At 42.2% G+C, this 72,089-nt stretch overlaps 1 protein-coding gene across 1 annotated transcript; it reads right to left on the bottom strand.

The window, feature by feature from the left end:
- Window positions 1-23,627: 23,627 nt before the first annotated feature.
- Window positions 23,628-53,034, bottom strand: LOC126262822 (26S proteasome regulatory subunit 6A-B). The gene is made up of 8 exons (XM_049959670.1): window positions 52,883-53,034; window positions 52,390-52,596; window positions 51,252-51,359; window positions 38,852-39,052; window positions 38,612-38,714; window positions 28,893-29,179; window positions 26,240-26,467; window positions 23,628-23,825 (listed from the first exon to the last, which is right to left on the bottom strand). Exons 1-8 carry the CDS (start codon window positions 52,928-52,930, stop codon window positions 23,715-23,717), a joined length of 1,293 nt encoding a protein of 430 aa, XP_049815627.1. The 5' UTR covers window positions 52,931-53,034; the 3' UTR covers window positions 23,628-23,714.
- Window positions 53,035-72,089: the final 19,055 nt, after the last annotated feature.

The following is a 72,089-nucleotide window of genomic DNA, read 5'->3' on the forward strand; positions in this document are numbered from 1 at the left end:
CTGCTTCCCTTTCATGCCCCTCGACTCTTATAACTGCCATCTGGTTTCTGTACAAATTGTAAATAGCCTTTCGCTCCCTGTATTTTACCCCTGACACCTTTAGAATTTGAAAGAGGGTATTCCAGTCAACATTGTCAAAAGCTTTCTCTAAGTCTACAAATGCTAGAAACGTAGGTTTGCCTTTCCTTAATCTTTCTTCTAAGATAAGTCGTAAGGTCAGTATTGCCTCACGTGTTCCAGTGTTTCTACGGAATCCAAACTGATCTTCCCCGAGGTTGGCTTCTACTAGTTTTTGATTGATCGATAGGGTGACAGAAATCCTTAGATGTCCCATGGTAAAGTGAAGACTTAAGCCCTTTCTTTCATAGGCTCTCCATTAGAGCCAGGGCCAGGTTTGTGAGGTATGTTCTTCTTCTGAACCTTTTATCTGAATTATTTGTGAAGAACAGCATTTAGGAAATAATTCCAACAATATCCAGATCCTCTGAGTGTACGATGTACACATGTAATCAACAGTATTTGCACCACTTCTGGTTGCATTGTAGTCCAGATTTACAGCAGACTTTCATGTAGACTCGTCTATTTCATTAGTTTCATGCACTAATGACAGAGAAAGCACAGTCTTGTTTCTTTTCGTTTGGCACGAAACAAGTCAAAAGTCATCTCGAAATCCAAAAAGACAGTTTCCAGTTTCTCATGACCTGTTTGGCAAAAATTCCAGAGGAATTTCTGTTTTGTTCTTTTTTATTGCCCCTATGAAGGTTAGCCCATTTTTTAGAAGATACTGTCCTAAAGGTAACTACTATAATAGTTTTCCATAGTTATATTCCTGTGAGTGCCCTTGATTGGTCCAAAACTTTATCTTCACGATATGCATAGGCTGGTTAGATCCATGATATGGTCCAGGATACTGTCTGCCACAGTATACTTCATAGTTCCAAGTGTAAAGTGTCTTGCTATCACATAATGCGTACAACTTAACACCATACTTGGTGGGCTTATTGGGCATGTACTGCACAAAACCACAACATCCATGAAAACAAATAAGCATTTTGTCTATGGTTCTGAAGTCTCCTGGGCTGTAGTTATTTCTGTGGCTGTTCAAAAATGCAGAATGGAGATCGCAGATGACAGCAGTTTTGTCAGTTGCAAGTTGCTCTTTTCTTTTTGAAGTATCATCAAACCTCATTGACCAGAGCAAGAACAGAAAGTGCTTGCAGCTAAATGCTGTCCTGAACATAATCATTCCTGTGCCACTTGATGCCCACAGCTCTAATGCATTTGTGTGTCCTCCTAAGAGAGCCATCACTTCAGAAGCAGAAGTATTTCTGCAGTCTCTGCCCCTCACATAATTCACAGATGACCTCATTATTTGTGTGTCTATTGGTGTCTGAAACAACACAATAAACTATCTCAGGATCAAAAAATTTGAGAAAACTTTCAATTTCAGTTTTAGTCCTCTAGCAATGCATTTCGGGCCGGGTAAAACTTTGATTATGTTCTTACATTTTCTTTTACCTGGCACCTCTAACAGATTATTTATCCATGAAGTTTCCCGGTCCTCAACAATATAAAAATGGTACTCATCACTTGGTAATTCGTTCACTTCATTCCTGCCGCCGTATGATTGTTCTGGAAAAATCTGCAACCTCAGTTATTTCTGCTTCATCACCTGCTGTCACAGAAATCAGCATAATCCTCTTCATCAGATGATTCCAGAAGAAGGCACTTAATCCTTTTCTTTGTGCGAACCTTCAAGACAATAGGAAAAGTATAATACTAATGTTCATTAACTAAATAATCATTCACTTGAAGTTTTTTGTAAAATATAGCCTCTGATCTTCAAAACATTCAGCAGAGGTTACATCACATTTACTTACACTACTGGGTGCGTGCAGTACGCAGTGCCGCCTCAGTGTAGTTGTTGACTTCACAGATCAGTTACCACTATCATGATGGCTCTTCTAATGCAACAACAATGAATCTTTAGTAACCTGACAATGTCATCGAATCCTATCTAGCACTGTTGTTGTGTGCTTTTCGTGCTAACTTAATTATGGAAAGAAAACTGAATTGACAGTACTCTATGCTGCCAGGTGCCCGCTGCAGGGTTAAGAAACTGACAATCATTTTAATAAGACAAATGTCTTTAGAAACCAAATAAGAAGGTGCTGACAGAGAAAGAAAGTTACCAATACTCAAGGTCTTCAAAAATTTTGATCCTTCATTGTCAAATTTGGAACACAAAAAACAAGAAGTGGTTTGCATCAGTTTCTGACTCAGATTCACACTCGTGCACAAGGGAATCGTAAATGTTGAATCTACACAGATGCACAGGAAATGAGGCATGTTTAAAAGTGGAATCAAATGATTTTGGAGATCATACAAATGTATCAGTCCAAATATGTTCCTGTACACCATGGCCATGTAGGAATTTGGGGTTGTAATGCCACATAATATCCATCTTTGATTTCTTGCAACACATTCCACATCTTTTGCCATTGCTGTTTTCCATGGCTCTTGACTTCACATAAATAGTCTTATACAGCAATTTCAAATCAAGAACAGTTCTATAGACACAGCTTGCTTTGCTAAGGTGTCAACTTCCTCATTATGGTGGATGCCAACATGGGAATGCTTCCGCAACAGAATGGCTGTCTACTCTCTCCTTTTACAGTGAACATACTCCTAAACCACAACTAAAATATAACAATTGGTTGTTTTATTCCATCTTTGGTGTTGAATATTTTTAAGAACAGTTTGGGAGCTATACATGATTAATATCTAAGAGTAAAGTTGAAGAAACAAACTTGATTGTTTCCAAAAATGTCACTGTCTCTGCCATAAAAACTGAATCTCTTTTAGGCAATATATAAAATGTAGTCTGCCAGAGTTTTAGTTCTTCTGTTGAAGCCATTCCATAATTAGTGAATGAAATCTCTCTGTTATAGACGGGATTACCCATGTAGGCTAGGCTATGCCTTGAATGAAAAATTTATCTGAGAATATTTCATGTTTAATGCTTAACAGCATCTCCCCAGCCTCCATTAAAAGAGTATTTGTAGGTGTCAAGTGCAGGGCTCCAAGACAGGTATGAATGGCTGTGTTTCAGAGAGTATCATATTTGGGTGAGGTAAGTCTTACGCAAATGTGATTGTGTACCGTATTTACTCGAATCAAAGCCGCACTTTTTTCCGGTTTTTGTAATCCAAAAACCCGCCTGCGGCTTAGAATCGAGTGCAAAGCAAGCGGAAGTTCTGAAAAATGTTGATAGGTGCCGCCACAACTAACTTCTGCCGTCGAATATATGTAGCGCTACACAAGCATGCTTTGTGGGCACAAAGATAAATACTGGCGCCAAATCCTCTGCATCAGTAAATAAATTTAAAAAAAAGGTAGAAGACGACCTTTTTTTTCTCCGCCCCGAGTTTCGACCACTGCATTTTCTTACATTATCCAACGAAGTAAATACAAATTCCGTATTGTTCATCTTCGAATGTAGCAGAATTTCAGTGTACTACGAAAATCCGACTGGCAAGACTGTTAGGGATGTTTGTCAATATGGCCAACTCTACGTTCCGAGTTTTTTCCTACCTGTGAGAAGAGATGGTTGCTAATAGGAACCTGATGAAATGTGAATCACATGCAGTATTCTCTTCACCATAAGAATAATACGAATATAAACATTTTGCCATATATTCTTTCGTGTTTGCTGCTATCTCATTTAAATCCTGTCTGCGTAATAAACTACGAAACTAGAGTGAGACAACAGCAAACGCGGAAGAATATACGTATCGTGTCATGTTTATATTCGTATTATTCTTATGCCTAATAGTGATACAGTCAGAAATGAAGCACGGCAACTGACTAGATTTTAAATGTAAGATGACTAATTTCTGTGCAGAATTTGATGTACTAAAGAAGCGGCCGCAAAGATTTTCAAACGGAGGAAAATTTTCGCAAAACTCTCGTTCAGAACATGTTCTATCATACGCATGTTCTATCATACGCATCTGGTTCTTTTTGATCATTATCAAAGAAAGCAGCAGTGTAAGTAACAACAAATAGCAGTCTCTTGCCATTGTTTCGCTAATGAGACGATTCCTTTTTTTGTAAGCGGCGGTAGCGCGCACAAAAGCAAGTCATGCCGCGAGCGGCGACAGGCCGTAAACACGCACTATCAAAATGCGACAAACAATGCATTACACAGTACAGTAATGCATTTTCAGCTTAGAGTGACGTAAACACCTATAACAAAGAAAACGGTACTTATCAGATCAAAGCAAAATAAGCAATCAATTCAAACCAGACGAAGCACGTGAAAAAGGAAGGGTACCCGTATAAATACGGACGGAGCGCCTGACGCATAGCAATGGCTACCTGGTAAAGCTAACTGCTAAGCTTACGACTCGAACCAAACTACTGTAGCTGTATCGTCTTTCATTCGACCTAAATTGTGTCCCATATTACAATGGACCAACATTGTTTCGATTTGGAGGTGCGGCCTAAGACTTTTCTCTCCCCTTGAATTTCGAGTCTCAAATTTCAGGTGCGGCTTAGATTCGGGAAATTTTTTTTTCCTTTATTTCGAGTCTCATTTTTCAGGTGCGGCTTAGATTCGAGTAAATACGGTACTCAACCATAGTCCAGTCAAGATAAAATTATCTGTTGTTATATTGTGAGCAGAATAATTTGATCCATTCCCTACCACACACAACCGAAACAGTGGATTATATTTAATTCCCATTTTCTAGAACTGGAATTATAACTTGGGTCTCCCAAGTTTCCAATAAGGTCTGTTTCATCCAGTACTGATTAAAGATGAACTAGAGCAAATCTTTAGCTCACATGTGCAGATTCTCAAGCGTAGAATAATGAACAGGATCAATACCTCTACAGCAGTCACTTGATAATTTAATAGCATCATTTAGCAGTTATTTAGAGAAGGGATGAAGCAAGATGTGATGATAGTCACATTCCGCAGGAGGAGGATAATTTTGGAATGGGATAATGGGAGGAGTGAGTGTACTGATAAGCTCATCTAACCAGGCAGTTGCAGTAGGAAGAGTGGATGATAGACAGATGTTTCTAAAAGCCTTTGTTTTATATCAAATGTTGGTCATACTGGTTACTTTATTGAGTGGAGAACAAAACTGAATCCAATCCCCCTCCCCCTCCTCCTCCTCCTCCCAGAAATTTGTTTACTCACACACTTACTTTTCTCATTTCCTAGAAGTTATCCTAGTTAGGATTCTGGTGATTGGTTTTCAGAGTGTCAGTGTTTCACAACTTCTCTAGATCAATCAAGATTCCACCAAGAAGGGTAATATTGCTTCATAATAATAAAATCTTTTTTCTTTGGTATGCTGATATTTGCTGTAGCTTCCATAATAAGCTATGTACAGACCACCATCTGCACACCTGTAAAAGTTGTGGGACCTCTGAGTAGTTACAGACTCTACAGGAAGAATGTTTCTAACACTCTGTTGACACTGATCAGAAACAGAAGCTGCATTTTACATGGGGACCAGATACATTTGAAACAACAGAATCAGATGATACTTGGTTAGCTACTGCAATAAAGGTTTTTGGATTTCTTAATTTCAGCCTAACCTCACTTTTATGCTTATTTCTCATACTGGGAAACCTGGTGGGCTCCTGTTCTTAATCTCCATTTACTCTTCTTCAGTATGTATTCCAGATTCAGACCTAATAACCACTAACATGTAGCTGATAGCATACAACAGGGAGTCCAATGTAGTTCCTGGAGATGCTTGAAAGAGAACTGTATCTTCAGGTAACCACTGGGCAGCTGGTTGTCAATGTTGCCCAGCAGGGATGTTGAAATCCTCACCACCTTCACATACCCCCCCCCCCCCCCCAATCATATGTGGTGGGGCTGGTCTTATCTGAGAGGAAATTCAAATAACATAGACTATTATAACCGAAGCAAACATAAAACCAGAATTCATTAGCTGAAAGGAAAAGTATTATAGATTCACACTCGGAAATACTGCCAAATATCCGGAATTCAAGCAAAATATTTTGGAGCTCTCACCTAGCTGTTGCCATTGTTGTTGTCAACAAGTTTGTTTTTGAACAAAGATGCTGTGCTGTGCCAATGGACTCTGGAATTCGCTCATAAAAGAGGTAGTGGAAATACAACTGCATTATGATTTTGTAAGCCGGGACAGTAGTTTTCAACTGATCTCCGCATGAGATATGGCATGAGCAAAACTACATCAGTAATGTTATGATGTGAAAGCAGTGGGGGCAGCACTTGGAATAGACTGGCAGCACACGGAATACACAGGCATCTCACAGGGCAGCAGATGGAGTAGACAGGCAGCACATGGAATAGACAGGTAGCATCATGACTTGACATTTAGACACCTCTTCATCCTGTCAGGTGGCCACCATACAACTGCACCCATTATCTTTTCTGGAGGAATGTGGTAGGCCCATTCATTTGGCTAATAACAGAGAAGTCTGCACTCCAGTGGCTAAAAAGGAATGAACTGGGTGTGAACCAGACAATTCACCTGAAGAAGAAAAGTCGGAAACTCATTGACTGATAACCTGAGCAGATTTCATCAATGAAATTTGATAAGAAAGCCTGTATTCTCATTTAAAATAGTGTGGTAATGACTTGTGATCAGTTTTGCCTTTCATGAAATCCAGTTAACATACTCATACACTGAAAATCAAGGACAGATCGGGGAAACTACATAAAATCTGTCATTGTCATCAGCTTGAACACATAACCAGTGATTAGTAAACTGTTGTAAACTCTGAGTTTTACAGAACAATGCACACTTAACATACTCATATATTCTGAGTACCGTAAGTTGAATCTTTTCTGACAACAAAATTTTATATTTACAACTGCCAGAGGAGTTGTGATTTGAGTAATACCATGGAAAGAGAATAACTTCTCAGTAGAAGAACCCAAAGGAACTGGAACATCATGGGTAGTCAGTCCCTCCTTACTTTTCAGAATAATCCATTTCCAGACATTTTATGACAGTTACTTTGTCAAAAACAATATTTTAGGTGAAGTTAAATACCACAGACACAAAAATTGTTAACAGGTTGAAGATTTTCTCTCCAAATAGATCTTGTAAGTTGTTATAAAAATTCTGGCTCATTAGAAGACAAGTTTGTCCACATAACAAAATGTGAAGCTAACATATGTCTGACATCAGTATTATCTACAGGGTGTTTCAAAAATGACCGGTATATTTGAAATGGCAATAAAAACTAAACGAGCAGCGATAGAAATACACCGTTTGTTGCAATATGCTTGGGACAACAGTACATTTTCAGGCAGACAAACTTTCGAAATTACAGTAGTTACAATTTTCAACAACAGATGGTGCTGGGGTCTGGGAAACTCTATAGTACGATATTTTCCACATATCCACCATGCGTAGCAATAATATGGCGTAGTCTCTGAATGAAATTACCCGAAACCTTTGACAACGTGTCTGGCGGAATGGCTTCACATGCAGATGAGATGTACTGCTTCAGCTGTTCAATTGTTTCTGGATTCTGGCGGTACACCTGGTCTTTCACGTGTCCCCACAGAAAGAAGTCACAGGGGTTCATATCTGGCGAATAGGGAGGCCAATCCACGCCGCCTCCTGTATGTTTCGGATAGCCCAAAGCAATCACACAATCATCGAAATATTCATTCAGGAAATTAAAGACGTCGGCCGTGCGATGTGGCCGGGCACCATCTTGCATAAACCACGAGGTGTTCGCAGTGTCGTCTAAGGCAGTTTGTACCGCCACAAATTCACGAAGAATGTCCAGATAGCGAGATGCAGTAATCATTTCGGATCTGAAAAATGGGCCAATGATTCCTTTGGAAGAAATGGCGGCCCAGACCAGTACTTTTTGAGGATGCAGGGACGATGGGACTGCAACATGGGGCTTTTCGGTTCCCCATATGCGCCAGTTCTGTTTATTGACGAAGCCGTCCAGGTAAAAATAAGCTTTGTCAGTAAACCAAATGCTGCCCACATGCATATCGCCGTCATCAATCCTGTGCACTATATCGTTAGCGAATGTCTCTCATGCAGCAATGGTAGCGGCGCTGAGGGGTTGCCGCGTTTGAATTTTGTATGGATAGAGGTGTAAACTCTGGCGCATGAGACGATACGTGGACGTTGGCGTCATTAGGACCGCAGCTGCAACACGGCGAACGGAAACCTGAGGCCGCTGTTGGATCACCTGCTGCACTAGCTGCGCGTTGCCCTCTGTGGTTGCCGTACGCGGTCGCCCTACCTTTCCAGCACGTTCATCCGTCACGTTCCAGTCCGTTGAAATTTTTCAAACAGATCCTTTATTGTATCGCTTTTCGGTCCTTTGGTTACATTAAACCTCCGTTGAAAACTTCGTCTTGTTGCAACAACACTGTGTTCTAGGCGGTGGAATTCCAACACCAGAAAAATCCTCTGTTCTAAGGAATAAACCATGTTGTCTACAGCACACTTGCACGTTGTGAACAGCACACGCTTACAGCAGAAAGACGACATACAGAATGGCACACCCACAGACTGTATTGTCTTCTATATCATTCACATCACTTGCAGCGCCATCTGTTGTTGAAAATTGTAACTACTGTAATTTCGAAAGTTTGTCCACCTGAAAATGTACTGTTGTCCCAAGCATATTGCAACAAACGGTGTATTTCTATCGCTGCTCATTTAGTTTTTATTGCCGTTTCAAATATACCGGTCATTTTTTAAACACCCTGTATTAATGGTATTTTAGCACTGGGTAAAAAACCAAGTACAGTGTTCAGCAACTATAAAAAAAAAAAAATTAAAGTGATAGTATGGGAGAGGCTTGTAGTAATCTGCCAGTCACTAGACCTACCACCCACAGTGGATGCAAGTTGGGCCACTACAGGAAGTGCAATGTGCACAGACAATCAGAGGGCACATCCAAAATTACCCAAGGCAGCTGCCAGGGACAGCCCGATCACTGCCCCCCCCCCCCCCCCCAAAATCCCAATCTCTTACAGCAAGGAAAAAATTAGTGCAGTCAAGTGTTTCTCTTTCAAGAAAATGTTTTAAGTCAGTATTATGTAGATTTTTTACAGGCTTGAAGCTGGAACTTTTTCGTAGCTAACTACAAGTCACAATTCATCTTCCAAATAATTAAAAATAATCCTAACCCCAGTTGTAGACCCCCTCCTCCCCCCCCCCCCCCCCCCATACAAACTGTAGTGTGGGCGCCCTTGCAGATGGGTGGGACCATATGCCAATTGTCAACCAACTGCAACATCCACGAGGTACAAGTGAAACACCTACTCTTCCAGCAGTAGAATAAGAAGCAAAAAGCATAATGTGCACTTAAGTCTCACAAAGGACAACTTTTACAGACTGGTTCATACTATACAGCCACTTACCCATTTTGTATGTGAAAAATCATGATGCATTGGATTATATTTTCCATCTTCCTAACTTAAAGAAATCAAACAATGGAAGCTCCAGGTAGGAATATCAACAATGTACAAAAAGAAGGATTGCTACTTACTGTAAAGAAGACACCTCAAGTTGCAGACAGGCACAATTAAAAAGACACTCATATATAGCTTTTAGTCACAGCAGCCTTTGTCAGTAAAAGATACAAAAACACACACACACACACACATTACATGTTACATGGGATGCAAGCAGCAATCAGGAGGGGATGGGGAAAGGAAAAGGGAAGGATAGTAGTGTGCAGGTGGGGAGAGAGACGAAATCTGTCTGGTGGAGTGTGCAAGGCTAGACTGCAGATGCATTGGCAGAGGGCTACAAATAAACAGAGTGAGAGATGAGAATGGTGAGGAGATGATAGGACAGAGAGGGTGGAAACTGTTGGGTAGAAGGTGTGTCTCCCACCCCACCCCACCCTCCACCACCACCTCCACCCTGTTTATTTCCAGCCCTCTGCCAAAGAATATGCTTGTCTTTCCCCACTCCTCTCCTTTTTTTGTTCCTTTTTACCCTGCCTTCCTGCACCCAACCTCCTGTTGCTTTGTCGTTTGGCAGTTAAGTCCCCGCACACTCCATCAGACAGTGTTCGTCTGTCTCCTTGCATGTACACTTCTATCCCTTTCCCTTCCCCTTCGCCACACTCTCCATATTGCTGCTTGCATTGCCCATGATGTTGCATTCCAGCCCGAGATGTTTGGATTTGACATACGCATAGATAAAATGCCCCCCCCCTCCCCCCCATGAACCATGGACCTTGCTGTTGGTGGGGAGGCTTGCGTGCCTCAACGATACAGATAGCCGTACCGTAGGTGCAACCACAACGGAGGGGTATCTGTTGAGAGGCCAGACAAACGTGTGGTTCCTGAAGAGGGGGAGCAGCCTTTTCAGTAGTTGCAAGGGGCAGCAGTCTGGATGATTGACTGACCTGGCCTTGTAACACTAACCAAAACGGCCTTGCTGTACTGGTACTGCGAACGGCTGAAAGCAAGGGGAAACTACAGCCGTAATTTTTCCCAAGGGCATGCAGCTTTACTGTATGATTAAATGATGATGGCATCCTCTCGGGTAAAATATTTCGGAGGTAAAATAGTCCCCCATTCGGATCTCCGGGTGGGGACTACTCAAGAGTACGTCATTATCAGGAGAAAGAAAACTGGCGTTCCACGGATCGGAGCGTAGATGTCAGATCCCTTAATCGGGCAGGTAGGTTAGAAAATTTAAAAACGGAAATAGATAGGTTAAAGTTAGATATAGTGGGAATTAGTGAAGTTCGGTGGCAGGAGGAACAAGACTTTTGGTCAGGTGAATACAGGGTTATAAATACAAAATCAAATAGGGGTAATGCAGGAGTAGGTTTAATAATGAATAAAAAAATAGGAGTGCGGGTAAGCTACTACAAACAGCATAGTGAACGCATTATTGTGGCCAAGATAAGACACAAAGCCCATGCCTACTACAGTAGCACAAGTTTATATGCCAACTAGCTCTGCAGATGATGAAGAAATTGATGACATGTATGATGAGATAAAAGAAATTATTCAGGTAGTGAAGGGAGACGAAAATATAATAGTCATGTGTGACTGGAATGCGACAGTAGGAAAAGGGAGAGAAGGAAGCATAGTAGGTGAATATGGATTGGGGCTAAGAAATGCAAGAGGAAGCCGCCTGGTAGAATTTTGCACAGAGCATAACTTAATCATAGCTAACACTTGGTTCAAGAAGGTTGTATACATGGAAGAACCCTGGAGATACTAGAAGGTTTCAGATAGATTATATAATGGTAAGACAGAGATTTAGGAACCAGATTTTAAATTGGAAGACATTTCCAGGGGCAGATGTGGACTCTGACCACAATCTGTTGGTTATGAACTGTAGATTAAAACTGAAGAAACTGCAAAAAGGTGGGAATTTAAGGAGATGGGACCTGGATAAACTGACTAAACCAGAGGTTGTACAGAGTTTCAGGGAGAGCATAAGGGAACAATTAACAGGAATGGGGGAAAGAAATACAGTAGAAGAAGAATGGGTACCTTTGAGGAATGAAATAGTGAAGGCAGCAAATTATCAAGTAGGTAAAAAGACGAGTTGAGGGGCATGAAAGGGAAGCAGTGGTTGGGAAGGGAGTGAGACAGGGTTGTAGCCTCTCCCCGATGCTATTCAATCTGTATATTGAGCAAGCAGTAAAGGAAACAAAAGAAAAGTTCGGAATCGGTATTAAAATCAATGGAGAAGAAATAAAAACTTTGAGGTTCGCCGATGACATTGTAATTCTGTCAGAGACAGCAAAGGACTTGGAAAGGCGGTTGAACAGAATGGACAGTATCTTGAAAGGAGGGTATAAGATGAACATCAACAAAAGCAAAACGAGGATAATGGAATGTAGTCAAATTAAGTCGGGTGATGCTCAGACAATTAGACTAAGAAATGACACACTTGAAGTAGTAAACGAGTTTTGCTATTTGGGGAGCAAAATAACTGATGATGGTTGAAGTAGAGAGGATATAAAATGTAGACTGGCAATGGCAATGAAAGCGTATCTGAAAAAGAGAAATTTGTTAACATTGAGTATAGATTTAAGTGTCCGGAAGTCGTTTCTGAAAGTATTTGTATGGAGTGTAGCCATGTATGGAAGTGAAACATGGACGATAAATAGTTTAGACAAGAAGAGAATGGAAGCTTTCGAAATGTGGTGCTACAGAAGAATGCTGAAGATTAGATGGGTAGATCACATAACTAATGAGGAGGTATTGAATAGAATTGGGGAGAAGGGGAGTTTGTGGCACAACTTGACCAGAAGAAGGGATCAGTTGGTAGGGCATGTTCTGAGACATCAAGGTATCACCAATTTAGTACTGGAGGGCAGTGAGGAGGGTAAAAATCGTAGAGGGAGACCAAGAGATTAATACACTACGCAGATTCAGAAGGATGTAGGCTGCAGTAGGTACTGGGAGATGAAGAAGCTTGCACAGGATAGAGTAGCATGGAGAGCTGCATCAAACCAGTCTCAGGACTGAAGACCACAAAAACAAACAACAATACAGAATGGCAATCTATGACAAGTAGCTAGTCTGCAGTTCAGTCAACAGTCCTGATCTAAACGAAATTACCAAAAAGATAAGAGAGGAAACTTCGAGTTCCCACACGACTTTAAGCATGGAAGAGATAAGCCAGTAAGATTCAATGATTTTGCAAGACCACATGTGGGGAATTCTGTACAAAGTGGCAGACAGTCAAGGACTATATAGATATTTAGTTAAAAAAAATTGTTCCAAAGACCTCAATCAAGTGTTTACAATATTTTTCCCCAGAGTAACTTCAGCTATGGCTAAAAACCCAAGCTGCCTGCCTGTGAGAACCAAGACGGTTCTGTCTGGTTAAAGCTGCTGACAACAGCCCTTTGCTGAAGCTGCTGGTGAATTTATGCCATAGGTTCAAGCCTATAGAAAGCTTGGAGGTGGGTCACGTGTGAGGACATTGGAGTCGCTTCTTGCTCTTGTGATCCAGACCTTGACTAGGACAGACATGTCTCTTGGGGGACAGAGCCTCTGGCTTTGCGTTCTTCAACCCTTCAACCAGCCACCAGCAAAACTTAGCATGAACTACTTCCTCTTTCATTGCTCACTTCTTTTGTTTGTCCGATCTCCGAGACTGGCCTACAAATATTAACTTCCTACCTTAGGCTTGCCCCATGAATTCCTCATGCTGAAATATATGCTCTTTATTTGACTCAATTTCCTGTTCTCAGGTAATATCAGTCCTGGAGGCCCACTCCAAAAATCCTGAACAAGTGACAACTTGTACACTGGTGTCAGAAGCATGATCCATCCCCATGTTTCAGTCTATAGGACTTTCGAATCATGTTCAATGTTGTGTATCTGGTCAGAAGTATTTGCAGCTGTTATTTCACTGTGAGCCAAGCCTGGGTGCTCGAGCACATCGGCTGTGCTGTCAGCCAAAAGCTGTCTCTGCACATTCCACAGGCACCTGGAAACTAAGTGTTTTATGTTATTTAGTTATTGCACTTTGCTCGGAAGAATCTTTATGTAGTAATGTTCTGACACGGATTAGTGAAATTTTATTTACTAATTTTTCTAGTGTTTTCCATGATCTGTTTATTTTCACAGTTTATTTCCAGCACTAATGGCACGTGTGCTTTGATTGGTGGGCACATTTTGTCAATACACCTCAGGACCATTGTCATTAGCATATTGTCTACAGACTACACATTTGTTATGGAGAAAAGTATCCCTTTATGGCAAAAGCAACACCTGAGTGTGTTTTTCCAATATTCACTTGTTCATGTATCCACTTATTCATTTTACTTGTGAAAAGGTGTAATTTTCACAATCCAGTACACTGTCGTCAGACAGCCTTGGTTCTTGGAGTACCAGTATTTGCGTGTTGTTAGTTAGGGTCAGTTCTAGTTTAGGCATCCTCTTTGCTTTCTTTAATGTGCCTGTCAGTTGTACTATTTGATTTCATATTGAGTCCTGTTTACTTCACTGTCATTTATTTGAACTCCAAGCATTTCACACTTAGTTGTGACATGATGAGGAGACATTTCTATAGGTATATTTTTCAATGTTACGTGCTAAGGTGGCTCCATAGTAGAGTTTTCTGATAATTTCCAGTAGGCCATCCTTAGATTTCATAGGGGCCTAGCCAAACTTTTGTGAAGGCCCCCAAGTCTTCTCATCCCACAGGAGTTAATAATCATAAACACATTCTCCAGTACAATGTTTTAATGCGAGCAGTAAGTAAACCATGCATGCACAGTGCACTGTCAATAATTTATTTGTTAACTGAATGTAATGTATTTGAATGGACACACATTTTAACACACTTAATAATAATAATAATAATAATAATAATAATAGCTATGAAAAGAAACAAACCTAACATTTAGTGAGAAACCTTTTAGCATACTTTGTGTCTTGATTTAGAAAGTCTGGTTGAAACTGTCAGTGTCAGCTGAACAATTTTTGACACCTGTAGATGGAACACAGAATCTTCTATTCATGCAGCTGATGAAGTTACCCACTACATCACTGAAGCTCATTTTAGAAGCAAGTTCCTGTTCTATTGATAATAATGTGATGAGATTAGGTTTCTCAAGGCCTAAAAGTGGATCATCAGTGACCTTTTGATTAATGCTAATTTATATAAATCCCCTCTCACCTAGAGATACTGTCACTGGTACAGTAATGAAAATCCTGAGTGCAATGTATTATCACCTCAACTCATAAATTTTATTTATACGAGCAAATAGAAGTCCTTTGTTTTCTGTTATCTTTGTCAAATCTGGGAAAGTATCTTACACTCACAGACTTAAAAATTTGTATTTCATTGGTAAAATTACCAGTTAGATCATCACAATAAGTTCTAATTAATTTCTTAACTGTATAATCACCATCCAGAGTTCAATTTATTCTACGAAGGCTTCAAAAATTGAACAAATATTCCCCATTTCATCATACTGAGAAAGAGTCTGAGAAAGAATCTTGTGTCTGATTACATCAAAAAAACTGTTTTCTTAAATTATTGTTTTTCAGTTTCATCTGGGAGTGTCAGGTGCTCCACTGCTTCCTCAACCAGATTCATTCATATATAAAGAACATCCTATTCCTCTCCCTTTTTTCGAAAACCTCTCTCAATTTCAGTAGCCATTCTTTTAACTCTGCTAAAGAATTCAACCGCAAGAGGTCTTGCACCTTATCTAAGATAAATGTAGGAGCTTTAATATTTTTCATTTTAGTATCAAGAGAAGTATCTTTTGACTTCAGAATCAAACTTCTTACACTTATATGGTCTAAAATGATACTCTGAACACTCAAGAGAATCAATGTTTCAAACTCAGAGAAATAATTGATCAGCTCGTTTACTTCCCCTATCCCTTCATGATACAAACTGAATATTTATTTATTTTCAAGCTTCCATTACTTCTGGTAATCTTTCTTCTACAGGCTTCACTGCCTCAGTTCTTGCACTCCATCTTGTTTCAGGCAAGCTGTGAAGAAGTCGACTGCCAGTAATTGTAATAACCCTTCCCATCTTTATTTGGCTTTCTTGCACTGAAGGAATTGTACACATGCTTCAGGCTGCTGAAGAATGTACCTACTACCAGTACTACATTACTTCTTGTAGCATGAAATCCTATTCAGTTCAAAGTACAAGCTGCATGAGGCAAAAAAGTTGGCAGCAGATAAATGTATCTAATTTTTGCTTGCACACCTTTTATTTGCCCAGTCATATTTTATCCATTATCAAAGCACTGACCATGACAGAGCTGTAAATCAATTTCATGCTTGGTAACTATATCTATGATAGCATTACTAATTGTAGCACTGGCATTTTTCTGTAAATCAAAATATTCCAGAAGCCTCTCATGATTTTCCATTTTTTTCCTCCTTAAAAAACTAAAAACAAACCATATCTTACAATAAGAATGTTCTTTTCAGTCTTTGTGCAAACTAGATGAAACTACAATTGTCCAGCCACAATTGCACGTTCTTTGAGTAATCTGGGACATGGTTCATTTTAACTACAACTGATGAAATCCTAGTTTATTTTATTACATGAATGAATAAAAAGATTTACTTAGCTTCAGACAGTTCTTTGTCACAAGAGGGCATAGTATATTCATAACTATTGATTATGAAAGCATCACTTGATGCTAATGATCACAAACTTTTTCTCTTTAAGTACAGTGTTCAAAATCAACAAAACTACAGGTTCCACTGAGACTTTAACTAAAACTGTCTACTAAATAATGACGACTGCTGAAACCGGTCACAGCCTGGGGTAGCTCTTGGATGCTCGACGCTATACTGACCTCAGTGCAAGGGGAACTAAACTGCAGTGCTGCGAGTGTGGTGGGGGGGGTGGGGAGGGGGGGGGGAGGAGACTGCAGTGCTGGAAGAGAGGTGTGCTCTTCAGGAGTGCCTTCCTTACATCGTTCCAGACTGCAATGAGCCGTTGCTAACACCTGTGGTATCAATTCACTTTGCCAACTAAGGTGTAGCACCGTGATGTCTGGACAATACCACAGTCTTGGACACATCTGGAGTAGCATCGGACATAAAATAAATAAATAAAAAACCAGAGCTTCCTGCCTTTCTTCTATGATTCTCTGCAATATATTGTCCCCACATAAAGACAGCTCATTCAGTGCCCTCCAAGACAAATAGTGCACTACTTTTTCTGTTTCTCTTGACAGCTTTCAACATAAATAGCATATTCTATAAAAATGGTCTTATTTAGCCAGTAACTCCATTAATCCTAAGAAGTTACCATTACCTGGCTGTCCTAATTGATGGCTACTTCCCATAAATGACAAATTTCATAAGGCTAAAAAGACAGTAATGTCTCACGTTTTTTTTAACAGGTCATGTAAAATATTGCTTTCTTTCTGCAGTAGTTTCTGGAACATGGAAAGCACATTGCTACCTACAAGTCTGTTCGTAACACCTCCATGCTAAATAATTATTTTTATGTAGCAAACTATTCTCATGATCACAAAGAATAGAGCACAGTACTTTCCAAGATGTTTTCATGTAGTCAAATTCTTCATGTAGTTTAGCTAACTTAGGTGAAATTGGCTTCTTGGGATCCTTCTGAAATAATAAGCATGACCGACAGAAGAGTTTCTTCTGGCAGTCATTCTATAGCTGCTGGTAAACCTTTCGGGATGTGGCTGAACAAATGAAAATAAGCACTGTATTTAAATCTGAAACACAACACATGTAAAATAGCAGCACACTGACAAAAGAGCTAAGTGTGGAAATGATGGTTGTCAGTATTGTTGCCAACACAGTTTTTATGTAAATAGCAAAATCACAATGTTAGAGTCTCTAAATTCCTGTAGGCTTGCCATTAGTGGAATAAACACTATTTGTGTCACCAAAGTCATTTTAGAAACTTGCTCAGTCCGTATTTAAATATATTTAATCTCCAGAAAAGTTACAATTATTTGTTGCTGACAAATGTGCCAAGTGCTAGACATGGGGATTTATCACTTAACTTTGTGACAGTGGTGTTCAGGCACCGCTGCAATTGATTATCAATATTTATTGTAAAATTGATGTCGATAGTTAGATGGCTATAGCTTGTCCAGCTTCTGAATTACGTCAGAGGCCCTGCGCAGGAAATGAAATGGTAGGTACTATGGAGGCCACTGGGTGAGGAATGTTGTGCGGGGAACATCTCCGGCAGCACTGACAATATTTGCAGCTTGCACTGCATCCTGACCACTTGCTGCGAAGGAAATATTGCACACAAGAAACAAGGTTTTGTGAAAAAGGACATTAAAGCAACATTCATGCTCACATGTGGTGCTTATTTGTATAAATGAAAGCGATACAAAATTAAATTACAGCCACAGCTCAAGGTCAAATAACAAGAAGAGTATAGAGTAGTAGGTACTGCAGTGCCACTCAGTGTCATCTTGACAGATTTTCAGCAGTAACAAGCACAGTGGCAAACATCACGACAACTTATGAATTCTGTCGAAGAGTGCCAAGCAGTACTAGCGGGCAATTGACCCAAGAATAATTGGACTAGCTATAAAATCTTTTTGTTCTATCAATTTACTTTGTGGTATTTTAAATTTATGAACTAACAAAAGCACTGCTAGTAACACTTACTGTACATCCTATGATCTACCACAGACAGTTCAGCAAAAATTTCAATCTTAAAAAAAGTAACAATTGAATAATACATACAGAAGGATTCCCCCACCCCCACAAAAGCATGGGCACCCCGACATTTGTTGGAGTTAACCCCCCCTCCCTCATGGACAGCTCTGTCTCCAGCGATCTGCACAAGCAAAATGTGTCTGGCACACACAGTTTCCTAGCCATTCATGGGATTTTCCTCCATTTCACTTATGTGCCATGATCCATACTATTTTCTTTTGCGCGTGCGTGTGTACTGCAAGACCAGGTTCAGACATGAAATCCGCATCTAGGCCTTGTAAGAAAAGTGATAAACCATTAGATTCAAATCCCTGTAGCGTCTGGTGGATTACCTGCAGGATAGGCAACTTTATACATAAAGTGTGTACACAATCTTAATTATGCGATTAGTATTTGTGTTGCCAGAACTGCTGAGACACTGTGACACACCAGACTACCGAACAAAGGATTGAACTTTCTCCCTCTTCTCTTTCTCTTCTTTCTGCATCCCACTACATTCTTGTCCCCACCTTGTATTCCGTTTCAGTCCATACCCTTTTGTTTTTCATATTTGGTAACTGCTTGTAACTGGTTAACTCAGTGCACAAAGCTATAATGCATTAAATGGACCAATATGGAGCAGTTGATGATCTGTAATGTGTAGATGATGTGGTTAATAAGATTTATAATGAGTAGTTGTATGTTGTACCCTTGCAGGTTATTAAGTGTGTATATGGTTACTTTCAGCTATTACCCCACAGAGGACAGTAAAGTTTTGTTGATATGAAGATATGAATGAGGTTGGCGTTTCCATTGATGTTATTTATGTGCAAGCAGGAGGGCTTCAATGAAACAAGGCATTAAGTTTAACTTGCTGCATAAGATTTTCTGCCACACCATGTCTTCTAGACCTGCTTTGATGAGCATTTTGTCTTGTTGCCACATCAAGAATTTGCAACTCTTTTTGTAGAGTCTACTCTGTTTACCTTTATTGCTCAATGACCTTTACACTTAAAATTTTAGTCTAATTTTTGTAAATAATGTTCCGTTGCTCCGCTGATGAGCTAAGTCCATTGTCGATTGAGAAGCATTTATTTCCATTATTTTCTTTCAGAGGTCACTAAAAGTTAAAAATAATGGTGCACGTTTAATTTGTATGTCCACTGAAACCTTCCTGTAATTTTAAAGTGGAAGACTTTCTGGCTTTTGCCCTACACTGAAGCATATTATGTATTAGATAAAAAAAATCTACTCACCAAGCAGTTGCAGGAGCCAAGCGTTTGGAGCCAGTGGCTCATTCTTCTGGCAGAAGGGTTGAAGGGGGAAGGACGATGGATGAAGGAAACATTGGTGAGGTTTAGGAAGGGGGAAGGATTATGGAAAAGTTACCCAGAATATCAGGTCAGGGGATACTTATTGAATGGCATAAGAGGGAAAAGGGCTGCACCGGATGGGATTTGAAAACCTGAGAGCTTGAAAAGGGGGGGGGGGGTTGTCAGTAATCTCTGTCTTGCTTATTAACCTATCTTCCACCTTCATGCTCTCAGGTTTTCATATCCCATCTGGTGGTATCCCAAACAGTCTGTCTTTCCTTCTCATCCCGTCTCCTGTGACCCACGAATGTGACTTTTCCATAAATATCCACTTTTCCTAAATCTCACCAGTCCTAGCATGTATGTTTTATGTTGCATCATTAATTTCAGTAGATAGTTGAATTCTGTATTTTTATTTTAATTGTGTATTATAGTGGTACGTCTCCAATGATTGTACTGTGTGCAAATCCCAAAAATGTTAAGCCTTGAAACCCAAGCCATTATCAAGAACATTTTCATACTGAGTCCTTAGGAACTTACTATCACCATTTTTCTTAGTATTATTGGTACCAAACTCTACTGATTCCCAGTTGGCTTAGCTGGTAACAATGCTTTGACAAGCTTTAGAGCATTCTGTACTTTCAATACTGATTCGAAACTACTCCTTTCCCCGTTTCTGTTTTGATTATCCAATATTTTTGCTTTTAAGAGTTATATACTGAAAAGATAATTTAATTTTCAAAGCATATAACCTCATTTGTAATAGTCAACTAAGCAATGGAAAATATCACCTACATCCCAGACCAAGCACCTTAACATTAGAAATTTGAGAGTTTACTGTTAAACTGATTCCATTAAACCCTTGTTCTTTCTGCCATTTAAACATGTGGTACAGTTAACAGAGGAAAACTGAAAAAAATGAAATGATCGTATGGCATTGTTGGCCGGGAGGCCCCATGCGGGGAAGTTCGGCCGCCGCATTCCAAGTCCTTTTTAATTGACGCCACTTTGGAAACTCCATGTGGACTCCTCAAGAGTACGTCGTTATCAGGAGAAAGAAAACTGGCGTTCTACGGATCAGAGCGTGGAATGTCAGATCCCTTAATCGGGTAGGTAGGTTAGAAAATTTAAAAATGGAAATGGATAGGTTAAAGTTAGATATAGTGGGAATTAGTGAAGTTCAGTGGCAGGAGGAACAAGACTTTTGGTCAGGTGAATACAGGGTTATAAATACAAAATCAAATAGGGGTAATGCAGGAGTAGGTATAATAATGAATAAAAAAATTGGAGACTTGTGAGTCTATGATGATGAAATGGTGATTAAGAACACACAACACCCAGTCTTCACGAGGCAGAGAAAATCCCTGACCCCGCCGGGAATCAAATCCGGGACCCTGTGCGCCGGAAGTGAGAACGCTACCGCAATACCACGAGCTGCGAACTTAGGAAAACTATTAGACCTTAACTACCAACACTTTCGACAGTTTTCTTTTTTGATACTTTATGTTGTTTTCCTATGGCAAATGGGAGATTACTTTGGACAATTTATGATACAGTTTATTCAAGCCGCTGAGAAGGCCAGATCATGATCATCTGTTCCGCCAATCTCAGTGGGTGATCGCTCTTTCCTCACCTCCCTCCCACCTGACTCTTATCCTCCTACTGTGTCATCAGCACTATTCTTCCTCTATTCTGCCAACAAAGGAAAGTTTAGGCTCAACCCTCACAGTAGCACCAGTTTTGCTGTATCATCTTTACACTCAAAATTTTATCATTTGTCCAATGCGGCAGTGTCCTACTAGTACCCTGCTCTTGTGATACTGCCATAGTGAAAACTATATACCAACAAGCAATCAAACTTACCATTTTGAATTGTGTTTACCTTGGTATCTATTCTGCACCCTCTTTTTGATTATTTTATAAAGGTCTTCACACACACACACACACACACACACACACACACACACACACACACACACACACACACACACCATACATGCGAACGCAGTCTCTGGCTGCTGAGGCCAGACTGCAAGCAGCAGCACATGATGGGAGAGACAGTCTGGGTGGTGTGGGTAAGGAGGAGGCTGTGGTGGGGATGGAATGGGATGGCAGGAAAAGGAGAGAAGTGAAAAGACTGTGGGTGCATTGATGGAACATTGGGCTGTGTAGTGTCAGACTGGGAACAGGGAAGGGGATACGTGGGTGTAGGGCAATGACTAATGAAGGTCAAGGCCAGGAGGGATAAGGGAATGTAAGATATATTGCATGGAGAATTCACACCTGCACAATTCAGAGAAGCTGGTACTGGTAGGAAGGACCCAGATAGCATAGCCTGTAAAATGACGATCACTGTGTTGGGCAGCGTGCTCAGCAACTGGGTGATCTGACTGTTTCTTGACCACAATTTGTCGGTGGCCATTCATGAGGACAAACAGCTTGTTGGTCGTCACCCCCTTCGTAACTGCGTTCCAGGGAAATCAACTACCTGCTTGTATCTGGCAATTAGAAATTTTTGTTACTTTGAATGGGAATTTTCTGTGTAATGTAAGAAAAGATTTTGTGCTTCTATATTTTAGCATGATTTAATGTAGGTAATGTTTAGGTTATGTGTTTTGAAGTACACTACCTCCTCAACTTGCTAACTGAATTCTGCATATTATCAAAATTTTATTATCCTCCATTGTCACCCAAATACATTGATTTTTGCAGAATTAAGCATTTCATTATGTTGTTGAGGCATTTTATGTTTTGGCATTGGTTTCCCTGTGTAGCAATGAGATTAATATGTGCCAGCAAACGTACTACTACACATTCCTAGGGGCACCTGTGAACCTTTAACATACCAGCACTAATTAAGTGCAGCAAGTATCTAATCTTTTATTACATCCAGTTTAGCACTGTAAAACTGAACTATTAGGAGAATTTTTTTTATTCTTTAAAGTTTGTTCCATTATTTCACTGCATTCATTATGTATCTATTCTGACTAGACTGGTTTTAGTTGATACGAACAATTTCATGTTACATTCTTGCACAAAATTTGAAAATTTAATATTTTATTATTTACTTATTTGATAAAATCTGAAATACAACTATATTTAGATCCCTCCCACTTGAACAAAATTTTGTATTAGACCCCCCCCCCCCCCCCTTTTAGGTTTTCAAGTCCCCTACTTCAGCAGACCATCTTTCCAGGGAGTGATGACTCCCTTTTGTAAACAATGTGCCATTACTCATGTGGGAGGAAGAATTTTTGTACAAGGTGGCAGACAGTCAAGGAATATTTCAGGATTTAGTTTTAAAAAATTTATTTGAAACACCCCACTTAAGTTTTTACCAATTTTCTCCCAGATGCCTGCACGACCAAAGCTGCCTGCCTTCAGAAATGAGGCAGCCCTGTCCAGTTAAAGCTGCTGACACGAGATGCCTTCAGCCCTCTGCTCGAAGTTGCTGATGAGTTCACACCATCAGTTTGGCCTATAGCAAGCATGGAGGTGGGTCACATGTATGGACACTGGAGGGTTCTGAAGAGCAAAACAGCTTCTTGTCACTCTTGTGATCAAACCTTAACTAGAGAATGCATCTCTTTTGGGATTCAGAGCCTCTGGCTCTGCACTCCAAGATCAGTCACCAACAAAACTTAACATGAACCACCACCTCTCTCATTGCCCATTTCTTTTCTTTGTTCGACTTCCTTGACTGACCTACACCAATAACCTCCTACCCTAGGCTTGCCCCATGTATTCAATATACTGAAATACATGCTCTTTATCTGACCCAATTTCCTGTTCTCATGTAATATCAGTCCTTGATGCCCACTTCTAAGTCCTGATTCCTTGACAACCTGTATATTTCATAATGTTTAAGTGCATAGATAAAACTTGACCCAGAAACAATTACATGACACATTAGGCTGTGTGGTATAAACAAATGTGACCACCAGTTGTATTCACAAAACAATACAATTTCAAAAAACATAACTGTCAGTTCTTTAATATCAAAACTTTTTAGGAGAGAAAATAAGTTGTAAGAGAGAGGATCACAGCAAAACAAGGAATTTTACTAAAATGTTAACCTTAATTTAGGCATCATATTTCTGAACATTTCTGAATGCATGTAGATGAATGGAAGTCAGCTGCTGCTGCCACAGTTCGTACTATACAGAATTACATAATTTATTTACCACAATAAACTGTTCATAAATTAGTGTCTCAGATTAATGTGAAACACAAAACATTTACGCATAGTAATTAAGATTAGCTTTCTTCTTGGCTTGGACTTCCAGTATAGCATCCATGAAGTCTTCATGAGTGACAGTCAGTGCATTCCTTCTCAATGCTATCATTCCCTGCAAAAAATATTTGTAATGAGATATCGCAATAACATCATTCAGGATTTTCAAGTACACTCGGGTATGAGTAGCATGACCCAGCAATGTTCAATGCTCAGTTTAAATCTTCCAGTTATAGAAATTGAAGTCTGGCAAAGTAGCTTTCTTAAATGTCCTTTTGAAACAGTTCTTTTCCCTAAGTTTGGAAACATGCGAAACATATTTCAAAAATTCGAATCTACAAGGAGCACAGAGATCTTATTTGAAAGAAGTGCAGAAACAACTGAATGCTTTATTCAGATCTTGGACACTATGTTGCTGTATAGGTATTTTAATCCAATGTAGTCATCTAAGCCCGTTCAAGCACATTTAGGCAACAGTACTGTTTTGATTTTCCCAGCTGAACTATTTAAATACAAATAACTGGGTCCACAATTTAAAACTTTCCTGATGAATAGATTATTCACGCAAAATTTCATGGAAAAAATTGCTAGGTATTCAACTGAATTTACTATGATTAGTACCTGTATCTTCTTTTTGCTAGTATTTGTCACAGTTATCAAGGATCATATTTTGAATTGAGCTAATCTGGTGCTCATTTGACAATCTCTTCTTTCTTGCAAGTTGAATAGGTCCATAATTATGCACATTAAAAAACTAAGATGAAGCAGAAATGATCTCACTGACAATTTCAATTATAACTTCAAAACTGGGAACAAACAAATTCCATTTGCTATATTTTTAAATAGTAAGTGGAATAAATGCACACATTTGGAGAAGACATCGAGTAGCAGACACCCCTTTCACAGAATACAGCATCAATTTTCTTATAAATTATGAGTAATGGCTACCTTCTGATGCTGTTATAGACTCCAGATAAATACTAATCCAGTCCAGATAAATACTGATACAGTCACTTGTGTAACGCAATCTCAGTCTACCAAACTGTTTGTTTATTTGTGACTGATTATGGGATATATAATCCTCATCCAAAAAGATGTTCAATATTGTGGTAATGGACCATTCTGTCGCTGTTTGGTGTAGCAATTTTAAATTTATCAACAAAAGCACAAACTATGGACTTCTGGAGTATTTGCATTATTAACTGTCATGATCAGTGACTAAAATAAATACTGAAGGATCTCCACAATGAATGGTTTTTCTTGACAGATATATATATATATATATATATATATATATATATATATATATATATATATATATATATATATATATACACACAAATATACACACAAAATATACACACAAAAGCACAAGTGTGTATATTTGTGTTTGTGTTTGTTTGTGTGTCTATCGACCTGCCAGCGCTTTTGTTTGGTAAGTCTCATCATCTTTCTTTTTAGATATATTTTTTCCACGTGGAATGTTTCCCTCTGTTATATATATATATATATATATATATATATATATATATATATATATATATATATGAATATAACAGAGGGAAACATTCCACGTGGAAAAAATATATCTAAAAAGAAAGATGATGAGACTTACCAAACAAAAGCACTGGCAGGTCGATAGACACACAAACAAACACAAATATACACACAAAATTCAAGCTTTCGCAACAAACTGTTGCCTCATCAGGAAAGAGGGAAGGAGAGGGAAAGACGAAAGGATGTGGGTTTTAAGGGAGAGGGTAAGGAGTCATTCCAATCCCAGGAGCGGAAAGACTTACCTTAGGGGGAAAAAAGGAGGAAAAAAGGACAGGTATACACTGGCACACACACACATATCCATCCACACATACAGACACAAGCAGACATATTTAAATATGTCTGCTTGTGTCTGTATGTGTGGATGGATATGTGTGTGTGTGCCAGTGTATACCTGTCCTTTTTTCCTCCTTTTTTCCCCCTAAGGTAAGTCTTTCCGCTCCTGGGATTGGAATGACTCCTTACCCTCTCCCTTAAAACCCACATCCTTTCGTCTTTCCCTCTCCTTCCCTCTTTCCTGATGAGGCAACAGTTTGTTGCGAAAGCTTGAATTTTGTGTGTATATTTGTGTTTGTTTGTGTGTCTATCGACCTGCCAGTGCTTTTGTTTGGTAAGTCTCATCATCTTTCTTTTTAGATATATATATATATATATATATGGCAAATTAAGCTGTATCTGAAGTCACTACTGTGAGAACAGTGATAAATTTTACCCTGGAGGAACAATTAGGATAATTTATTTCTTACTAAAGTAAGAAATGTTTTGAATACACAAATAAATTTATCTTTAACTTAACTGTGCACTTAGCTTACTGATAGAATTTCAGTGTGAATTATTGTTTACAACACATGTGTAATAGCACAATTTCTGTGTACTTCTGAATCCCTTCCATTTCAGTAAACACCAATATTTTGGAGAGAAAAAGCATCTCACTAGAATAAAAGTCTAGGTAACAACAGATTTTATACTCACAGCTTCAACACAAACCGCTTTGCACTGTGCTCCATTGAAATCATCAGTCGAGCGTGACAACTCCTCAAAATTTACATCTTTACTGACATTCATCTTACGAGAATGAATCTGCATAATTCGAGCCCTGGCTTCCTCATTTGGATGTGGAAATTCTATTTTCCTATCTAACCGACCAGATCGCAGAAGTGCAGGATCCAAAATATCTACACGATTGGTAGCGGCAATAACCTAAAAGTGGTAAACATATATACATAAATTTAGCATGATAACTAGTTTCAAATTTATTATAAAATCACTTTCAGATCAGTCCACTACCTTACAAATGTAATAGGTTAACAAATTAAATACAATAAGTACCTTTTAAAGTCATTAGTATTTGACTAGATATGATGTGTTATGCTTAATTTGTAGATTTGTTAAATAGTAGTGAACAGATATGAAGACAGTTTTGTAACAAAATTGAAATGCCACATTAGTAACTGTCTGGGTGAACACAAGCAATGTGCTGAAAACTGTCTAAACAAAACTTTCATGCCAGAGATATTGTTGTCAAACCTTCTGAAACTACATGAAAGCAAAGTAAGGGGGCTTCCTAGGTGGAATGAGCACAAAAGATGGATACACTACCATTTGGAACATATAGCACGGGTCAAGAAGTCTACTTTTTCCCTATTTCTTCCCTAATGGTGTGTTTACATAAAGGAGAGCTTCTGAGACTGCATGAAATTCAGATTGTCTTCTTCCAATTGTGGAGCTTCATTAAAGTTAAATAATTGTTTCCACAGTGGTATGATGATTTTCATGGAACCTTATGCAGATATTAAAAGAAAATGTAACTGGTAAGGACTACAAAAATGCTCAAGGAGAGAGAGTTCTATCATTTTTCCCTGTCAAATTCTGAGATCTAATTGATTAATGGAAAATCTCATATAAAGATGTGAAACAAATACTAACAAAGAGATAGAGGGGCTGGCCAGTACTTAGCTCAGTACAGCCGATAGATACACAAAAAACAGAATCAAAAATTTACGTTCCTAGCTTTCGGAACAAATGTTCCTTCATCAGGGAGGAGAGAGGGGAAAGAAAGGGAAGAAGGGAAAGTAGATTCAGTTACTCACAACCCAGGTTATGAAGCAACAGGGAAAGGAAAACAGGGAGGGTAGCAAGGATGGAGGCATGGTTGTCAGAGGGAAGCCAAAGATATTATTATGTATCTTTGGCAACCTGGGTTGTGAGTAACTGAATCTACTTTCCCTTCTTCCCTTTCTTTCCCCTCTCTCCTCCCTGATGAAGGAACATTTGTTCCGAAAGCTAGGAACGTAAATTTTTGGTTCTGTTTTTTGTGTATCTATCGGCTGTACTGAGCTGAGGTACGTACTGGCCAGCCCCTCTATCTCTTTGTTAGTATTTGTTTCAAATTCTGAGATCTGAAAGGTAAGTAACCAAGTAAGTTAACAAGAAATGTAAGGATTTCTGAGTGTGTTATTAACTCTAATTTTGAATGAACAGCAGTTATTCTCTCCTCTGTAGAATGCATGATCTACACAGGTACATCGTTTAAAAAAAGCCTTTTTTGTTACATGATTTCTGTGTTTATTAATGATTTAAATAGAGCTTTGAATTAACAACAAAGTTTTGCTCCTTCTCCAGTATAGGACTTATGAACTTTCCAGGTGAGATAGTCAGATTCAGGCAAACATTAAAGGAATATGTTATACAACATAAGGAAGGATGAAAGAAAGAAGTGGGCGCATGACACCCATTTGCTAATCAGCTGCACTAGCCAGCGATGATGCTTGTCATCACCGTAAATAAGCAATTTCATCCGTTGACCCAAAAACCAGATTAGCCAGCATCATCCTGATTTCCCTGAGGCATTTGAAATTCCCTCATATTCACTCATTTCTACAACTTGTGGCAACACTTCTCAAATATTGTGAACAATTTAATAACACACAGCCTAATAAATGTACAACTTTTCTCCATAGCTATCTATGTTATGAAACACAGACACTGAATACATATAAATGAGAAAGGTATAGCATACAAAATCTGGTGATGTCAAAGTGCAGCGAAAATACTGTAATCAGCAGAAATACTAGCAACAAACAAAGAACTCTAAACACACTATCTACCAGTCACCGGTAAATAAAAGGTATGGCACAAACAGCACCTTTCACAATAATTTCTTTATCTGGCAAAAGGGAAGAAATTATACAAGGAAAGAGGACTATTCAAGGATAAAGAAGAATGACATGAGGAAAATCAATCATTAATTGCTATCAGCAACTGTATTAAGATAAAATAACATTTACCAGTTGGCAAATGTGGAACTAGTTTAGTAGATCTCACAAAGATAAAAACACAGGGGAAGGAGGAGCAGCAGCAGCAGCAGCAGCAGCAGCAGCAGGAGGAGGAGGAGGAGGAGGAGGAAGAAAGTTTGAAACTATGATATGTTGAAGTACCAGATACAACTACTTTCTGAAAAATCTGTAGTAGGTATCCATCTTCCTCTGAACTGCGCCTCTAGGGAAGCAAGTGACAATCACTTTAATTTATTAAGAAATTTTAGCACTTTGTGTTGCAGTATTTCAGCAACATTTAATTCCTAAATGGCTACTCACACAAGCATAGCTACATTATTTATAATTACCTTAATGTCTGCAGTAGAACTGAATCCATCAAGCTGGTTCAACAATTCCAGCATAGTTCTTTGTACTTCTCTATCACCAGCCTTTTCTGAATCAAATCTTTTTGTGCCAATAGCATCCAATTCATCAATAAATATTATTGCTGGTGCCTTCTCTTTGGCAAGGGCAAATGCATCACGTACAAGTTTAGCGCCATCTCCAATGAACATTTGTACAAGCTGTGGTCCAGCAAGCTTCAAGAAAGTGGATTTTGTCTGGGCAGCACAAGCTCGTGCCAACAGCGTCTTACCTAGTAGGATATAAACACAACTATAAATGAGTAGCTGATAATCTATTACACATTGTTTAAATAAGTGATTGTTGTTTCTTGCTGTTGGGCAGCGACTGGACCACCCAGCTGCTGAACATGCTGCTCACTTCAGTGAGTGCTTCACAATCTGTGCCATCAGGATCCTTCCCACAAACACCAGCTTTCCTGAATTTTGGAGGTGGGAAATCTACACACAGTATAAGCTACATTCCCATAACCCCCTGGCCTCAACATTCACTAGTCCCTGTCCTCCACTTACCAATCTCCCTTCACTGCTTCCACTCCAGCACAAAACAGCGCTCTATTCCAGCAATGCACCCACTACTCCTTTTCTCTCTTCTCTGTTTCTGTCCTTTTCTACACCCCCCCCCCCCCCCAAAACTCTGCCTACCCAAACCTCATGATTGCACCTAGCAGCCCTACCCTGACCCAACCACATTCCTGCACACTCCCACAAGCAGCACTCAACCTTCTGCCACATCACCTGTGACTCCCCCTCCCCACCCACACCCATGATGGATTGTTACTCCCATCAGGCATGGTTACAAATCAGTTAGCCACAGCGGTCTGAGGCAATGGCCAAGTGCGTGTGAGCTGTGCTTGTGTGAACATTTGAGTGTTCTCTACTTCAGAAAAAGCTAAAATGTGGAACACTCTTTTTCCCTTGTCCCTGTCTGTGGCTCAGCATCTCCTCTCTATGGTGAGTAGCAACCTATCCTTTTCACAATATTGTTGTTATTCCACCCTGGACATTCCATTGTCTGTCATTTCAAAAAATTATGTACAAAGGGCCAGCTGCCATCCAACGGCAGGTGTTTCCTAATATCCATGTGTTCCCTCATGCTGCACGTCTTTTAAGCACAGCTCTTGTCATTCACATTACAATGGGTGAGCATAGGAGGAAACACGTCTGCTCTGTGTCACAGGGGGGGTGTTGGGATGTTTAAGGGGGACTAAACAGCGAAGGTCATCAGTCCCCCATTCCAAAATCAGGCGAGCCAAAAAGCTACGAAGCAGGTAAAAACCAAAGGGGGAAGAGACGTCCCCCCAGGCGCTAAAAGAACACAAAAGCAGTAACAAACACTACAGACAAGAACAGGACAGAGAAACACCAGACAGAAAGAATAGAAGAAAGGCAGACGGCCGGAGACTGGTTGACTGACCACGAGAACAAAAAAGGGAAAGAGTCAACCATCTGACGGCACACCAGAACAGCAACAGACACAAGGACAAAAGACACAGAAAGGGAAAGGTGCAGGACCTCCCTAAATCGAACCATAAAAAGGACCACCACGGATAAAATGTAAAACTTTGTCAGCCATGGAGGCATCGTCGGATAAAACCAAAGCCAAAGTGCCCGGGAGATTAAAAGATTGCCGGAGTGTACGCAGTCGAGGACACTCCAGCAAAATGTGGCCGACCGTCAGCCGGGAGCCACACCGACACAAGGGGGGATCCTCCTGACGCAACAGATGGCCGTGCGTCAGGTATGTATGGCCGATGCGCAGCCGACACAGGACTACCGAGTCCCTGCGAGAAGCCCGCAGGGAGGAACGCCACACATCGGTCGTCTCCTTGACAGCCCGCAGTTTATTCGGGGCTGTCATGCCGCGCCACTCAGCAGCCCACATCCCAAGCACCTTACGGCGCAAGACCAGCTGCTGGTCGCGAGCCGTAAGGCCGATCTCCAAAGCTGGGGCGTCTATCGCCCCTTTGGCCAGCCGGTCTACACGTTCGTTCCCCGGGATGCCAACGTGACCTGGCGTCCAAACAAAAACCACCGAACGACCAGAGCGGGTAATGGTGGAAACAGACTCCCGAATAGAGGACACCAGAGGAGAAGAGGGATAGCAGCGGTCGATGGCCTGGAGGCTGCTCAGGGAGTCACTGCAGATGACGATGGACATACCTGAGCAGGAACGCATATGCTCAAGAGCGCGCAAGATGGCCACCAGCTCTGCAGTAAAAACACTACAGCCAGCTGGCAAGGAGCGCTGTTCAACATGGCCAGCGTGAGCAAAAGCGTAGGCAGTGCGACCATCAACCAGGGAACCATCAGTGTAGACAGGCTCGCAGCCCGGAAATGAGGCGAGGAGCGTAAGAAAACGGCGACGGAGGGCTACAGACGGAACCGAGTCCTTGGGTCCCTGTGCCAAGTCCAGACGGACGGCCGGCCGGGGCAAACACCAGGGAGGCGTAGGTGCACGGACCCGGAAGGGAGGCAGAAGAGGGAATGACCCCAGTTCGGACAGCAGGGACTTTACGCGGACAGCTATGGAAAGCCCAGACCGAGGTCGCCGTTCGGGCAGATGGAGGACAGTGACAGGGAAAAGCAGGCGACGATTGGGATGGGCTGGCGAGCAATGAACGTGGACAGCATAGTCGGCGAGCAGGCGATGGCGGCGAATCCGCAGCGGGGGAACCCCGGCCTCGACCAGTAGACTATCCACGGGGCTCGTACGAAATGCGCCAGTGGCAAGCCGAACCCCACAGTGATGTATGGGGTCTAACAACTTCAACACTGAGGGTGATGCAGACCCATAGGCCAGGCTCCCATAATCAAGCCTGGACTGCACAAGGGCTCTATATAATTGCAACAGCGTGCAGCGATCCGCACCCCACGATGTGTGGCTGAGGCAGCGGAGGGCGTTGAGGTGCCGCCAGCACTTTTGCTTCAGCTGAGTAATATGAGGAACCCATGTGAGCCGGGCATCAAACACGAGTCCCAAGAAGCGGCAAGTGTCCACCACTTCAAGCAGGTGGCCGTCGAGGTAAAGTTCAGGATGAGGGTGGACCGTCCGACGCCGGCAGAAGTGCATAACTCGAGTCTTGGCTGCAGAGAACTGAAAACCGTGAGTCAGAGCCCATGATGCTGCCTTCCGAACGGCTACCTGCAGCCTGCGTTCGGCGACTCCCGTAGTCGTGGAGCTAAATGAGATGCAGAAGTCGTCGGCATACAAGGAAGGAGACACCGACGACCCCACAGCCGCAGCCAGACCATTAATGGCCACTAGAAATAAGGACACGCTCAACACCGAGCCCTGCGGGACCCCATTTTCCTGTATATAAGATGAACTAGAGGCGGCACCCACTTGCACCCGGAAAGAGCGGTGCAATAGAAAGGTTTGAAGAAAAGCTGGGAGCCGACCACGAAGACCCCAGGCATGCAGCGTGGCAAGAATGTGATGCCTCCATGTGGTGTCATACGCCTTCCGCAGATCAAAAAATACAGCAACAAGATGCTGAAGCCGGGCAAAGGCCGTACGGATAGCGGATTCCAGCCGCACCAAATTATCCGTGGCAGACCGGCCCCGACGGAAGCCACCCTGGGATGGAACGAGGAGACCACGCGACTCAAGGACCCAACACAAACGCCGCCCCACCATACGTTCGAGCAATTTGCACAAAACGTTGGTGAGGGTAATGGGACGATAGCTGTCCACCGCCAGTGGGTCCGCACCGGGCTTCAAGATGGGGACAATAACACCCTCTCGCCATTGCGACGGGAACACGCCTTCGCTCCAAATGCGGTTAAATACCGCGAGAATGTGTCTCTGGCAGTCCCTGGAGAGATGCTTCAGCATCTGCGCGTGGATGCAGTCTGGTCCTGGTGCTGTATCAGGGCAATCGGCGAGGGCAGCGAGGAATTCCCGCTCGCTGAAAGGAGCATTGTATTGTTCAGAACGACGTGTGTGGAAGGATAACGGCGTCCGCTCGGCGCGCTCCTTTAGAGAGCGGAAGGCGGGGGGATAAGAGGCAGTCGCAGAGCTCTTCGCAAAGTGCGCGGCAAGCTGTTCAGCAATGGCGGCAGCGTCCGTGCAGACAGCGCCGTCCAAGGAGAGCCCAGGTACACCCATAGGGGTCTGGTAGCCATAAATCCGCCGGATCCGGGACCACACGAGCGAGGGGGAGGCACGGGAACCCAAGGATGAGATATACCTCTCCCAGCACTCCTGCTTACGCCGTGCAATAAGACGACGGGCCAAGGCACGGAGCCTCTTAAAGGCGATGAGGGTCTCGAGAGATGGGTGCCGCCTATGACGCTGGAGGGCCCGCCTACGGTCGCGAATAGCCTCAGTAACCTCCGGCGACCACCAGGGGACAGCCTTCCTCCGAGGGAGTCCAGAAGAGCGGGGGATGGCAGCCTCGGCCGCCGAAATGATGGACGTGGTTAAGACACGGACCACCTCGTCAATGTCACCCCGTGGGGGAGACTCAATGGTTGCCGCGGAAGTAAAAGCCGGCCAGTCAGCCCTGTGGAGAGCCCAGCGGGGCGGGCGCCCAGAAGAATGACACTGGGGCAGTGACAAATAGATGGGAAAATGGTCACCACCACACAGGTCAGGATGCACTCTCCAGTGGAGAGATGGGACAAGGCCGGGGCTGCAAAGAGAGAGATCGATGGCCGAGAACGAGCCGTGGGCCACACTGAAATGTGTGGGAGCACCGGTGTTCAGGAGGCTAAGGTCGAGCTGAGCCAACACATGCTCCACGGCCCGACCGCGGTCATCGGAGACAGTCCCACCCCATAGAGGGTTGTGGGCATTGAAATCGCCCAGAAGCAGCAAAGGTGGCGGGAGTTGAGCCAGCAGTGCAGCCAAGACATGCTGGGGGAGCTCCCCATCCGGAGGAACGTAAACAGAGCAAACTGTAATAGCCGGCGAGAGCTCAACCCTGGCAGCGACTGCCTCTAAAGGCGTCTGAAGGGGTACTGGCGAGCTACAGACAGAGTGGTGAACAAAGAGGCAAACTCCACCTGATGCTCGGTGACAGGCAACACGGTTCTTATAGTATCCCCGATAACCGCGAAGGGCGGGGGTCCGCATTGCAGGAAACCAAGTTTCCTGCAGAGCAATGCAGAGAACAGGGGAATCACTCAGAAGCATCCGGAGCTCAGGCAGGTGGTGGAAATAACCGCCGCAGTTCCACTGGAGAATGGAAGCAGGAAGGGACTGGGAGGGCGTGAAGGCGACTAAGAGGCAGACGGCGCCTCAGAGTCAACTGCCGCCACCGGGGGAGAGTCAGCTGTGTCCATAGGAAAGGCCCCCAAGGGTTCCGTGAGGGCGAGATCCGCGGCAGATGCGAGGATCTCCACCTCATCCCCGGAGCCAGGACTATGGACAGCAGGCGGTACTGAAACCGCCGGAACGTCCTTCTTCTTGGACACATTCCGTTCCTTCTTCTCACGTCGGCCCTTAGGGTGAGAGGGCTGGGAGAGCTTCTCTGAGGGAGCATCAGAGGCTGACGACGACGCAGAAGCCCTACGACCAGCAGGTGGCGGAACCTTCAGCCACTGGCTGACATCCGGCTGGGTAGGAGAAGAAACGGAGGAAGGCAGAGCCCCGAGGGACCCCTTCCGCTGGAGAGGAACCGGCAGAGGCAACGCCGGTGGAGGAGGAGGGGGAGGGATCGAGCCCCCCGGTTTTGGTGGAGATGTCACTCCCGAAGTAAGAGTGGGGGGAGCGACAGAAGAGTGTTTGCCCCCAACTGCTAAGGGGGCAACAGAGGAAGGCTTGCCCCCAGGCACGAGGGGGGCAGACAAGGATGCACGGCCCCGAGGGCCCACTGAAGGCGGCACAGATGAGGCGACAACCGTCGCTCGCGTGGGCGACGATAACGTGGCTGCAGCATAAGAAGTTCGAATGGAAGCAGGATACAACCGTTCATATTTCACTTTTGCCTCTCGATAAGTAAGCCGGTCCAGGGTCTTAAATTCCATGATCTTCCGCTCCTTATGAAGAACGGGGCAATCCGGCGAGCATGGAGAGTGGTGCTCCCCACAGTTGACACATACAGGCGGAGGCGCACATGGAGAATCTGGATGAGAAGGGCGTCCGCAATCTCGACATGTAGCGCTGGATGGGCAACGGGAGGACATATGCCCAAACTTCCAGCACTGGAAGCACCGCATCGGGGGAGGGACGTATGGTTTGACGTCGCAACGGTAAACCATCACCTTGACCTTCTCGGGCAAGACATCACCTTCGAAGGCCAAGATAAAGGCACCGGTGGCCACCCTGTTTGTTTTGGGTCCTCGATGGACACGACGGACAAAATGCACTCCACGTCGTTCTAAGTCGGCTCTCAGCTCGTCATCGGATTGTAACAATAGGTCACGATGGAAAATAATCCCCTGGACCATATTTAAGCTACTGTGGGGAGTGACGGTTACAGGGACGTCACCCAGCTTATCACACAAGAGCAACGCTCGTGACTGGGCTGGGGAGGACGTCTTGAGGAGGATGGACCCATTCCTCATTTTAGACAACCCCGCCACTTCCCCAAACTTATCCTCCAGGTGTTCCACAAAAAACAGAGGCTTCGTCATAAGAAAGGAGTCACCATCAGTCCTGCTGCAGACAAGGTATTGCGGTACGTAAGGCTCCCGCTTGGCACTAGATCTACGGCCCTCCCATGGCGCAGCCAACGAGGGGAACGTCTGAGGGTCATACTGTGCAGCGTCAAATTCTACTCTACCTCGCTTAGAGACGCTGGTGGCCGTGCGACCACCAGCTTGATGTGATTTATTGCGCTTCATTGCGCCACATCCGCCCAGATGCCACCTACTCCGAACGAGGGCTCTCCCCAAGGGCGCCACCCAGCCAAAGCGACGGGTACCTGGCCGATATCCCGTTGCCCGGAGTCCCCGTGCCCCAGACAAGATGGGCACATACTCCTTGGCATGCATGGGGAGGAAACAGCTCTGGCATCTGTAGTGCGATCCCTGCGTGGTCAGGGGGCTACCACCAAGAGGGTACATGACGACCCCACCACAACGGACTGGCTACCGTGCTGGATTTTAGGTGTTTAAAGGGTCCACAGTTGTCGTGGGTGCTAAGAATGGTATTGTGCACAAGGCGAGAAGGAGGCAACCCAGGAGACGTTGGGCGTAAATCCCGCCACACGACAAGAGGTAACATGCAAGATGGTGGTGCATGATGGACCAATAGGAAAACACCACGTAAGGTGTCCTTCCCCAAATGGCACGCACTAACAACGGAAATTTGGAAAAAAGGAGGTCAAACCCAAGAGGGGACCATCACAGAAGGCCGAAACGTTTGAGACTCCTTTTAGTCGCCTCTTACGACAGGCAGGAATACCGCGGGCCTATTCTAACCCCCGAACCCGCAGGGGGCTCTGTGTCACACCTAACAGAAAAATGGTCATAAAATCTTTACAACACAGTAACTGTGTCAGTTATTTGCACAAACATTGGTCTCTTTGGAACGAAAGCGGAGAACCAAATGTTGATAAAACGTACCATATGTTATGACTCACTGGGGAAAAAAGAGCAACTGAATCACAGCAATATTCATTACCAGATACGAAGTTTTCAGCAAGCACCATTAAAACTCTTGTCTGGGTTTGGATGTTATCTAGACGATGTGGTCTTCACGTTATTTTGAGAGAATTGTTCAGTTCAAAATAAAAAAAAGATTTTATTCACCTTATGGTCCCACATCATAGGTTCATACCAAATTAATTTCAGAGCTATCTCTTCCATGTATGGTATACCTAAATCAACCCTACAAAATAAAGTGCAGGAAGCACATCCGGGATGGGGGTGGTGGGGGGGTGGGGGAGGGGGGGAGCACAGCCAGTGCTAAATAAATCTTGCCAGGAGAAGAATGGGTGCATTTATTCCTCAAACGACAGTCAGAAGATCTTTCCGTTTGCTTAAGCGAAAATATTAAATGAGCTCTTGCTGAAGTGAACAAAGAGACTGTTTATTTAAATACTTGCGAAACAAAAACTTATCTGTAATATATAAAATTCATTATATCACTCCATATCACAAACAAAGGGCTCCCTCAAAATGTGTAAAATGTCACCAGAATCAAAGAGTATGTAAAATTTTTTAAAAAAGGTGGTAACTGTCCAAATTCGCCCTCGTATACTGTCACTTCGGACAGAGATTTAAAACACACGTGTCCGAAATCACCCCAATCCATGGGGTGACTTCGGACACTTTATTTAACTGCCTCGGATAAATGTATCTACACATCAACTTTCTGGTTCTGGGATATTTTACTCATTACACATATACCCTACCACTTCCATAACAATCAATTTAATCTAGCAATATATATGAAAGTTACAATCAAAATAACGACAAAACCGTTGAAATCACCATGTTTGACGGTACACTAAAAAATGACGAAGTTCGAAGACTTATTTTTCATATTCAGTTTACTTCTTTCATAGATTATGAATTTTAAAATAATGACAAATTACCCCCCCCCCCCCCAAAAAAAAAAATAGTGTGAGGTTAGTTGTTGAGCAATTTCTTCATCTTGAGCTTTCAAGATTTCTTACTCAACAATTTGTAGCAGAATTACAGAAAAGTGTGAAACCTACTGAGTACACGCATGAAATTATATCAATGTGATCAAATTGGCTCAACCATTCAGGACAGCAGCTGTTATTTTTGTTAATCTTTCTTTCTAAATAATTCTATAAATTGACAACAGCAGCAGTAAAGTGGCAGGTTGCAAAATGTCCATACATTGACTCGTACAGAATTAGTCCAGTTTTTGAGTGATAGTTCGCACATCAAGAAAATCATGGCCCAATCTATACACCAATGGTCTTTTTAACACAAAGTTGCATCAGTTACATGTATCAGGCAATAAGTGCACTTACAGAACTACTTCCACACAAATGTATAATGCTTAAAAGTAGTCTGAAGACCCCCACAGTTTCCCCTGCCTCAGCGGCACCCACAGGTGTGCAAGAGTCCAGCAGCTGGTTGCTACTGTATGTTCTGCCTCCACATCCCTGCATTTTCTTTGGATACAACTTGCCTCATGCTTTGTAGTTTTCTTTCTTAAGTGTTTTCTACAATCCTTGTAATCCATGTACTACACCAGAGCCACTATTTCCATGATGATTGATAGTGTCATTAGACCTTACAATACTTAGCAAAGGGAACACAGACTACTGGAAATGCTTAGTAGCCCTGTCTTAGGACTTCCAACTTTCTGAAGTCAAAGCCAGCCACAGCTGGTTAATTTCTCTGAGGGTTCATTTTGCATCACGTAATGTGCATGTGCAGCTTCCTGGACACTACAGGCAGTAAGAACTACTCACCTTAATTTTAGATATCAATGTTCAAATGCTTCCAAACATTTGCAGTTATATAACAGGTTCACTGCAGTTGTGACATGTTAAATATTATTACTGCTTTATTTAACAATTAACTTTTTTTTAATTGGTTGTTATTTTACTTTGGTTTTAGAAGGGGACTGAACATTCTTTATTCACTCTAGCATTTCACAGTTAAATTGGTACCAACTGGAAAAATTTCTTTTCATTTTACCCAGTATGTCACTACTGTAAATACACTAAAAATAGCAAATGAAAGCTTAGGTGAAGATACATTATGTCTTTTAAAAAATAATAAGTTGTCACCTGTTCCAGGTGGACCATATAACAGAACGCCTTTTGGAGGCTGTATTCCAAGGTTCTCAAACCTTTCCTTGTGCGTCATTGGTAGTACCACCGCTTCAATTAACTGCAAGTATCAAAACACACAAAATTGATAGTGTTAGCAACACGATATTGAGAGGTGGGGGCACCAAAAAAAAAAAAAAAATAATGGCAGTGGCCTGAAAGCAGATACACAGTATTTCATAAGCCAGACTGACTAACCTCTTGAATCTGTTTGTCAAGTCCTCCTATATCAGAGTACTGTTCTGTAGGTCTTTCATCAACTTCCATTGCTTTAACTCTGGCATCATATTCTGCAGGCAGTGTCTCAAGAATTAGGTAAGAGTCCTTATTTACACCAACCAAGTCACCTGGTTTTAGACGTTCTGCATCAACAAGTCCAATAACAGGCAGAAAATAGGTCTGAAATACATCAAGAATTGTGATGAGTTATTCAAATATATGCCTATGCGAACAAGTTTAAATGAGAGAGAGAGAGAGAGAGAGAGAGAGAGAGAGATGGCACAGACACCGATGGATCCACTAATGTTATTAAATGCATGTAAAATTAAGATGTTGCTTCTTAAATTTGTCTTTTGGTGATTTTATTCTTTTTAAATCCTTTGATTTAATAGACAGTCATTTGGGTGGAAGTTTACAAGTGTGGAACTCACACATTTAGCTTCTGTCAGCTTATGTTGACAATATCATCTGACACAAGTGATCAAAGGGATGAATATGGCTGAACAGAAGCCAGTTATCTGCTGGCAACCTCATATTAATGAGATTTTCTTTTTATTGTGAGATAAAAGTAAATATTAGTAACAACAACCTCAAATTATTATCCATACAAGAACAAATAAAATGTGTTTGCAGTGATGAATAGCCAAATACATGGAAAATTCATTAACACATGGCTGACCGATAATAATCTTTAACTGACACAATCCTAAAAATTCTCATCTTGAAGCTTCTTTACACCATTAACTTTGTTCATGGAAAATAAGACTATCATCTTCCAACCTAACATAGCTCTCAGGCTATGCCACATATCAGTCTCCCACCACAAACAAGATTCCACATTCAGATAAAATATTAAATACCAATTTGACAACAGTTCTGAACCAAACCAGATTCCATATTCAAATAAAATATTAAATACCACTTTTGACAACAATTCTGAAGCAAAATCAATCCATGTTCCTTACCTCTACAGGAATCTCCACTAATACGTGTTATACAAATAAAAAGTTTATGCTCGACATAACTACTGTATGAAATTCAGGGAAAACATGTAAAAAGTTAAGAATAAAGCCGAGTGTTATTTCTGTAGTAATGTTGGCATAATTTGCTGTGAGGTGTGACTGGAATGTCAGGGGGCGTGTTAACAGCTTATTTCAATTGTTGAATGAGAGAACAGTGGCTAGTCTTGGTTCAGAGGCAAGTTTTCATGTCCTACACCTAACACATCCTCAGAATGTGCAATGTTTTAATGTAAAAAAGGTTGTCGGCAATCTATGGCAGTTTGTTAACAATAATTACACTTCTGAAGTAACAGTTTAAGTTACATGTCTAATGACCCACTCTGACCGCAACTTTAGACTGCGCAACAAACCATTGTAAGACTATAAAGGATTGTCTTACATTCGCAGATTCAGCTTTTGCTGTTGAGGTCAACATTTTTATGTTGTGTAATAGATTAATACAGAGTTTGTCTTACATTTACAGCTGAAGTTCTGGCAACTGAGGTCACGCAGGCGTTTAATTTGAAGAATTCAGAAGGATTGGAGGGTAAATAGTGATACTACACTAGGACAAATCTGGGGGAAGGATGTGGTGGAAGGACATTCAGATAAGGGTTCATTATAGGCTACAGCTTGGTGGGGGTTGAAACAGAGGGAGGTTTCTTGAACATGTCGTGTCTGCCAAAGAAAGGTAGTAAGATAGGAAGAGGACACCAATGTTGCTGCAAACTGTGTCACGAGGCATTTTGCAACGACCCTGTAGGATAAAACCCTAGACAGATAACTGTCACTGGCAGAAGGCTACAGGGCTTACACCAAACCTGAGAGGAAGAGGAACACGTCCCCACAGAAAGGAGGAGGAGGAGGAGGGGAAGAAGATTAAGAGTTTAACATCCCGTCGACAACGAGGTCACTGGAGATGGAACACCAGCTCAGGTTAGGGAAGGATGGAGAAGGAAAGCAGTCATGCCCTTTCAAAGGAAACATCCCAGCATTTGCCTTAAGTAATTTATGGAAATCACTGAAAAACTAAATAGGATGGCAAGACAAGGGTTTCTACATTTGTCCTCCCAAATGCAAGTCAAGCGTATTTTAGAAGCGAGTCAGGAACATAAATTTTGCTGGTCGTACCCCTTTCATACACAGCAGTAGACTGGGTTATATTCAACATACGAGGCATAAAGGACACCACAGAGTGCCTACGCTCTGCCACCTCTTAGGCATAATCAACACAAAAGGATGCCTGTAGTTGGCACCGCGTAAGAAGGTCCCCGACAGCTTGGAGCACTGTTATCAGCTTTCAGCTGCGAAGCACTAACAGCTTTAGGCAAAAAGGTTGGATTAAAAGAGGGGGGGGGAAGCAACCAAACTGCTAGGTCATTGGTCCCTTGTTCCGAATAAAACAATGCCACAAGGGTGAGATTAAACAAGCGAGACTGACAACACAAAACAGAGAGAAACAAAAAACCGCAAGAACGACGGAAGGGCAACAAACACTTAAACGCACAAAAGGGGAGAAGAAAACCACAGAAAGGCAAGAAACAGGTAGAAGAGATTAAAACAACAAAACAGATTACCATGGTTGGCTGATCATGAGAATAGAAAGGAGAAGTCAGCCACTCTGCAATACATTAAAACCTCCACCGTAAAAGCAATAGGGTGGAGGACACAGAGGGCCAAAGGACATGCGCTAAAACTTTGATCAAATGATAAAACCCACCCTCGCAAATAAAACGTAAAAAATATCAGCCAATGAGGCATTGTCAGATGAAATTAGCGGCAATGAGTCCAGTAACCAAAGATTTCGTTTCAGGGCAGTCAAAGTGGGACAGTGCACCAGAATATGGGCCACCGTCAACCGGGCACCGCACCGACACTGAGGCAGGTCTTCCCAGCGCAGCAGGTAGCCGTCAATCGCCCAAGTGTGGCCAATGTGGAGCTGCCGGCACTGAACCACACAGTCCCTACAAGAGACCCGTATGGAGGACTGCCACACATTCATAGTCTCCTTAATGGCATGGATTTTGTTTTTCGCACCAAGACTATGCCATTCCGTCTCCCAAAGACTAAAAACCTGGCAGCGTAAAAATGAACCCAGGTCAGTTATTGGAATGCCGATTTCCAAGAGCAGTTTCCGTGTAGCCTGTTTGGCCAGCCTGTCAGCAAGTTCATTGCCTGGGATTCCGATGTGTCCTGGGGTCCACACAAATACCACTGAACGACCGGACCATTCCAGGGCCTAGGACCAGTCTCCTGGATGTTCGCTACAAAAGGATGACGAGGGTAGCAATGGTCGATAGCCTGTAGGCTGCTCAAGGAGTCAGTATACACAAGAATTCTCTGACACAGAAGTGCGAGCAAAGTGCTCGGCAATCACGTCTGTGTCGGTAGATAACATGACACTTACATTAACACTGGGAACACCTATTGGGGTCTGGTACCAAAAAACTCATTTGGTCTTTGCTCAGACTTGGGAAGGTGATGTACAACACACAATGGTTGAGACTTATCTCTCCCAACACTCCTGTTTCCGTCTTTTGGTAAGCTGGCAAATGCAAGCACAGAGCCATTTAAAGGCTATGAGGTGCTCCAGGGGGAAGGGTGCCGCTGTAGAGCTCACCCATGCTCCTTAATTGCCTCAGCGACTTCCGGTGACCACCAAGGGACTGTCTTTCACCGGGGGCACCCTAAAGAACGAGGGATAGCGTTTTCCACTGCAGTAACGATTGATTGCAGTTAACTGCTCAACCGCCACATCAATGTTACCATGTGGGGGAGATTCAACGGTGACAGCAGAGGTGAAAGCGTCCCAGTCTGCCTTGGTTAAAGCCCATCTGGGCAGGTGTCCCTGGGCCTGACGCCAGGGCAGTGACAGGAAGATGGGGAAGTGGTCACTAGCACACAGGTCACCATGTGCTCTCCAGTGGACAGATGGGAGAAGGCGAGGACTGCAAACCGAGAGATCAATGACCGAATATGTGACATGTGCCACACTGAAACGTGTGGGGGCACCTTTATTTAAGAAGCAGGTCAAGTTGTGACAGTAAATTTTCAACATCTTTGCCTCAGCCAGTACGTAGGGTGCCACCCCACAAGGGGTATGAGCGTTAAAAACTCCCAGAAGTAGGAAAGGTTTAGGGAGTTGATCAATCAGTGCAGCCAATGCGTTCAAGGGTATGCACCATCTGGAGGAAGATATACACAAACAGTTATTTCCTGTGTCGTCCTTATCCTGAAAGCCACAGCTTCAAGAGGGATTTGAAGGTGCAGTTCAGGACACAAATGCACACTCCATCTGACACTATTATATTCACTACAATTCTTATAATGTCCCCTATAGCTGCGGAGGGCAGTGGTCTGCATTTCCGGGAAACCAGGTTTCCTGAAGGGCAATGCAGAAAGCAGGTGTAAAGCTTAAGAGTTGCTGTAGCTCATCCAGGTGGTGGAAAAATCCGCTGCAATTCCACTGGAGGATGAAGTTATCGTGATGCTGGGAAGCCATGAAGCGCGCACGGAGGCAGTTTATGCCTCAAGGTCACCTGCTGCCACCGAATGAGTATGTGTAGCCGTTTTTATGGTGTATGAGGCATCAGTGAGATACAGGTCCTCAGGGAACAATATCTCCACCGCATCCTCAGATGCAGAATTGATAGGGAGTGGTGGTGTTGGGGCCACCAGAGAGTCCTGTTTCTTACCAAACTTCTTAGTTTGCTTGCTCTCTCGCTTCTCTTTAGGGGCTTGTTGGGAAGATTTCTCCGAAGCAGCTTCAGGCACAGAGGAAGACTATGAAGCTCTTCATACAGCAGTTTTTGGCTCCTTGAGCCACTGTCAAGTGTTCGCCGTGGCGTTAGTGGAGACCTTGGTAGAGAGGGCTCCAAGGGACCCCTTCTGCACGAGAGGAGCCAGAGAAGGCTGTTGCTTCTCCAGCAGGGGGGAGGGGACCGATGTCCCCTGCATTTGGGGGTGGGGGCCCTTGCTCCCGAAGTAGGTGCTCTGAGAGCAACTGAGGAAGATTTGCCCACTACCACCAAAGGGGTGGATGTATTGTGGTGGCCCGGAGGGCCCATTGTTCATGACACGAAGTGAGGAACCACTGGCACTTTTAATAGCTGCAGCATTTGTCAACGTCAACCGAATGGGATGTATTGTTTCAAATTTATGTTTAGCCTCTGTGTAAGTCAACCAGTCCAAGGTCGTGTACTCCAAGATTTTCCGCTCCTTTTGGAGTACTGGGCAGTCTGCGAGCATGGGGAGTGGTGCTCTCCACAGTTGATGCAAGTGGGAGGACACACACACATGCAGTATCTGGGTGCAGTGGACATCCTCAGTCTCAACATGTGGTGCTGGAAATGCAGCAGGAAGACATGTGCCCGAACTTCCATCACTTAAAGCACCGCACAGGGGGAGGGGTGTATGGTTTAACATCACAGTGGTAAACCATCACCCTGACCTTTTCAGGCAATGAATCACCCTCAAACGCCAAGATGAAGGCACCGGTAGCAACCATGTTGTCTTTGGGTCCCCTGTAAACGCACCGGATGAAATGAACACCCTGCCATTCTAAATTGGCACAGAGCTCATCGTCATACTGCAAGAGGAGATTGCAATGGAAACTGATCCCCTGCACCATGTTGAGGCTTTTATGGGGAGTGACGGAAACAAGAATAGCATCCAGTTTATCACAGGTGAGTAACGTTCAGGACTGGGCTAGGGATGCTGTCTGAATCAAGACTGCGCCCATTTCGCATCTTGGACAGTGCTGTCACTTCTCCAAACTTATTCTCAAGTTGTTCAATGAAAAATTGAGGCTTCGTAAGTAGAAAGGAGTCCCCACCAGTTCTGCTACAGACTCGAGGCGAATAGGGCTCTCTCCGTTCTGTAGTCCTATGTTCCTCCCATGATGTAGCGAGGGAGGGAAACCAGCAAGAGATGACTTAATCCGCTTCATTGCGAGTCATCTGCCCTGATGCCACCCACTCCGATCAGGGGCTCTCCCCACAGGTGCCCTAGCCACAGCAAAGGCCAACGGGCATGATGGTCGTTTCTGGGAGTCCTGATGCCCCAGGAAGACAGGAATCTACTCCTTTGCATACATGGGGAGTTTACAGCTCAGGCATCAGCAGTGCGATCCCTGTGTTGTCTGGGGGCTACCACCAAAAGGGTACATCATGGTCCCACCACAACGGACTGGCTACCGTGCTGGATATTGGGAACAGAGAAATCCACTATTGTCATGGGGGCAAATGAAGACAGGAAACAATGGAAGAAGATGATACACCCAGGAATGTGTCCTTGTCCATATAGTTGAATCACAGGCGGAGATGCAAAGCCATGACAAGAGAGGTAGGAGATTGAATCTAAGGGCACTATGGTTAACTCTTGCACCACATAATGCATCCTTCCCCAAATGGCCCACACTTCTGCATGATTCTGAAAGTGGCAGGTCAAACCAAAGAATGGGACCTGAACTCATACATCCGGAAAGTGTGAGACTCCTTTTAGTTGCCTCTTACGACAGGCACGAATACCTTGGACCTATTCTAACCCGCGGATCCGCAGTGAGTGCTGCAGGCAAAAACAGTGGCCATCAATAGAGCTGTGACAACACTGAGGCATTTCCACCACGACGTTTACAAAATCGCATTCCGTTATTGGTTCAGGTAGGCCTGCGAAACTTTCTTGTGCAGCCCCCTATATGTCAGGAACCAACATACACCAACTCAAATACAGCATCACAGGAAGTATCAGCTAACATTTTGTCTCTAACAAAAGCTGTTCCAGATAACAACAGAGATCAAAGTTGATAAAATGTTGGTCATTTTCCAAAGCAACAATAACTCAACCAGGTAGCACTGTTAACCAAATCAACATCCTTCAACGTTATCACTCTATGCTTCAAATTATCAAATGAACTTTATGACCACAACAAAAAAGCTACATCATCTTTCCTCATCTGCGCAGCCACCATACATACCCCTGTTTCATGAATAAACGAAACATTCTATCAATAAAAACTACTTCAGTATGGGTACGAAATGAGGTATCTAACCGCCAAAATAGGTTTTAGTCCAGTCACCTAGCAAAGTATCCAATACTCAAAACCTAGACAACCAGTTAATGCAGCTGACAGTACTTACATAAAATAGCATTCTGTGAAAGGAATGAGGGTATTTTTTATGATCAATGCATGGTGAACATTAGTATGCACATGACTGTTTTTAGCTGTGTACGGAAATTGGCGTTCATTGAATTTTTTATGAATCTGTAGGTTGTGTTATTAGCTGCAGTTAATAACAATTAAGATTGGTGGGGATCATGCAGTTTGTTCTAACTATTTCAGTCAACTAGGATTTTCGATAACAGTACAATCAGTGAGTTTTGGTTTCTGGTGTCATGGACTTTGTTCTAGCTACTTTAAGTTAGTTAGGTTTGTGATAATAGTGCAGTGATTTCTTGAATTTAAGTGCTATGAAGTTGGTTCTAGCTGCATACATTAAGTTTTCTGTACCAGTTTTTACAGTGCATGGTCTACTGTGTTATTGGGGACTTCGTTCGAGCTATAGGTCATGTGATGCCTTCAACATCAGTTTTTACTGCTTTATTCGTGTACGGAGGCTATGCAGATTTTTCCTTTTTTCTTTTCTTTTCTTTTTGAGTATGTATTTTATATTAGGAATACCATTTATTTTGTCTGTCAGCACCCAAAACCTCCAACTCATGTAGCTGCTCCACAAGTTTCATGTTCTCCTTCAAATTCTTTTGATTAAATTTTGTATAATGGGACTGTTTTCATGTTTTTGCACCTTGAATGTGTGACACTGTGGTTGTCGTATTACAAAGGCAAAATACAGTATCCACCCTGCTGCTGACCTCGGGGGAGGGGGGGGGGGGGGTGAGAGAGCCAACAATCAGTATTGGATTTTTGGTATCTACCAAATCTTTTCCTTTTCCAATAAAACTTTTAAAGGCCCGTACACACACCATATCTCTTTACAGAAAAAGAAAATATATTTCAAGCCCTAAACACTGTAGGACTACCAGAAACTGTTATGAGGACAATGGAGTTAGCAATGCAGCAGTGGCAACATACATTCTATATGCAGTCAGCAGCCATTTACTACTAAATATATGCAAGATTGTACAAAAGAAAATTAATAGTAAGAAGATGACTGCTGTATACAAGCTGGTTAGAGTGAATCTTGTTTGTGGTGCCACAGATCTGTAGCACAGTCCAAGGCCTAGGAGTAGAAGCATGTCAAGTCACCCAGGCCTTGACACCAACCATTTCAGATTTTGATGAAACTTGGTACAATTACTTCTTTTATCATCCTGAAAGCACTTGTAAATTTTTTTTGCTCTATCTCTAATAGGTTTTTTTTATAAATTTTTAAAGTTTTTAGATTTGGCATTGTTTCAGCAGTCGGAAATCTTAACTTAAACGTGTCCCCACAACTAAAAAAATTTTTATATTAAAGAATACTCAAGATATCAGTATGAAATTTTGGAATAAGTTTGTGTATAATATCTAAATGTTAAAAAAAATTACCATAAAGATATATTAAAATCTTCCAAATGAAAAAAATTTACAAGTTGTTGTTGGTTTTTTTTTCTCTCTCTCTCTTTTAAGCTAATGGATGTTTAGTTTTACAAAAACTGCAATATCTAGAGTCTCAGACCTGATAGAAAGCTCAAATTTGTTTTAAAATGCTCTTAATTGTATAGGCTAGTAGATAAAAGAAAAATTATGTTGGCTTTTTAACCTGTTTAATAGTTATCTAATTTTTAAAATAATAATAATTATATTTTAAAAATAAAAAGTACCAAGTGACTTAGACACCGAAAATAAGTTTTTGTCTTCTTGGAGTAACAATGTACGCTTGGATTTTGTTTTGAAGTAAAAAATTATTACAGTGTTAAATAGTGCTTGGATAGTACTTTATTAAGTTTATTCAAACTTTCAGTAAGTACTGTTACTTAGTTTACAGATATTCTTTTCCAATATCCTATAAAAGTAACCAGAACAGTAATCAGACCAAAAGTGAAATCGGTATGTCCGATATTCAAACCTGTAGCATATGGTTATTTAAAAAATCCGACTGTTTCCAAACAACCTACACACTTTCAAAAAAGTTACAACCGGTATCTGAATTGAGTGAGGAAGAAAAAGATTTGATCCACTTATGATCTGGAATTAATCTGTGTGAATTTAAGAATATATGTTCACACCACAGCTACTACTTTTTAAATGTTTCTGAAAAGTATCAAACAACATGTGTAGACCCACTAAAATAACACAAAAAGCCCATCAAAAAATCGTTGTGAAGTGTAGGCTTGGATCTTTCAAAACAATTACTGACAAAAAATACTAGCATAAAACCTGGACAAAAGCTTTGCTCAACATGCCATAACTTTTGTGAGGAAAAATTAAGAGTTGAAGTCAATGAATATGAAACAGATAATGAAGTCATGGTTGAATTAGAATCATTGGAATCCAGAAATCCCTCGTACAAACAAACATTGCTCTTGATAATTTAGGTTTAACACCGATAAAGCTTCATGGCTTGTCAGAACAAAGTAAAGGGTCTTATTTTAAAAGGAAGGTTAGCAGTATTGAAAAGACTGCAAAAGAGGCAGTTTCATCAAAAGCATTAAAATATGATGCACCAAGTTCTGATGATGATGAAGAAGATACAAGTGCGGTTGAGAAAGCAAAGAATTTTGATGTAATGATTTCTCTTATGAAAGAGAAGATTTCATCTGTTGGGAGGTCTAGAAAAATCCAGATTCTGACCTTGGCTCCAGATTCTTGGAGCCGAAATAAAGTGATGAAAGAACTTAATGTGAGTGAGTACACGGTGTGACAAGCTAGAAAGTTAAAATCTGAAAAGGGTATTTTGGAAACTCCTGGTCCAAAAAAAGGTAAAACTCTTTCTGAAAATACAGTAAGACTTGTAACAGATTTTTATGAAAAGGATGAAAGTTCCAGAGTGCTACCTGGAACAAAAGACAAAGCAAGTGTTCAAAAAAATATGTACATGCAAAAAAGACTCATTTTGTGTAACTTGAGAGAACTCTGTTATTCTTTCAAATGGGAGAATCCCGAGGTAGAAGTAGGATTTTCAAAATTTTGTTTCTTGAGACCTAAATGGTGTATCCTTGCTGGTGCTGCAGGCACACACACTGTATGTGTATGCAGTATCCACCAGAATGTTAAACTATTACTGGATGCTGTGAAAATTGAAGAATCTTATAAAGAACTAATTAAGATGCTTGTGTGCAACACGGAAAACCAAAACTGCATGCTACATCATTGCGACAGCTGTCCTGCAAATACTGCACTAACTGAGTACTTAACTGAAAAACTAAGTGAAGATTATGATTTAGAAGAAGAAATTGTAATCAGTCAGTGGGTTAACACAGACAGGGCAGAAATGATCAAACAGTCTATCAGTGTTGAAGACTACATTTCTTTATTGGTTAGGTCACTGGAAAAGCTCACCCTGCACTCGTTTATAGCAAAATCCCAATCAGCAGCCTTTAAAAGATTGAAAGAAGACCCACCACCCAAAACAGCAATTATTGTGATGGATTTCAGTGAAAATTATTCCTTTGTTATACAAAATGAGATCCAAAGTTACCACTGGAATAGAGGTGGTTGTACTCTACACCCAGTTGGAGTTTTTCTAAGAAATGAGGAAAACAATGTTTTTGTTTCCAACCACTGTTTTATTAGTGATGACCAAGAACATGATGCTGGTTTTGTTAACTTTGTACAAAAAGAAATTACAAAGTGGCTGTCATTACATCATACTGACATTGACTCAGTTCACTACTTTACAGATGGTTGTGCTGGGCAGTATAAAAATAGAAACAGTTTTAAAAATTTGACTGAACACTTGAGAGACTTTAATTTGAAGGCCCAACACTCTTTGTCATGGGAAGTCAATTTGTGATGGCCTAGGAGGAACTATTAAAAGAATTTTAAGGAAAGCCAGTCTACAGCTTTCAGACGAAGAACAAATAATGACAGCAATCGATGTGTACAAGTTTTGTGAAAAAAATACTGAAAACATTCATTTTCACTTTATTGACAAAAAAGAAGCTGATTTGCTATGGTTAAAACTAGAAAAACGTTTTTCAGCAACCCGAACCATTCCTGGAACAAGAAGTTTTCATAACTTCAAACCACTTCCAACAAACAACCTTGAAATTAGAAGGACTACAGATAGTGTAAAACCCTCCTTAGTCTTTTCTTTCCATTCTTCTTCTGATTGGGTTCATGTTGAACCATCCATAAATAGCTATGTGGCTGCAAATTATGATGGTAACTGGTACTTTGGACTGATAAAAATGATATTCAATGATGAAGAAGATGCAGAAATTCTATTTCTACATCCTTCAGGACCAGCTGCATCATTTTATTGGCCTGAAAAAGAAGATTCTTGCATAGTGCCTTTGGAGCACATAGTCTGTGTAGTAGACGCACTTCAATCAAGCGGCACTGGAAGAATGTATTACTTCAAAAAAGACTGTATCAAAAGAACTGAAAGCTCTTGGATGAAGTGGAAAAACAGTTTGAATCAGCATTAATGTTTATTAAAAAGACAAAATTATTCAAAAAATTCAATGTTTCAAGCAATCAGTTGGGCTATACATAAGTGTCGTAAGTACACTATCTTTGTACATAATTCTAATGTAATCTACTATAATTAATAAACATGTTAAAAAGACATCATTATTTTTGTTTTATCAAGTAGCCTATATGTTTAAGAGTAAATCAAAACAAATTTCAGCATTCTATCAGGTCTGAGACTCTAGATATTGCAATTCTTATAAAAGAAAACATCCGCCGAAAAAAAGAAAAAAATACATATATATTTTTTTCATAGAAAATATATTTTAATAGTATCATTTTTATCTTCAAATATGTATAATAAACAAACTTGCTGTAAAAATTCATGATGTTATCTCAAAGAGTTTTTAACATAAGCAATTTTAAAGTTTTGAACACAAATTAAATTTACCATTTCCGAAGGTTCGGAAAACACAAAACCTTTAAAAATTTATAAAAAAAAACTATAAGAGATACAGCAAAAAAAATTGCAGGTGTTGTCAGGATGGTATTAGAACCATTTGAGCCAAATTTCATGAAAATCTAAGGAGGTGGGTGTAAAATTTATTTTTTATTGGGTGATTTGATGACCCCTATGTGCCTAAGCTTCTATAAGGTCAAGGCAGCTAATTACTTTTAAAAAATCCCACCACTACAATTGGGAACAGTGAGATGATTGTATATTTGGTATATTGTTAATATTTACCAGGATTTGCTTTTCCTTTAAGGCACCAGTAAATTACTATTCATTATAGTATGACCATACCTGTCTTGTTGATGTTTTTATTACAGCACATTTTCCTTTCCTCTGTGAATCAAGGTCAACAACTGCCCCATCTTCTTCCCCCTGATCCTGAGGATCAACATCTAACAGCTGCAAGAAAAAAATTAATATTCAGGGGAATATGCACTTCATGCTTTGTTTAAGCCCGACTAATGTAGCTAAATAAGTAGTAATATGAGCTATTCCCTTTATTAAACCCAATGACAACTGCTTTTAAATATATAAAAAGAGCAATTGTCCATCACAATTAGGCAACACACACACGCAACACACACACACACACACAAAGAATTAAGACTGGCATAACACCCAAAACTGAGCTTGCATATGAACGTTTATCAACTAGACCTACGATAATATTTTTACTTCCACACTTACCTTAAGTCATAAATCATTAACTTAAATGAAAATTGTTCTTAAGCAATTTCTGCCAAAGGCATGTTAAATAATGTAAGCAAGAATTGAGCAGGGTGGGGTAACTCGCACATTCATTAGTCTTGATGTGAAAGATTAACAGTTTTGATATTTCATAACAAATGGTTCTGTACACTTGCTACTTTCATAGTGTGTTCTGGTTTTCTTCAAACTGATTATCAGTTGATGTCTGTTTGACTGGGAAAGATTTGAGTTCAGGTGTTTCCTACTCACTATTAGTAATTCAGTATTTCAAATGACATTACCCAGACATGTTATTACTACTACCCAAAATCATTTGACGATTATTCATGTAAATCAACATGTTAAACGTTACTATGTCAATGTTAGTAACTAAGATTTGCGATGTCACGAAATTAAAGGCATTTTATGTTTGAATTGTGCACTGTTGTAATGTATGAGTTTTGAAGTGTTAGCGCATGTGCAATGTTAATACCTTCAGAGACCACTGCAACAAAAATAAAACGTTCCTCCCGTAGCAAACCTTCGGAACTTGTCAAATCAACACACCGCACATCACTTGCAACACTATCTGCAAGTTACTCTCCACGCACTATATTACGTCCTTCTTTTAATAACATTTGTTTGCTTACGAAACTAAATCCCTTGTTGGCTAGGAACTAAAATACGGCTAGTATGAACGAGTCAACCCACATCAAGCCTTGTTTGAAGGCTGTGAACTTACCTCGATAACATTTGATACAAGGTAGGGAAGAGTTTTGTTAACTTTTATTTTCTCAGTATTTTCTTTAATTTTTTCGTTTTGTGCTTGAAGTTCATGAGATATCCTCATCACTTCACTCTTCATTATTTTTATTTCATTATCCAAAAGCCTCGTCCTACTAACGAGTTCATCTGTTGACATTCGCAGGACCTCCTCCCCCAAGCCTTCCTACAATTGTAAACAGAAAATACGCACTTATATACACATGACACTTGTTAACCTGTAACTGAAACTGTAATTAAGCCGAGAATTCGAAAATTGCAAGATACTGTTTCTTAACCTATAACTACAGTATTCAATTTTGAACATGTCATCGTTGACATGGCCAAACTTTGAGACTGTTGTTTCTGAATAAATAGATTCTGTAAAATGCAACTTAATGGGCACTTGCGTAATTAGCATAGAGAAAAGAAATGTTACGTAGCGTGATAGGTACATCAGTTGTATAAATTACCTCTCCATCTCCCCATGTTACAGGTTCTTCCACCGCTGTCGATGCCATGTTTGTTTCCCCTTTCCAGCCACAGATGTTACTTTCGACGTTGATACCAACCAAGGTGGTTAACTAAAAGAACTAACGAGTTTTTGTTTAAAAAAATTGTTGCATGGTATAGTTCACGGAGTGAGTAGGTACAAGAGTTCAGTGTGTGATGCTTTGTACATATTATAAAAATTAATTTCAAAAACCATATCTGTGGAAGAGGAATATCCCTGAGTAAAGATTCATTCACACAGGCCGTCACGATACATCTAAACATTCTACAATGCATTTCCAATGGTGGCTTCCACCCAGACCTTCAATTGACCGTCACGTCACGTCAAGGTTTCTCGAGAAGAAAAGTTTGACAAAGTTGGCATCTGTTTTCATCGGAAGTGCTAAACTGCATATGTTCCATGGCGACTTGGATTTTTTTTTAATATTGGGTTTTCTTCCACAAGCGGTGTTTGTTATTGGAAACAGAAAAATTATTTAGATTTTACAATAACAGAACAGAGCTGACACCCGTACCATGTGTGTACAAGAACTTAAGTTGATGAAGCAATTTTCATTAAATAACATATTAAGAGAAACATTCAGCTCTAATGACGGAGAAAAACATAGTTGTTTATGACAGTGGGAGCAGTCGCCGCCAGAGTGAAGTGTGCATAGGTGTAAGTTGTTTTTAATTTTCTGGGACGGTTCCAGTTGACAGTTCCGTTATTCCTTAGATTTTATTGTTATTTCTTGGTTGTGCCTGTGATTGTCAATAAATTTGATGGCAATCCTGACGTGTGAAAATTTTTTGGATACGTCATACCTGTAGTAAAGGTACTTACAAAGTGATGACCTCCCAAACAATCAGAGATTCACAAACAGACATGCAGGGCGAAGCAATATCATCGGGCCAAGTTATGACGTGCATGCATACTAACCAGCAGTTAGCAAACCTCCGAGACGCGTTGTGCAGACAGATCGAAGAACTGCAATTGGCAATGAAGGAGCGGGGGAGTTCAATGCCGAGCCCGAGTACAAGAAATATGCGGCGACAAACAACCTGCAAACGGAGGTGCGGATGCTGCAGTTCCTGCCAGACAAACCGGTACTTTGGTTCAAATGGCTCTAAGCACTATGGGACTTAACATCTGAGGTCATCATTCCCCTAGACTTAGAACTACTTAAACGTAACTAACCTAAGGACATCACACACATCCATGCCCAAGGCAGGATTCGAACCTGCGGCTGTAGCGGTAGCGCGGCTCCGGACCGAAGCACCTAGACCCGCTCGGCCACACCAGCCGGTCAGTACTTTGGTTTGTGATGTTTAAGCTAGATTTGAGCACAATGAAATATCCAACGAACGCATGGGGTTTGTGGTGCCAATCAACGCATTATACATGAAGGTGGCATACTTAAGCCAGCCAGCAGAATGACAGTATATGTACTTGGAAAATTGTGATCAGCAGGACGTGCAAACTGCTAGCTCAACATATAGACAGGTACTGAAGATCAAGGAAATGGAAGACAGAACATCCTACGAATATTAGTGACACCAACAGTGAAGGAGAGCTACCTGATGCGAAGCTGTTGCACATACGGCTAGCGCAGTTGTTGGGGGCAGCCTAGGGAGCAGTAGTGGCCTGTGATAAAGACGATGTGCAGGTGCAGATAACGTTGGCAGACGAAGTTTTCGCAACATTGGACAGTACATGTACAGCATACATAACAATGGTCACTGACTGTTTTGCACAGCAAGAGACCACAGCAATAAGGAAGGGCCAGCACACCGATATTACTAAAAAGCTACATGAGCCCTGTTCTAGAGAGGCAAGTGTCGATGTTATTGCAAAACAAGAAGAGTATACCTGGGCCAGGAACAAATAAAACACAGCTACTGGGAATAGCCAACAGGAAGAGTTTTGTTAGTATCAACAACTGTCTGCCTACAGAGCAACAAGATGGACCAAACAATGCGCGTACCAAAATGACGCCAAATGACAACAGTGGCCGGACGTTGGCCTGGCAGGCGGCAAAAATCAACAGCAGCGCTTTCAGCAGAGAGTGATGAGGAAACTTTGTCAACTTATCTACACCACCACACAGGTTATATGTTAAAGACATGAGGTTGGGACACAACATCCTAATTGGTTCAGGATCAGACGTTAGTGCACAGCCCATTGGAGACAGCAGAACTACAGCCACAGCCCCGCAAATGAATCTCATAGCAGTGAATAAATCAGCAATAGCGATATAGGGAAACTACAAAATGGAGGTATATTTAGGGTTCCGTGAGTTACCAAGGGACCTTTGTATTAGCGGAGATGGTAGAGGCCATACTGGGTGCCAATTTCCTATATGAGAAGGGAATAGAGGTATGTATCAGCGCCACACAGGTTAGGAAAGATAGAGAACTCGTCACAGGTATACTAGGACGAAAAACAAATCAGACCATGAACTACACACACACGGTTTGGTAGTAAATGGTGAAAGTGGCAGCAACTTGGTGCATGTCACACAGCACAGTGCGCCACATTAGGATGACTTGCCGGCCGGAGTGGCCGAGCGGTTCTAGGCGCTGCAGTCTGGAACCGCGCGACCGCTACGGTCGCAGGTTCGAATCCTGCTTCGGGCATGGATGTGTGTGATGTCCTTAGGTTAGTTAGGTTTAAGTAGTTCTAAGTTCTAGGGGACTGATGACCACAGCAGTTAAGTCCCATAGTGCTCAGAGCCATTTGAACCATTTTTAGGATGACTTGAGGTCAATTAGCCTTGAAGTGGCCATGGAGGTTAGCCCCAGATCGTTTCATAGCAGCAATGCAAGAATTTGAAGGTTTGTTGAAGGCTGGCGTGCTACATACCGGGTGATCAAGAAGTCAGTATAAATTTGAAAACTTAATAAACCACGTAATAATGTAGATAGAGAGGTAAAAACTGACACACATGCTTGGAATGACATGGGGTTTTATTAGAACTAAAAAAAAAAAAAGTATTGCTAGACGCGTGAAAGATCTCCTGCGCGCGTCGTTTGGTGATGATCGTGTGCTCAGCCGCCACTTTCGTCATACTTGGCCTCCCAGGTCCCCAGACCTCAGTCTGTACAATTATTGGCTTTGGGGTTACCTGAAGTCGCAAGTGTATCGTGATCGACCGACATCTCTAGGGATGCTGAAAGACAACATCCGACGCCAATGCCTCACCATAACTCCTGAGATGCTTTATAGTGCTGTTCACAACATTATTCCTCGGCTATAGCTATTGTTGAGGAATGATGGTGGACATAGTGAGTATTTCCTGTAAAGAACATCATCTTTGCTTTGTCTTACTTTGTTATGCTAATTATTGCTATTCTGATCAGATGAAACGCCATCTGTCGGACATTTTTTGAACGTTTGTATTTTGTTGGTTCTAATAAAACCCCATGTCATTCCAAGCATGTGTGTCAATTTGTACCTGTCTATCTACATTATTCCGTGATTTATTCAGTTTTCAAATTTATACTGACTTTTTGATCACCTGGTAGATCTGAAGGCCAGAGGCCTCACTTCTACACAGGCTAAAACAGAAAGATGGAAAATGGAGGCCCTGTGATAACTGCTGCTACCCGATATCCAACGTCAAGGACTTTACCAATCTCCTGACAGGAGCGACAATATTTCGAATAATTGACTGAAAAAAGGCATACCATCAGATGCAAATTGCGGAAAGTGATGTACCGAAGGCAGCAGTAACAACATCTTTCAGCTTGTTTCAGTATGTGTGAGTGCTGTTTGGATTGAAGAACGTGGTGCAGATGTGGCAGCAGTTTATTTACGAGATGCTAATGGGATTGTTGTGCCATTTCGTGTATTTGGATGATATATTGGTGTTCTCAATGTCGAAGAAGTTGCATGATGAGCACCTTTAGGTCTTTCCAAGTGCGCCACGTATGGAGTGGTAATCAATAAGGCGAAATGCATGTTTTAATAACAACTGGTGGCATTCTTGCGCCAAGCAGTGTCGGCAGCCGGGATATGCCCCCTGAAGGATAAAATAGCAATCATCAAAGAACTGCATCGACCAAATAATTTCCGCTAACTCAGAAGACTTTCAGGAACGGTAAACTTCTTCTAACAACATCTGCCAGTGCCAGCCGAAGTGCAGGTGCTGTTGACATCACATCTAGCAGGCAAGAAAACGAGTGGCTGACAGTCCTTGCAGGGACTTCAGAAATCCATAAAACGTTCGACCAAGTAGAGGCAAACCTACAAAAGGCAGTTCTGTTGGCGCACTTATTACCACAAGCGCCGTTATCAATAGTGGTCCACGCCAGTCAGAAAGAGATTAGAGTCGCCCTTCACGAATAGATGGACAAGCATTGGTAGCCCTTTGGTTTCTTCTTGCACAGGTTCACAGCAACACAGACAAAATGGAGTGCACATGACAGGGAACTGCGCATGATGTATGAGGCAGTGGGAGATATCCGTTCATATATAAAAGCCAGGGCATTCATAATTTATACTGACCACAAATCCATCACATTCGCATTCAGCATGCATAAAGAGAACTGTTCTCCATGACAATTCCGACAGTTAGACCCTCAACGACAGGAGTACTAGCAGGACATTCCTATAGGACTGCGGCTCAATCAAATGCAGCTGGCAAGAGGAAGGGATAGCATTTGGTGGCGACATGACATGAGGTTAGCCTAGACCTTTAGATCCCAAGGAACTATGGAAGGCAGTTTTCTGTAGTATCCACAGGCTAGCCCTCCCAAATGGTGCCACAAGCATGAAACTTCTGACGGACCGGTGTGTGGCTAAGCATTAAAAAGGATAGCTTTAGATTCGTGAAGATGTGCATGCTGTACCAGAAGTATAAGTTTGGCCAGCAGTTCTGCAAGCCAGTGGGAGAATTCCCACTAACTAAGGATGGTTCTCGTACATCCACCTGGGCATCGTAGGACATTTGATGCCCTTGTAAGGCTACTGTTATTTACTGATTGCTGTGGAATGGTACAAATGATGTGCAGAAGCAGTGCCACTGGCAAATATATCGATTTGAGACAGGGGCCCATGTGTTTCTGTTGGCATGGATTGTGCAGTTCAATTGTCCATTGCATGTGACCACAGACCAAGGCCATCAGTTTGAATCGACAGTATTCTGGAGCTGGCCAAGATGTGCAGATATCAGCATCACCACATGACTTTCTACCACCTGGCAAATAATGATATGGTCGACTGCTGGCACAGGACATTAAAAGCAGCATTCATGTGCCACATGGTAAGCTGGATTTTGGCATTTACATTAGTGTTACTGGGCCTAAGAACCACTTATAAACCGGATTTAGAGGCATCCATGGCAGATTTGGTTTATGGAGAGGCCTTGCTCCGACCAGCAGATTTCTTCATGTCGCTGACAGTCAGAGATGGAACAAATGCCAGACGTCCTAAGGTAGGTACCTACACACAGCACTGGGCTCAAGTTACAATGGAGGCAGCCCATTCATACAGAAAGAATTTAGATTCTGGTCCTATGAGTGGTTAAGGATGATTGCAGTTCCATCACCACTGCAACCAGCCACTCTGGACCTTATAAGGTGGTGACAAGAGGTGAGCATACGATAAGACAGAGTGCAATGGGAAGCGACAAACCATCTTCTTAGACCTGGTAAAACCTGCCTAGATGCTAATGTCAGACACGGAAACAGAGCGTGGACGACAGGAAGAAACACTGCCTGCTTCGAAGGAACATCATTAGTCACACATCACGCCGGCCCAGTGGTGAAATCACAGACACCTGTACGTCATACTAGGGCAGGACGATACATAACATACAAATACCCTTGAGTCCCTGGAGCTCTGCTATACAGGGGTGAGGGAGGGGAGGCTGTGCGGGAGCAGTCAGTGCCAGTGTGAAGTGCATGTAGTGCAAGTTGTTTTTTATTATCTGGGACAGACCCAGTTGACAGTTCTGTTACTCCTTGGATTTTATTGTTAGTCCTTGATTGTTTGAATCTTGCAGTACATTTAACAGTTTGTGCTTACAACTATCAATGAAGTTTCTGGCAATCCTGACATATGAATATTATTTTGGACAGAACATACGAGCAGCCAGTTATCTATAACGTTATTAGTTACGTAAGGAAAAAAAAACATAATGGATAAAGTAAACAGGCTGTCTACATTCCCCCATAAACATTGTTGATGTGTTTGTATTATGGATATTTTGCAACAAGAAATTATTCCCGTATAAGAACTATGGACAAGGCGATTTATCAGTAGGTTCCTTTTGGCTGGAGTCAGAAAGTAGTCACATGAGATCCCTCGCTCATGTGGTGCGAATTTTGTCTTGACTGACAAATTTACTGAAGAACTGTTAAGGATTCGATCGCATCTAACGACACTCTTGAGACGAAAAAAAGTCACACCATGAAGTAATTACCAGAATGGGACGAAAATCGGTAGATGTAGTACACACATATAGACAAACCAACGATCACAATTTCAGAAAACTTGGATGATTTATTAAATAGAAAGAGCTTCACAAATTGAGCAAGCCAGTGAGGTGTCGGTCCACATCTGGCCCTTATGCATGAAGTTATTTGGTTTGGCATTCATTGATAGATTTGTTGGACGTCCTTCAGAGAGATATCGTGGAAAATTCTGTTCAATTGGCGTGTTAATCGTCAAATTCCCGAGATGGTTGGAGGGTCCTGCCCATAATGCTCCAAAAGTTCTCAGTTGGGGAGAGATTCAGCACCACTGATGGCCAAGGTATATTTGGCAAACACGAAGACAAGCAGTAGTACCTCTTGCCCTGTATAGGGGGGAGGGTGCATTATATTATTGAAACGTAAGTCCAAGATGACTTGCCACAAAAGGCAATAAAACTGGGCGCAGAACGTTGATGACATATCGCTTTGCTGTAAGGGTGCCTCATATTACAGCTAAAGGGGTTCTGCTATGAAAAAAATGGCACCCCAAACCATCACTCATGATTGTCGGGCCGTATGAGGAGCAACAGTTAGGCTGGTATCCCACCATTGTCTGTGGCGTCTCCAGACACGTCCTCGGCCTAGACTCTCATTGACTGGAGAAGAATTGTTTTCAATGATGACTCCCACTTCGAACTGAGCCCCAGTGACCACCAAAGACGTGAGGTGAGACACACCTGATACCAGTCTGACTATCACCCACCATATGGCCTGACAAGTGACAACCACAAGTTATGGTGGCATTTCTTTTCATAGCAGGATCACTTCCGTTGTCATCTGTGACACCATTACAACACAGTGGTACGTTGACGATATTCTACAACCCGATTTGTCGCCCATCATGAAAAATCATCCTGACCTTACATTTCTGTAAGATAATGCCCATTTACATATGGGAACAGTTCCTACTGCTTGTCTTTGTGTTTGTCAAAGCCTACCTGCAGAGAATGTTCGCCAGATTGCTTCCCAGTTGGGTACGTTCGGAGCATTATGGGCAAGGCCTTCCAACCAGCTAGCATTTTGACGATCTAACGTACCAGCTGGACAGAATTTGGCACAATATCCCTCAGGAGGACATCCAACAACTCTTCAATCAATCTCAAACCATATAATTTCTTGTATGAGGACCACAGGTGGACAAGGCATTATTGACTTGCTGGGTTCGTGAAGCTCTTTCTTTTGAATATAATCAACCAATTTTTCTGAAGTTATAACCGTTTCTTTGTCTGTACATGTACAGCACATCTAACGATTTCTATGTCCTTCTGATAATCACTTCGTGTTGCGTCGTTTTTTGTATCTTAGAGTGTATTTGTGACAAACAAGATTATAAATGAGATTGCCACTCTTTTCACTTGCAGCAATTTAAATTGTACTCTTAGGTTTCTGCCTAAGCATACTATTGGAAATCGTGACACATTCGGGAAAACCGCTCAAATATTTGCGACAACTAGGAATACAAACGTCTCTGTGGGTTGGTTCACTAGCAGCAATTTAATTTTTCCTTTTTTGATCAGAAAATCTCTCCATATTCAGAATAAACACTAAATCAATGGTACAGGCAAGACTATAGATGTAACTGCTCCTCGTTTTATTTTGAGCAATTTAAGCTGCGCTCTTAGGTTCCTGAGTGAGAATTCACATCTTGGAGCGAACTCATTACTAAGAGAGCACACTCGTATATATAAATAACATCGAATACTGTGAAACATACTTCTGTTACAAGAATAAGGAAGTCCCAGAACGTGTTACAAACACAGAGATGAAAAAGTACTATTGTGTACCTAGATTCGAACCTACTTCCTTCCACTCCACAATTATGCATCTCTAACCACACAACTACAGCAAACACAGACTAAATAATGCTTTAAAATGGTTCATAGGTATACACTTCAACAGATGATACATTATTAAATGACAATTATAACAAATCGCACCTAGGGATAAACCTTCACTGTGCTTTCACCTTAAAAGGCATACTGACATAACACCCAAGTTATAACACAGAAACAAGTGAAATACACTGACAGAAAAAAATGTTGCAACACCAAGATGAAGTTGTGTGTTAAAAACGGAAGTTGATAGGCGAGTTTCTTCGTTTGAAAGATGATATCTAATCAAATTCCGCGCCAGTCGGATAAGAGTGGTGCTAGTAGCGCCACTATGAGGATGCAAATCAGATTTGCTTTTTAACACACGTTGCAACGGTCATCTGCGTTAGTTTCCTTTGTGATTGGACGTCGTGAGTTCATGTTAGTCAAGAATGCCTTTAATGCGACAAAGACGCCATTATCAACACATCACTGAGTTTTAATGGCGTGGTGTAATAGGGCTACGATAAGCTGGATCTTCTTTATGCGATACTGCCGAAAGACTTGGCACGAATGTAGCCATTGTATACGATTGCTGGCAGCAATGATCACGAGACTGTATGGTCGCAAGAAAACCAAGATCCAGACAGCCATGTGGCGCTACTGAGAGGGATGGCCACCGTCTTCAGCTTATTTCTGTGGCGCATTGTACTGCATCTACAGTAGCAATATGAGCAGCAGTTTGCACCAAAGTGGCACAATGAACTGTTACAAAGCAGTTACTTCAAGGACAGCTCCGGACCAGATGCCCTGTAGCGCACATTCCATTGACCCAAAACCACAGCCATTTTCTACTCCAGAACCTAATGAGACACTTCAAAAGTAACAATTGAGGGCTGTCACATGACCTCTTTCCAGTTCCAATTTCAGATGAATGTCAGATGCACTTACGATTTTTAGTTAGTCATGTAACAAATAAATAAATAATATTGAACAAAGTAAGTAATATTTCACAAAGTTAGTAATATTTAAGAAAGTAAGTAATATTTAACAAAATCCTCTCTTGATAGTAAAGAATCTTTGCCAAACCAGCAATTCATCTTCTATCTCTTGTGTCCAGAGAGTTTAGAATATACAGGCCAAGCACCAGTGCCTCACTATTACTGAAGCGCCTGGCTTTAAAGAGGGCAGGAGGATGCCTGGTGTAGCGTCTTCAGTTCCTGTGCAAGCAGCTGACACAAGCAAGTTAATGTCGTCACATCAGCCCCCCCCCCCCTCCTCCCTTTTTAAAGCCGAGTGCTGCAGGAATATTAGAGTACTGGTGCTTAGCCTGTCAGTCAGCCCTCGTGACGATCGGTGGGAGAGGGGGGGGGAGGGAGTGGGAGGGTGAGGCGCTCTTGGCAGCCACTGGTGGAATTGTGTCGACCTATGATGTCCTTGGCGAGGCTGCAGTGTCACTCGGCGTTGTAGGCTCGGTAGAGGTCAGTAGAAAACAGACAGGATGATGCTGCAGAGTTTCCTCCTAGTAGAAATAGTCAGGCTTTAGTCGCTATATGGAGACTGTTTCGTGTGTACCGATTTGGTCAATCTTTAAAGTGTTCTGCTCTTTCTAAAGCACCCTTCAGGGATCATTGAAATAATAGGTGCATGGTGTATATCTTAGCCAGACATATGATGCTGTAAGCAGATCTTTATGGATGAACCTCTCTCCGTGCCTGACAGGTGGGGCTGCAGGCAAATGTTGCATTTGGGAGCTGAAATGTCATGTGAATGCTGTCACTGTTTCTGCAGCAGTTTGCTAAAGTGGTGTTGTTACAATGAGTTAACCTGGCACCCACAGCTGCCCACCACAGACCAGTTGGGCTGATAAATATCGCCTATCCTTCTTTACTGATTTGTACAGGCCTAATAATTCCAGCAGCAAGCTGTCCAATCACGTTGACGAGTAACATATTAGTGAGCCTTCAGCACGTGATGCAGCCTGTCCACCACTCCATTACTAGCAGGATGGAAGCTAGTGGTGCCAGGATGGTTGCCGCTGCATAGTTGGAGGGGCTTAATAAACACTTGCGACTGTTGCCTGGAGGAACCAGATTATGCAGAGAGCTATGTGTCAGAATTCTGTGGAAATGTATGCATGTTTTTTGTCCCAGGATGTGTGACACCAAATACCCGTGGCTCAATATGGGACAGATATATGTCGAACCTGCAGGCCCGTGTGTTCACTTTGCAGTAAGTCACGTAGCACTGTGTCCTCCTGTTGCTTGGCCGCTAGTATTGGGGCAAGAGGGGTATGGCCCCAAAGTACCATTATCCTAGATGGCGGCGATGACGTCAGCCAAGATGACAGCCGTGATGTCAATCAAGATGGCGGATTTTGGCGGGAAGTTTGAGGTTTGGTGGGAAGAAGGTCAATTGGGCTACCTCCACTAACCTAACCCCCAGAAAAATGGCGCGGACTTCAAATTCCAACATGATAATGCACCACACCCCTGTTATCTCTATTAAGCAAGGAAACTGGCGGGAAAAGAGGACTTGTCTTTATTATTTAACCAATTTCAAGCAGATGCGTTCGCCACTGGGTCTGGACTCCAACTGGCTTAGTTCATATCGTCACCACCAGAGTGCGCTCTCATGTCGTCGGATGATGACGCAAATACCGTTATTCAAGGTGGCGGCACCCAGTTTGTTCACCACGACGTTCCTTAGCCGAATCACTTTCAAAATGGGGTAATTTTATAACGAGTTTGCATCATGGGCTGATAATACGCATTCCTACAATCACCGTCACGGTATTTGTCCGAAAAAAAATAACACCTCATTCACAGGCAATGTTGTACCTCGATTCGTAAAGCGGGTATAGGTTTTAACATGGATACTTGTGTGCACCTGTAGGATCAAGACCACTTGTGACAGTAAAATATGGTAGTTGCTGGGATCGGGTTTTTTCTTAACATATCACCAATTACATCTGTCTGTCTAGGGTAGGGTGGAAGGACACTCCAGAAAAACCTAACTGACATGCACAAAGATTGCTGATTTTCGGTCAGTATCATTTCGTATTGCAGGCAATCGTGTATTGAGGAAGTATTATATATAGTAGTAGAAGGGAATGCGTGAGATGCTCGCATTTGAGCATAAGGTTTTCAAAGTATGTGTTTGTTGAAAGGAAATGACCATGTCCACTCATAAGGAGGGTCTGGATTTGACATGGAGTATTGTGATAGCAAAATGAAGAGTATGTCTAGTCATAAGGAAGGTACAGATTTTTCTATTTCCAGAGCCACTGCCGACAGCAGGGGGTATTTCCGATACTTCGCTCATTGTCGAATGCCGTTCAGTTGAGATCGCGATCGTAACATTTAATTGTAAGTATAATGATAAAAGATATATGTGACCAGTTCTCTGGAATAATTCCGTGTATGCATGGGCTATGATGGGAATGATTCACGTTCCCTGTTAACAGCAGCAGCTGTCTGAATGCTGAGGCCTGTTGGAGTGTAGGAATGTATATGAGTTAACTTTGACGTCTTTAGACGATCGAATAGAGAACTAATACTTAGTATGTGTTGGGTGGCTTTCGTGATCAAGTGGAAATTTGAGAAGATTGTGTATGGAAGTGCGTTTGCAATGGACTGTTATTCCCTCCCATGTAAATTGTTCGGTTCACTTCTTCTGCTTCTGCCTTTATTTAGTTGAGAGAAGTTCGATTGTGGTGTGTACATCTGGCATGTGGAAGACACGTTTGCCTGTTCTCTAGACATGGGAAAGATCTTAGCTGGTTTGTAAATTACAGAGATGATTTGGAGTATGTTAAATTAGTGAGATCGGTATTCGCAGGTGGAGATGTCATTTTTTCATCTGTTTGTTTCTAGTTACTCAAATGTCTAGAGCACGCTCCACCTAGGTAAAGTCTCAGGTTTGTAGAGAAATAATTTCGAGTCTATATCTACTGCTGTGTGCTTGATATCGAGAACTACCGCGATAACCATATAATATTATGGTTGATGATGCGAAAATACTTGTGTTCGTGTAATCCCAGAGTCTGGAGATGGGTGTGGAACGGCAAGCAAGCAGACAGGTCCAGACTTGAAACAGTAGCACGTTTGTATCGATGGGGAAAGGAGTCTGTCTTTGCACATCAGTTCTGAGAGTGACTTCGATTCAGTAAGGGCTTTCTGATGTAAATTGGGTGATTTTGTATTGTGTAGGATATGAATTGTATGTTTACTACATCGATACCGTACATATTGATATATTGCTGAGTTGGAGATCGGTTACACACACTAATATTCAAGCTCCTGGCCCCAGTGGGAGGAGAGTGTAAATGAGTAGGTGTGTTTACGTATTTGACGATATGTATGGCACTTTGCGATTTTTAGTTGCCGGTGCAATATGGCGATCAGTGCAAAGTAGTTTATTGTGGCTGAATGTCACATCTGTAGAAAGAAAGAAAAGAATGGTGCTTCCCTAGGACTGAGGAGTGCAGTGACATACAGTGGGTTTGAGTGCAGGCATATGATGATTTTTTCGGGTGCTGTACAGATATAAAAGATAAGTGCACTCTTTGTGTAAAATGTGTATCTATTGCATTGTAATGATAATGTGGATTATGTTATGTAAAAGTGTATATATTGCATTGTAAAGTTAGTGTTGTGTATGTTGTGGCATGACTAGAGAGGATGACTGTGTGTCCTATCGTGAGGGATGTATAGTTTCAGCACATGGATAACGGAGAGAGAATTCTTATGTTGAGAATTATGTGCGCTATAGGTAGTAAAACTGATTCCAGAAGCACAGCCATCAAGAGGAGACATTAACTGTACAATGATGGGTGTCCAACTGTATCAGCAATGGTAATATTTAATTGTAGTTACATTGGTTGATATATTCCTGGCTTCCAATATCGTTGTGAGTATGGTATGTATTTGATGATCTGTATACAAGTTTAAGGGTTTAATTGTCAATGCACTTTAGCGATCTGTGCAAAATAAATTTACCACTGAAAGTCCCAGAAAGAAGAGGTGGATGGTGCTTGGACGCCGGCGGCATCAGTAATTCGGCGCTTAAATTCCATAAGAGGAAATGATAATGTTGGATTCATTCACATGCTTTGTGCTGGGATATGGGAGCCCCTACATAGCTGTGAGAACATTTGCATGTGTTGAGAGCAGGATTGGGTATCATGTGATGGAGTGGGTATCACGTTAGGACTGCATTGGACGTTATTGTGCGCTATTTTCGTAAAGAGGTTCTATTAGGGCAAGAATTTCCGTGCATACAAGCTGCGAGAAGACGAAAACTACTACAAAAGCGCAAGTTAAGTATTTATGGGGGACTATGGAATTTACTAGAGTTCGATTTGGTTATTATTTTAGATAGCAATGTGGCTTGAGTATAAGATTGAGAACGTTGCTAGATGCGCTTGCGATGGTAAGTAGCCACGCACGGCAAAGCATCAGTCAAACGTCACATATGGTCCGTTAAAATCACTAAGGAGAAAGCAGGTTCTGCGATTGTGGAATGGATTTGTGCAGCTTCTGCGCCGGACTGCAGTTAGAGTGAGGGTAGTGAGGATCCCCCCCCCCCCCCCCCATGCACCACCCTGCTTGGAGTGGGTGCTCTGTAAATAAGCCTTCGCCCGTGTCCAATCGCGTCATGAACGGTGCCTACATACAACTTTCACCTGCATTCGGCGGGAGCTCGCGGCTGCTCCCCCGCCCGATCACGCCAGCACGCGTGTCTAAGTGAACACGTATTTGGATAGGAATTTCTGAGAAACGAAGTATGAATGAGATGTCGCCGCCTCATGCTTATGGGACCCAGGCGGGAGCCTGTGCGTGGTTTGACAGCTGACAGCCGCGCCACGTCGTTGGGGTTGCTTACGTCTCTACTGGACAGGAGTTGGCGGAGGGTGCTTTTGTGCATTAATTGAATTATTTTGCGAGCAGGTCTGTAGGCTGTGCTATGCGTTATCTGGACAGTTTACGAGTACTAAGCGTGTCTACATATCCCTGTGCTGCATTCTTTAGGAGGAGTCTGCAAGTGTGTAATGAAATTATTTCGGTAAATTAGGAGTTGTTTTCGTGTCTGGAGAGCGTTATTTAGAAGTAGTTTACAGGTATGTGAGCAGTGTGAGATGGCCCAAAGTATGTCTTTTGTATGAGTGTGATAAATAAAATGTTCCAAAATAAATACAGTGCACTCCCTCCTTACTCTCCCCAGCAGCCCAGCCCAGCCTGAGTCATTTTCACACAATTTTCCCCCTACAGACCATCATCTGGGGTTCTATGACGTAGAGTCACGTGACTAACGCAGTAGCCAATAGGAGTGCAGCATTCTAGGGGTGGGGGTGGTATGTCATGGAAGAATGAATATTGCTGCTCCTAGTGGGAAAATGTGAAAATTGTCATTTCATAATTGAATATGCAAATTGTACATTGATTTATGGAATATGATTAAAACTGAAATGGAATTAAGTACGTAGGTAATTGATAGGTCAGATGCAAAATGTCGCTGTCACAAGTGTTATCTTACGTTCACGATATTTGCAGAAGACTTTCTGTGGCACGGGTACGAATGTGGAGGGTGGAGGCTGTGAGGTCAACAGTCACACACTCGCAGACCACTGACGTGGTGCGTGTCTGGTTATAACGTGCGAGAGAGAGAGAGAGAGAGAGAGAGAGAGAGAGCAGACGATCTTGTGTCATCACCTGACGTCACGGTAGCGCCCTCTGGTGGCCACGATATGAACTAAGTCAGTTGGGCTCTGGAGCTCGTGGTGAACACACTGGGGGTCGCCATCTTGAATAACGGTACTTGCGTCATGATCTGACATCATGAGAGCGCTCTCTGGTGGAAACGATATGAACTTAGCTAGTTGGAGTCCAGACCCAGTGCCGAACACATCTGCTTGAAATTGGTTAAATAATAAAGACAAGTCCTTTTTCCCACCATTTTCCTTGCTTAGTAAAGATAACAGGGGTGTGGTGCATTATCATGTTGGAATTTGAAGTTCACGCCATTTTTCTGGGGGTTAGGTTAGTGGAGGTAACCCAATTGATCTTCTTCCCGCCAAAATTCAAACTTCCCGCCAAAATCCGCCATCTTGATTGATTTCATGGCTCCTATCTTGATTGACATCATGGCCTCCATCTTGAGTGACGTCATCGCCGCCATCTTGGATAACGGTACTTTGGGGTCATACCCCTCTTGCTCCAATACTGCCGCTGTCTCAGCCCAAGGCACCATCTGTAGGTTGGCACAGTTTCCCAGCAGGCAATCTGCTGCAATGTTGTTTCTACCTGAAATGTGATGCACATCAGTCATAAATTGGACTACGTATTCCACTTATCCACACTTCTGTGGTGAGCCGTGATCTGTTGCACATTGTAAGAAACTGGTTAGTGCTTTATGGTCAGTAAAAACTGTAAAATGTCTTCTTTTCACAGGTGATGGAGAATATTTAATGGCTATGTAGATCACCAGCAATTTGCGACTAATAACACTCCATTTCTTCTGCTGCAGCATAAGGCTTTGCGTGAGTAAAAGGCGAGGGGTTGTCATCGACCATCCACTCTCTGTTGCCGATCGGCGCCAACTGCGTTTTGGCTCACCTCCACCATGAGAGCCAATGGAGCACTAATGCACAGGTGAGTGAGCCATGCTGCTTGTACCAAACGTTGCTTGACTTTATGAAATGCCGCTTCACTCCCTGGGATCCACACTATCTTCCGACTACCAGTTGCGTGCCTCTTACACACTGTAATTAGTCTACTCTCGTATTCTGGGGCTCTACAGGAGCGATCCTTTGGTAACTGCAGTACACTATAGGATCAAAAGTATCTGGACACCTCTATCTAATGCTAAATTTGGCACTAGAGGTGAATAGAGGTGGATCCGACTTTATAAAGAGTGGTAGATAGTACTGTGTAATCAGTAGACAGTCAGCATAGGCATCCGTTCGAACAAACCCCCAGCAGCCATATGGCTGCGCGGATTCACTGTAATGACCTCTCCCTGAGACCCATTGCGTACTGCACAGGACAAGTTTGCTAAAATTGTGGTCATAGCTCAGGCTTGTATTGTGATGGCCCAGATTAGAACGCGACCTTTTCACGTTTTGAATTGGAATTTGCTGATATACTAAAAAGGAGTGTTTCCTCGGTCAATGTGACATTCACTTTGTGTACATCTCTGAGACGCACCTGATAGACTGACTACTTGTAACTACGATGTGCACTGGGTGAACAGCGGCGGACAGCTGGGAGGAAACTTGGCCGCCTGGTGCAGTGTCGATGTTGTTTAACTACTCTAGAGCTCCCTCAGACTGCTACCTCAGTCCAACAGCCGGTCTCGGTGGCCGAGCGGTTCTAGGCGCTACAGTCTGGAACCGTGCGACCGCTACGGTCGCAGGTTCGAATCCTGCCTCAGGCATGGATGTGTGTGGTGTCCTTAGGTTAGTTAGGTTTAAGTAGTTCTAAGTTCTAGGGGACTTATGACCTCAGAAGTAGAGTCCCATAGTGCTCAGAGCTATTTGAACCATTTTCAGTCCAACACAACAGTCGCGACTCTACGTCTCGTTCTTTGATACGATAGCACCTCCCCAAGCGGCCGCAAACAACACTTTTGAGTATAGTACCAGATGACGGCGAATACTAAGGTTTGTACTGATTTGTAACATACACTGGTGTCCAATAAATAAAGCAACAACCGCTATTTCCTCGTCCTGTGTCTAATTCACTATGTAGTCATACAAAATGTCAATAGATGTCCATAGGATCGTGTTCTGTGCGGAAGACGGCATTCCGGTCAACGGAAAATTACACCACAATGACGTCGGCGCTCCTATCTAACAGGGCAGTGTTTGCCAGTAGTTCCACAATCACAATCGCCGTGTGCACTGTCACAGACAGTGCAGTATGGCGCAGAGAAGACGCCTACCAGTCACTCTGCAGTGGAGGACCGTAGGAAGAATGGAAGCAGAACAATCGCAAACTGACGATGACTTGATGTAAATCGTTCTGTTGTTTCTCGGATATTGCGACACTTTATAGAGACCGGAACTTTATCCCGAAGACCAGGGCAGTGCCGACCAAGTGGGACATCAGAAAGACGGGACCGTTGTTTCGCTGTAAGGCTACAACGTACCGCTTTCGTACTGCACTGCAACTGGCATCTGACCTCGCAGCACACACTGGACGTGTTGTACCGAGGCAAACGGTTTACAGAATGCTTTAGTAGAGTGGCATTTATTGGTGGAGACCTGCTGTATGTTTACCTCTGACGTGTCTTCACAGAAGGAAACGTCTAGAGTGGAGTCGTTAACAAGCCACCTGAAAGGACGAACAGAGCTCCAATATTCTTTTCACATATGAGTGCTGAATTGGTCTGGAGACTGATTCTCGACGGATTTGCATCTGGAGGGCACGTAGAACACGATTTCGTGTCCCAAACATTATGGAAAGAGATCGATATCTCGGAGGATCCCTAACGGTGTGGGCAGGGATTAGGTTAACACTGTAACAGCTCTTTATGAAACTGTACAGGTGAATCAGCATGGTTTAATTGCTGTCAGGTGTCGTGACAAGATCTTGGGACCAAATGCACGATTGTTGCAAGGCGCTGTGGGGACTTCGTATTCAAGGACGATAATGCTCGACCTCATAGAGCATGGGTGGTTGATGTTACCTAGGAAACAGATTATTCCACGCCTGGCGTGGCCTGCTCGCTCTCCCGATTTGATTTCCATAGATCATGTGTAGGATCCACTAGGGAGAAGGGTTGCCTCACGTCAACATCCACCAACCATTTTCCAAGACTTTCGAGCAACTTTGCAGGATGAATGGGCCTTATTGCCTCATCATCAGACTGATGACATCATTGACACAATTCCCTGTCGTTGTCAGGCCTGTACTGCTGCGAGAAATGGCCACACCCCATACTGAGCAAATTAACTAATTCAAATGGTTCAAATGGCTCTGAGCACTATGGGACTTAACTTCTGAGGTCATCAGTCCCCTAGAACTTAGAACTACTTAAACCTAACTAACCTAAGGACATCACACACATCGATGCCCGAGGCAAGACCATTGTGGTCGCGCGGCTCCAGACTGTAGCGCCGAGAACCGCTAGGCAACTCTGGCCGGCCAATTATATAGTGGTCAGAATGTGTGCGCAAACCTGTTAAGTTGAAAAAACGAACATTTTTGCCTATAGTTATACTTGTTGCTGTTGTTTACGTTCTGATTCTACACATTGTTCCTACTTTACTATCACTTGTTTACAGAGTTTTGTGGCAAAATAAATCAGTCTTGCGAAATTTCCATTTGTTGCTTTAATTTTGGACATCAGTGCAGTTTTAACAATAGGGAGTATAGGTAGTGCCATAAAAGTCGACAATAACTGAGATATTATACTACATTTTTGATTAATTAGTTTCTTAAGCACACTCAGAGATATCAAACGGTTCATTACACAACAGTTTACTTAAGATTCTCTTGTAACGTACAAACATTTACAGAATAATGTTTTCCTTTAATAACAAAAAAATATTAGTGAATGCCAGAAGACCTTACCTTTTACAGAAAGACGTCGCTTAGCTATCCAACAAAGCAGAATTTTGTTCGCTACGCTTTTGGCCAAATCAGTGAATTTGGAATGTAGGAAATCTAAATGGAATTTAATACCTACATTATTTAACGTATCAAATAAGCCGCCACAACTGTAGCTTAAGGGAAAACCACACAGACGTGATAATAAATCGTCAAAAGCAATAAAACTATTTCCCAATGCAGAAGAAATCGGTTCCAGAATTGTTCCTAAATATGAGCTACAAACGGCAATAATCTTCAACATATTCTCTTTTAAAGCAAAAATTGTTACATTTACCAAAATATTC

The sequence above is a fragment of the Schistocerca nitens genome, chromosome 6 (genome assembly GCF_023898315.1).
Source record: "Schistocerca nitens isolate TAMUIC-IGC-003100 chromosome 6, iqSchNite1.1, whole genome shotgun sequence".
NCBI classification, from domain to species: domain Eukaryota; kingdom Metazoa; phylum Arthropoda; class Insecta; order Orthoptera; family Acrididae; genus Schistocerca; species Schistocerca nitens.

What these genes read in the sequence shown, in the direction of transcription:
- LOC126262822 (XM_049959670.1), bottom strand. Translation starts at nt 52,930, where the DNA reads ATGGCATCGACAGCGGTGGAAGAACCTGTAACATGGGGAGATGGAGAG. An exon ending in GTTCTACTGCAGACATTAAG is followed by an intron (nt 26,468 to 28,892) that starts GTAATTATAAAT and finishes TACCACTTTTAG; the next exon opens with GTTATTGCCGCTACCAATCG. An exon ending in AAGCGGTTTGTGTTGAAGCT is followed by an intron (nt 23,826 to 26,239) that starts GTGAGTATAAAA and finishes TATTTTTTGCAG; the next exon opens with GGAATGATAGCATTGAGAAG.